General features: G+C 47.5%; 1 protein-coding gene across 4 annotated transcripts; it reads left to right on the top strand.

Annotated features, from left to right (window-relative positions):
- Positions 1,415-50,855, top strand: RASSF2 (Ras association domain family member 2). 4 transcript variants are annotated; one of them, XM_021077866.1, is made up of 11 exons: positions 1,415-1,580; positions 27,889-27,979; positions 31,185-31,260; positions 34,036-34,187; positions 37,836-37,924; positions 40,266-40,426; positions 41,798-41,899; positions 42,905-42,956; positions 43,453-43,574; positions 45,081-45,178; positions 46,349-50,855. In XM_021077866.1, exons 2-11 carry the CDS (start codon positions 27,921-27,923, stop codon positions 46,416-46,418), a joined length of 981 nt encoding a protein of 326 aa, XP_020933525.1. In that variant the 5' UTR covers positions 1,415-1,580; positions 27,889-27,920; the 3' UTR covers positions 46,419-50,855. The 4 variants fall into 4 exon arrangements, with proteins under 4 accessions (XP_020933525.1, XP_020933524.1, XP_020933526.1 ...); XM_021077865.1 differs by lacking the exon at positions 1,415-1,580 and adding an exon at positions 1,770-2,085; XM_021077867.1 differs by lacking the exon at positions 1,415-1,580 and adding an exon at positions 3,000-3,050.

Here is a 62,108-nt window from a genome sequence, read left to right as displayed (position 1 = left end):
GCTGCAGCAAAGCCGGATCCTTAAACCCACTGTGCTGGGCCAGGGATTGAACCTGCATCCCAGCGCTCCCAACACTTTGCTGATCCCATTGTGCAATAGCAGGAACTCTGAGAGGACTGGACTCTTTTTTCTTTTTTTCTTTTTAGGCCCAGGTCCCCGGCATATGGAAGTTCCCAGGCTAGAGGTAGAATCGGAGCTGCAGCCTCCAGCCTATGCCACAGACACAGCAACGCTGGATCTGTATTTTAAAAAACAGGTCAGGGCTCCCTGCAGTCTAATTTGGACAATGTAAGCCCACCTGTGGCCCCAGTTGATTGGTCATAGGATGGTCACCTGACCCAACATGAGCCAATGAGCTGCTTTCCTGGGAGACTAGAGTAGAGACTAAGAGATTCTAGTTCCACGAGTTTGCTTTCTTCAACAAGAAGAAATTTCTTAATTTCTAAGCCCCAATGATGAAGTGATGGCCACCCTTTGTCATTTGTCTGGGGTGCAGGGAAGGTCAATCTGTGATAAAAGAGAAGAGTTGGATTCTCAGCTTTCTGGGTTATTGGAAGTCCCCCAGTTTCTGGATTTGCCTCTTACCGAGCTCTCCCTGCAGTTCTGACCCTGAAGTTATAGGGAAATTCTCATGTCCTCATAATACATTCCCCTTAGAGTGTTCCTATTACCTGCAAAGCAAAGAAGCTTAATTAATACAGAGTAGTAATTCCAAAGTGTGGGGTGGGAGAGGGGAAATTAATGATTGAACTTTGTGTTTATACAGCTCAAGGAAAAAAAAATTTTTTTTTTTTTTTTTTTTTCCTGTAGAAAAGACTGATCAGTGGTCTCCTTGTTCCAGGATGGCTGACACAGTTTTCAGCACAAATCTTCAGCTGCATTTCGGGTTCAAAAGACTTTTGTGGCCAGCCTGGGAAGCACATCACCATTTACAACATTGTTTCTAAGGGAGACACATTCCAAGATCCAAACAATGAATTTATAAAGAACGTTTGGCTTCCAGGAGGGATGAGCTGACCCAGCTGTACCCTGAGGGTTGTCTACCCATTAACCCTTAGTCCCCCATTCACCCCAAAAAGCCTGGGGACCAACTCTGGAGGGCTGGAGTGTGTGTGTTGGGGGGCGGGGAGTGGGAATTGCGATCAGAGCAGGGGAACAGCTAAGGCTCCCCGCATTTAGGGTGCTCCAGGGCTTCCTGTGCACTGAGAGCCCCTGGAGGTCTAGGGATGGCTAAGAGGGGGAGGTGAGAAGAGGACAAAGAAACTTGCCCTCCTTCACATTGCTGTCACGTCTGCCACCCTGCGAAGTCCAAGGGGCCTTGCTCAGCTCAAACCCTTTTTGGAATAAGCAGGTGTTAGAAAAAAACCCACTTCCTCCGCCTTGCTCAGCTCAAACCCTTTTTGGAACAAGCAGGTGTTAGGAAAAAAAAAAAACCCCACATCCTCCGCTTGAAGAATCCACGACGCTCGAGTGGCCTTCTCAGGGCAGCGTGACTGTACTCTGGAAGTGGCTGTCACCGCCCGGCGCGTCGGGCCAAGACCTCGTCCCTTTCGGAGAGGGGCCGCAGAGAATGGGGAGAGGTGAGCTAGCTCATCTTCCCCACCCCCTCACTTCTACCCCGCCACCCAAAGCCGGAAGAGGCGCTGGCAGCCGGAGCCCCGACTCGCGGGCGGGGAAGGAGGGGACGCGCAGCCACAGCTTTGTCTGGGAGGGAGGGGAGAAGCCCCGCCCCCCCGGGGGGGGAGGGAAGGAGGGCGGGAGTGGAGGGGGAAGAAGAAAGGCGAGGGCTGTGGGGTGGGGGTAGAGAAGAGCTAGAGAAAGGCGGGGAGGGAGGGCGGTCTGACCCGAAAGGGGCAGATAAAGGCAGAGGGGCGGGCGAGCGAGGAGGGGCTGGGGGTGGTGGTGCTAAGGGGGCGGGGCGCCCGACCCCCAGTTGCGCGGCTGCAGCTCTCTCAGCCCCGCTGGAAGTGAGCCGGGCTCGCCGACCGCTGGCCGAGCAGCCCCCCAAACCCGGCCGAAGCACTCCCACTTTCCAACTCCACGGTCCCCGCAGCGCGCGCGAGATGCAGCCGGCTCGGGACGCAGGCAAGGTTCCGGGCGCTGGGCGCGGGGAGCGAGGCTCCGGGGGCGAGTTGCGGGGCGCGAGGTGTGGTGCACTGGGCGGCCCTCTCTCCTCTGTCCCTCTTCCGCCTCGCCGAAAGTTTTCCCGCGGTGTCCCCTGTCCCGTCCAAGTCAGCCCCTCAGTCCTGGTCTGCCGCTATTCTCCTCCCTCCTTCACCAGAGGCTGGGGGTTCCCGGGCGTGCGGACTCCCCAGGGGCAGCGAGGGCGCGGAGCACCAGCCCGCCCTCCTTTCGCCGGAGAAAGTTGTGGCTCCGGGCTCGCCTCCCCCTCCGACCTTTGGGGGTCCATCCTTCTCTCCGGGCCAAGGGCGACGTCAGGAAGGCACTCCCGCCCCATCCCCGAGGTCCCTAGGAAACCCTGGAGAAAAGGTGCTGGGTGGCAGGTGCCAGGATGGCAGGCCCCGACAGCCCTGGAGGGTGTCCGACCCCAATCTTGTCTCCTTCTAACCCGTTCAAGGCACGTTTCGCTGGAGGGTTCCAGCCTAGAGCAGGGCGCTAGACGCCTAGGGGCCCTGGGTCCTCGTGGCACTTCCTCTTTGCCGGCTCCCGGGCCGCCTCCAGAGTTGATATCCGAGGTCGTTGGGAACCTCTGCGTCTTCTCTCACCCGAGAGGCAATTGCTTTGGGCCGACCGGGCCACTTCTGCATTTTGAGCGCCTGCGTTGTACTCAACTCCTAAGCTGGCAGAGCCCTGGGGACAGCAGAGAGGCGTGGTGGTCTGACCGGGGAGACAGAGGGTGGGTTCAATCTTCCTGGGGCTCTTTGTGGGCCCTGGGTTGTTCACCGCACCTTTGCCCCTCGGTGGCAGGAGCTGAGCGCCAGGCTTCTGAACGCTGCAATGCACTTTATTCCCAGGTGGGCGGAATCTGGGTCCCTAGAACTTATACTCCCAGAGAACAGAGGCCGTTTCTACAGCTGGATAGGTGTATAGTAAGTACTTTACATGTAATGAATGAATGAATGAGCCAATGAACTGACAAATAACAATTCCTGTCACAGTTGATCTTAGTACAATGGGAGGAAAGAATTAGAAACAATGATTCTTTTAAACAGCTGTGGGACAGAGCCTGGGCCTTTTTTCCAGAACAGCTGATTGAGGAATCCAGGGTTGGATTTATTTTACTCCTAAATTCACATTTACTTTACTTGGAACTTTTTCTGCAGGTGGTCTGAGGAATTATCATAGCTAAGCTATATTGTGTCCTTTGAGGAGAGCCCTTTTTAAAAAAAAAACTAAAGCAAAAACTTGTGTCCAAATGCAGTGTCAGTCTGAGAGGTGCCGGTTTGGAATCAAGAGACCCTGGAGTGGGGCCATGACTGTGGGCACCAGCTGTGCTTTCTCATTTGAATAGGCCAGCCTGATGCCTGGCAGCTGTGACAGTTCAGTGGGGTGGGAGTGGGGGGGTTGTACAAGAGGGCCTCAAATGATGGCTGAGCTTGGAGAGGTAGGGTAGCTTGAAAGAAGCTAGTTTTTGCCCTGGGAAAAGGAGATGAAAGAGCATGCAGTCTGCTCAGGCAAATGGGAGTCTGTGCTGGTTCAGTTCATGATTCCCTGCGCAGAGTAGGCTGAAAGGTGAGTCTTGCTCCTCCTTCAGAAGATGGAAGAGCAGAGTTCTCACTGTGGCTCAGTGGAAACGAATCTGACTAGTATCCATGAGGATGTGGGTTCCATCCCTGGCCTTTCTCAGTGGGTTAAGGATCCAGCATTGTTGCTAGCTGTAGTGTAGGTTGCAGATATGGCTTGGATCCGGTGTTGCTGTGGCTGTGACTGTGGTGTAGGCTGGCAGCTGCAGCTCTGATTTGACCCCTAGCCTGGGAACTTCCATGTGTCTCAAGTGTGACCCTAAAAAGCAAAACAAACAAACAAACAAAAAAAACAAACCAAAAAACAAAAACCAGTGTAAGAGCAGATGTGGAATATTTAGGAGATAGGATATTTGGAGAGCAGCCTAGGCATTTTCCACGTTCCTCTGTCCTTATTTTTATTCATTTTTATGCTTGTGAAATCTGGTTAGAATGATGAGGGATGCCTTTGGGTGGCCTGGCTAAGAGGAGGATCGGGGTCCCTAGTCATACCCTCTTTCAGGGAGTACACTTGGCTGAGTGGGCCAGGGCCTGAGCCGTTTTTACCCGGTGCTGTTCTTCCAGCTGGCAGCATCCCCATCTTCCTGCGGATGGTCTCATTCTGCCCCAGAGTCCACTTCTCTGCATCTCTCCATGGCTTCTCTGTTTTAGGCTTCAGGTCCTCTCTCCAGGTTGTGTTATCTTAGGGGTTGGTCCCAGGTGGTAGACAACCCTACACCTTGCTTTCAATCCCTCATTTCTCCTCCTTGCTCTTGTATCCTGGCCTACCTGGAACTGATCGGTCCCTGGGTTTTGCTTTGGTTTCTTGGTCTATTTTCCGGTGCTCCAGAGCCAACCTTCTTGTCTGCCTTCCATGCGTGAGATGCTTAGGAATGGCCAAGAGAGGTGGTTGGAGAGGTGCCCAGGACCAAGTATCCTGGCACCTCTGCAGGAGTGCCAAGGGCTAGACTTGCCAGAAAGAGGTCCTGTCACCAAAGCACAAAAGGACCGGGGCCTAATTATTTCCTTCAGTCCTCTCTAGGATGCTTTTGGCAGGAAGTGTTCTCACTGGGAGGTGGGATGAGGAGATGGGACCAGATTGTGAGAGAATCCCTCAGAGAGCCTGGGAGACTGGATGATCCCAAAACAGTCTCAGGGTTTATCTGCATTTCTCCTCCTCTACCCAGACTAAGAAACGGGGCAGGTCTCAGCAGTGTCCTTGGAATGGAACGTGACATCCAGTCTCTGTCTTCAAGCCATAGTTGTGGAGAGCTGCTCCAGCTGGGTTTATAAAACCAGGACAGGGATCCCCTCCCGTATCTCCCCGCCCCTCCCACCACTCTTCAGAATATGGTCCAGTTATTTACCCCAGTGACACACTGGGCTATTTAAACACCTCCCTGCCTCTCCCGAAGAATTTTAAATGAGTCCTTAAGGCTGGGTGAAGCTACCACAGGCCCATGATTACTGGTTTCATTTATTTGGCTGTTTGAGGGTTCCCACGGGGGATGTGGTAGGGAAGGCGGAGGTTGGGAGGCAGAGGAGAAACAGGGCACAAGGAACAGGAACATCCTCCAGACTTGATTGGCTAGGTGGCCAGGGGGTCATTTTTATTTTTATTTTTATTTTTATTTTTTGCCATTTCTTGGGCTGTTCCCAGGCTAGGGGTCGAATTGGAGCTGTAGCCACTGGCCTATGCTAGAGCCACAGCAACGCGGGATCCTTATCCCACTGAGCAAGGCCAGGGATCAAACCCGTAACCTCATCGTTCCTAGTCAGATTCCTTAACCACTGAGCCACAACGGGAACTCCGTTGGGGGGTGGTGGTGTCATTTTTAATCATACCTGGGATGATGGACTTTGGAGCCTGTAATCACAAGTCGATGCAGCTGCTTGCCAATGACAGCTTGAGGCTGTGGACCTCCTGCCCAAGACAGCTGTGACTGAACCAGAGAAGGCAGCCTCTCACCAAAGAAGCGGGTAGGGGAGTTCCTGTCATGGCTCAGTGGTAATGAACACAACTAGAATCCATGGGGACGTGGGTTCCACCCCTGGCCCGTCTCAGTAGGTTAAGGGTCTGGTGTTGCCGTGAGCCGTGGTGTAGTCACAGACGCGGCTTGGATCCTGCGTTGCCTTGGCTGTGGTGTATGAGGACAGTGGCAGCTCAGATTCGACCCTTGGCCTGGGAACCTTCATGTGCCAAGAGTGTGGCCCTAAAAATAAAAAAATGGGGGGGGGGAGGGAAGGGCATTTGTTTAATTCTGGTGGGATCAGCAATGACTTAGAATGGCTTTTCCTATTCCTTCTATGGACAAAAGTTAGCAAAAAGATACCTTATATTTCCTTGGACGGGTTAACCCAAAGTGATTTGGCAAATAGGTTTGCTTTTACCAGCACGGCACTTTACCCATAGTGTTAGTTAGATTAACTGCTCTTTTCTATAAGAGCATTTTTTTTAAATGAAGTGTTGGATTTGGAGTTTGGATGGCATGCAGATTTTCTAGCTTCATGGTATTCAGCAATGGAATAGATGCTGTCAACATCCTTCTCCCCATATTCCCTTTACCTCAACCAATGACTGATGGGAGAAAGTGTAAAACTACAGCAGCTCCCTCACCTCTGTTTTGGGATAACTTTGGGGCATGTTTGATGCTGTCTTTTCAGAGTTGCCTAGTAGGGCCAAATCCCAGTTGCACACAGTAGTAACTGTTTCCCTTCATTGGCTGCCTTCCCTTCCCTGTTTTACTTTCTCACTCTCCTTCCCCTTGTACTTGAATTCTTGTCTCACAGTCAGCTTCTGGGGGGAAATCAACCCAGAGCTTTAGTCTGTGGTTAAAAAGTCACTTAAAGTCTCTGAGTCACAGTTTCCCCAACTCTGTGATGGCAGTGATAACTATTTTGCTGCAGTGTGTGCTCAGGCGCCCAGGGGCCTGGTGCACAGCAAGCATTCAGGCTCATTGAATAGCACAGAGAGCTCTCATGAGCTCTGGGAGTGGGTATTGCGTGGAACGTGAAGTCTAATGCTTAGGAGAGAAAGACATGGGGGGCACACACCTGACCATGACTGAGCTGGGATGTGACGGGTGATCTTAATTTCTGATTTTGTACACAGGATGAGGAGGATAAGGATTGTACCAGGTGTCAAAATTTGGGGTATGTTCAGCTCTGCCCTAAGCTGGCTGAATCACTGTGTATGAGACACTTTGGGGTTCATTTAAAGATGAGTGATGTATTTATGCCCTGGGTCTTTGAGGGCCTTGGTTTCTCCATCTCCAAGGCCAGGGATTAAGTGATTCCATAAGTCCCTTCAAGCCCTTGGTCTCGTTAGGGAGAGTTCACTGCATTCTTATTCTGTCCATACCAAGAAAACCTTTAACCAAAGAAAACCTTTCATGTGTCTATACTTAGGTTGCCTACCATGTGGCAGCCAGCACTGGGCCATCCTAGAGTTTTGCTATAGTCTTTCCTGCTGGCACAAGGGATTTCAGGAGAATTATCCCAGTAAAGTTCTGCCTTCGTTGTGTACCAGGCTCACTTAGTGACCTAGGCAGGATGTGTCACCAGAGGAGGCCTGGAGAGTGGGATAGAGGATCTGGTTTCCGATGAAAAGGATACTCCCCACTTTCCTTGAACCACTATGCAGTGTTATAGATGCCCAAGTGGATTCGAAGAAAAGTCCATGTGAAGAGAGTTTGTCTTCTTCTTCTTCTTCTTTTTTTTTTTTTTATGCCTCTTAGGGCTGTACCTACGGTATATGGAAGTTCCCAGGCTCTGGGTCAAAAACAGAGCTACTGCTTCCAGCCTACAGCACAGCTCAGGGCAACACTGGATCCCCAGCCCACCGAGTGGGGCCAGGGATTGAACCCGCATCCTCACGGAATCCAGTCAGATTTGTTTCCCCTGCGCCACAACGGGAACACCTGAGAGAGACTTCTGTTTGACAGAATTCGGCATTCTTTTTTTTTTGTCTTTTGTCTTTTTTTGTCTTTTGTTGTTGCTATTTCTTGGGCCGCTCCCGCGGCATATGGAGGTTCCCAGGCTAGGGGTGAATCAGAGCTGTAGCCACCGGCCTACGCCAGAGGCACAGCAACGCAGGATCCGAGCCGCGTCTGCAACCTACACCACAGCTCCCGGCAACACCGGATCGTTAACACACTGAGCAAGGGCAGGGACCGAACCCGCAACCTCATGGTTCCTAGTCAGATTCGTTAACCACTGCGCCACGACGGGAACTCCGAATTCGGCATTCTTGGTCGAGTTTTACTCAGAATGCTTCATCAACCATCCTCCTGAGGGAGTTCCTGACTCAGCAGTTTCATCCATAGGCTACCTTATCCTAAAGATATAATTAGATATAATATAAGATATTATATCCTAAAGCTATAATCAGAAAAATATGTGCATGAAGGATGACCTGTGCAGCGTTGCTTATAATAATAACAAGAGCAAAAATGGAAACTAAATGCCTAGCAGTAGTGACCTTGTTTGTCATGGTTTACCTATATGGTAAAATACCACGTGACTACAAAAAAAGGTAGGCTATTGTGTGTCTGTTAACATGGGAAAATGATAGATTCCTAAAAAGGAAGTCACCAAACAATGTGCTATTTTTGTAAAATAGATCGTCCGTTTATATTTGCCTCTGGAAGGGTGTATGGCAAAATAGTAATAGCGATTGTCTCTGGGTGGTGAAGTTTTAGAAGATTTGATCTTAAAATTTTTCATATTAAGTATTTTCAATTTTTTATTCTGGTAAATTATGGACAATAAATAATTTCTTTTTTTACCCCCCCCCCTTTTTTTTCCTTTTTAGGGCCACACCTGCAGCATATGGAAGTTCCCAGGTGAAGGGTTGAATTGGAGCTACAGCTGCTGGCCTACACAGCAACTCTAGATCCAAGCTGAGCCTGCAACCTACACCACAGCTCATGGCAACACTGAATCCTTAACCCACTGAGCGAGGCCAGGGATCGAACCTGCATCTTCATGGTTCCTAGTCGAGTTTGTTTCCGCTGAGCCACAATGGGAACTCCCCTTTTAAGCATTTTTAAGTGTACAATTCAGTGCTGTCACAGTCTGTTTAAGCCATATTATAACAAATGCAACAGACTGAGTGACTTACAGACAACAGAAATTTATTTTTCACAGTTCTGAAGGCTGGAAGTCTAATGTCAGGGTGTCAGCATGGTCAGTCCTCTTCCAGGCTGCAGACGTCTCATTATATCCTTACATAACCTAAGGGGTTTGGAAGGTCTGTGGGGTCTCCTTTCATCCCGTTCATGGCTCCACCTTCATGACCTAATCACCTCCCAGAGGCCTCACCTCCTAATGTCATCATAGGATTTCAGCATATAAATGTAGGGACAACACACACATTCAAACCATAGCCGTGGCTTTCAGTGCATTCACAGTATTGTATGACCATTACCGCTATTCATTTCTAGAACTTTTCCATCATCCCAAAAGGAGACTTTGTACCCATTAAACACTAACTCCTCATTTTTTCCCCCTCCCCCAGCCCCTGGTAACCTCCGTTATGCTTATTGCCTTTATGAATTTGCCCATTCTAGGTTGCTTATAGAAATGTGCAATAATTGTCCTTTAGTGGATCTCAATCTTTTTGCTTATCTGTATTTTTAAATTAAAAAAGTCTTTTATTTGTATAAGAAAAACGAAAGGAACAAGAAAACCCTGGGAGAGAGTTGTGGCATTTAGTCTCTGGTATTTTCATTTCAAGCTGGGCCACAAGGTCCTGGCCATTCTTGCTGTGTCCTCTGCCATCACCTGAGGCAGGGGTCAGCATCTGACCTCCATTTCGGCCTGGCAGGACAAAGGTAGATGGTCAGTGGGCCTCAGAACTGATCATATCTGGGGCTTGCTGGTTGCCGGCAGCTGGGCCTTAGGTCCCTGGCTGAATCTTTTATTTTTAAGGCCGCTCCTGCGGCATATGGAAGTTCCCAGGCTAGGGATTGAATTGGAGCTGCAGCTGCCAGCTTACCCCACAGACACAGCAACACTGGATCTGAGCCATATCTGGGACCTACACCTCAACTTGCACCAGTGCTGGATCCTCAACCCACTGATCGAGGCCAGGGATCAAACCTGCATTCTCACAGATGCTATGTTGGGTTCTTTACCCACTGACCCACAATGGGAACTCCCACCCCGAATCATCTCATCCAGGAATTTCTGTATTTGGGGTTGGGTTTGAGAGGGTGAACTTGGGGTTCACTGTGCCTCAAACCTGACTTCTGTTCTGCAGTATGTGAGGTCCAAATCAGGTGGATGTTGGGTTGTCGAGACCCTCTTCCTTAAAGATTGAGAACAAGAGCCTCAACCTTTCTATTTTGAGCATCCTTTCCATATTCCAGACCCTGTGGCTCAGTTCAACCTGCTAAACAGCCACCATGGCAGCCGTGGGTATTATTGACAGGCGGGGGTCAGCCTGGCTGGCATGCAGGGAGGACTTTGGTTGGCGGAGTCCACCAGACCCTAAATACTCTGGGGAGATGGGTGGTAGCCCCAGATAATTACGGCCCTCTTCCCAAAGCTCCATGTAGGCTCTGATAGTGGATTAGACAGACATCTAGAACAAGGACTGCTCTCTTGTGAAAGTAAGCGCATCAGTGGGGATATGCGCCATGGGGTGGGGCAGGGAGGCGGTGTGTTTGTGTGCTTCAGTCTGGTCTGAGCTGAGAGGAGGTCAGGAAGCTTTGGTACCCAGCAGTTGGGTACCAGTTTGTGTGGCTTTATTTAGGGGTCATGAGAGTGGCCCCGGTGGCTTTGATCTGGCATGTCTCGTTCTGTGGGAAATCCTTGAAGTTTGTCATTTAAGCAAGCTCCCAGAAGCGGCTGCCTGGCCCACCAGGGAGTTGGTGAAATAATGTAGGTCTGGGAGGGACAGATGGGCCCACGGTGCCCTCTGGGAGTGTCTTTACGGGGCCCTGCCTGTTTTCTGTCTGCTCAGTAGAAGGCTGTTCTTTTCATCCCAGGCAGTGAGGGAAGTGAAAAGGTTTTACAGAAATGGCCTTTGAAGGCCATCTTGAGAGTTCTGTTTTTCATGGTGCTGATTCTTCTTTAGGGTCAGTAGCAGGTTGCAGGGCAAGACAGAAGAGGCTGTGAGTGTGGTTTTGTGGAAAACTTCCTCTTAGCCTCCTGGAAATGTTCTGGAAACCCCTGGATGAGCTGGCTCTCCTGGGTCTGAGATCTGCTGTGTGAGGCTGAATTTTCCCACACATGTTGCAGGGCGTTAACAAGGTTAAAGCAGGGCGGCTGTCGGATGCCCGCAGGGGCTTCCCCAGCACACGCTGGACCCTTCCAAGGAGGAGCTGGCCCGCCTCGTGGGGTGGAGGAGGCCCGCGCTTGTGGCTCTTGCGCTGCCTGGGCTGGGTAGCGAGGAGGGGAACCCCCAAGATCTCTGCATTCAAAGCTCCGAGGGTCAGCCTCTAGCACCAAAAAAGGGAAGAAGCGTTGGGGTTCCCTTAGGAAGGGGATGTGAGGTCAGAGATGAGGCTCAGAAGAGCCGTCAGTAAACAGGAAGCGAGGCCAGAGAGAAACCTGTGCTGGAGGAAATGGGGAACTGGACGGGCCTCGTCACCTGCCCCATTGGACAAGCCAGGAGTCCCCTGGAGCTGATGGCCAGGGGGGCTGGGAGCACGAGGAGTGATGAGGACCTTGGTCTCTCCCTGTGGGAGGGGGCTCCACTTAAATATCATAATTATTGCACTGGAGGAAAGCTGAATTTGCCCTTCTGGAGGGAGGACTTTAAATACCGGTAAAAGAGGAGTTCCCGTCGTGGCGCAGTGGTTAACGAATCCAACTAGGAACCATGAGGTTGCGGGTTCGGTCCCTGCCCTTGCTCAGTGGGTTAATGATCCGGCGTTGCCCTGAGCTGTGGTGTAGGCTGCAGACGCGGCTCGGATCCCACGTTGCTGTGGCTCTGGCGTAGGCCGGTGGCTACAGCTCCGATTGGACCCCTAGCCTGGGAACCTCCATATGCCGCGGAAGCGGCCCGAGAAATAGCAAAAAGACAAAAAAAAAAAAAACCAGGTAAAAGAGCCCTGGGTTGTGAGAAATGCAGGTCAGAGTGGTCTCCCTGGTCTGATGTGCCCGCACTGACTTTCCACGCTTTCCTCGTGTCAAGTGGGTCGCACTAAATGTCGCACTTTGTTGAGTTTTTATCCTGGGAGGGGGCACATCTTGGCAGGGCCCCTCTGGTTGAAGGTGGTGCTGCTGCTACTTTAGGGGTGGCAGAAATGACCAGCCCTTCCCTGGGGGCCTGTGGACATGGGAGGGTTAGCTTTCTAGGTCTTTGGATGCTACGAGCTGGCGTCTAAGTGCTACACACACACACACACACACACACACATGCACACACACTCCCTCTCTCCCCCACACATTCCCTCACACACCCACACATTTATATGCACACTTACACACCCTCACACTCACGTTGTACCATTTATACACACACTCTCTTCCACATCTGTACCTATACATTTACTTACATACATTCTCTCTCTCTTTCTCTCTCTCTCTCTCACACACACACACACACACACACACACACACACAGACTTTTCTTTCTGGAGTTTTTGCTTCCTTTATTTGTCCTATTGCATCATCCCTGTTTATCTGCTGTGAGGCTAAGAGCTTTTGGATTTCCTTCTAAATATCCATCCAGAAGGTCAAAAGCTTGTGGATGTCGGTGGGACTTCCTATAAACAAGTAGTTGCTCAGCTGGGCCTGTGAGGTGATTGTTTCACTGGGTGATTGTTGGGACTCTCCAGGTTGCTCACCTGGCTGCTGGCGTGGGAGTAGGAGGCAGGCCTTTCTGGCAGGAATCCCAGGCCCATTTCCTCAGCTCTTCCCCAGCCCCACTGGGGAGTTGAGACTGTTTCCAGAAGGCCTGAATAGGAAGGGCCAAAGCACAATTTGGCAGTGGAAGGAGCTGAGGCTTTGCAGACCACGCTGCCGGCAGGAGGGAGCCCAGCCTGGCCACCTGCTACATCTCAGGCCCTCATCTGACAGGTGGGCCGGGAAGGGGCTGCCTTCTGGGATAGGAGTGAGGTTGCCTGTCAGCAGGGGCCTCATACCTGTTGTCAGTTGGGCCCTCAGACTTTTTCCAGGAGGAGGAGGGGCAGGCGGTCTGGGGCGGGGGGGGGCTCTGTGAGTGGAAGGGGTAGCTTGTTCCTTAGACGGTGAGATGTGTCTGGGGGTTCATGGCTCTGTGACATTGCTAGTACCTGGATCCCTGGATGGAATCTCCACCCATGGCCCCTGCAGGGTCTGCTTTTCCTGCAACTTGTCTGCTGGGCCTGTCACTGACTCACCTGCCTTCTTTAGGGCCCCAGGGCTCACTGTGACTGGCACGACCTACTCAGAGCCCCTTGTGTCCAGCGCTTATCCAGGGCATCACAGGAGGAGCACTGGTTTCATGTCAGCTCCGTGACCTGGGACAAATCGCCTAACCTATGGGACCTTCAGTTTCCTCTTATATATTTAGTTATTTATTTTTTGTCTTTTTAGGGTCACATCTGAGGCATATGGAAATTCCCAGGCTAGGGGTCGAATCGGAGCTGCAGCTGCTGGCCTAAAAACACCACAGCCACAGCAAAGCCAGATCCTTAACCCACTGGGGATCGAACTCGTGTCCTCATGGATACTAGTTGGGTTCATTACCACTGAGCCACAATGGGAAATCCCTTCTCATCTTTAAAATGATGAAAATAAAGCCTTCCCTGTGGGTTCTTCTAAGCAATAAGAGGAAGCTTCTCGAGTCTTGTCAGCAGCACCAGCAGCCCTTGGAAGCCTGTTAGGAATGCACATGCTCAGACCCCATTCCAGAAGAGCTGAATCTGAAACCAGGAGCGTTGAGGATCAGTAATCTGTATTTAATGAACCACTGGGGGATTCTGATACACACTTCTCTAGAACGTGGCCACATTCAGTGATTTTTAGCTGAAAAGTCTTTCTTCACCTTTATCTCAAGAGAAGCTGGAACTTAAATGGGGGTTCTGCTTTGCAGCAGACAGTCCTGGGTTTGAACTCTAGCTCTGCCTCTTCCTGGCTGTGTGTCTTTGGACATTGTAGTTACTTCACTTCTCTGTGCCTCGGTCGCTTCATCTACAATTGAGGATATTAAGTTTTCTTTCTTCATGGGGTTGTTGTGGGGATTCCATGGGTCAAAGCAGGTAATAGCTAGCCCAGAGTAAGCTTACATTTCTGATAGCTGTCTTTGGTTCACATGTGTTTTTTCTTATTTGCATAATAATAAGAGTGTGATAGTTCTGTTCTCTCTTTGTGGGGGAAACAGGTGACCAGGGCCTCCTTGGACTAGTTGCCCACAGGTTCTCTTGAGCTAAGTAAGCCCTTTCCTCCCTGCCTCAAGTGCCATCCCCGCTCAGAGAGCACAAGCCAACCTCTTTCCAAATACCTGCCCCTCCCTTTTCCTTAATTTCCAACATCCTTTTGGGGTGAGGAGGGGGCAACGCTTTGTATTCACAGTCACAGTAAAGCTGAGGAAGTGGAGTCCATAAACCCAGCATGCTTGACCTTAACTCTCCCTATGGTGCTGAGCAGAGTGACTGGGAGAGCCCTGTGGGTGGCTGACTGCCCCTGCCCCCCACCCCCCAGTGTGGGGAAGGGGATGGAAGAGGAACACGGGGCTTGGTTAGTAAATGAGCCTTTAACTGAAGAGAGCAAGCAGATGGAAAGCTAAGTATGGTGTTTCCTTCCCAGGCAGCCAGAGTTTTGCCCACGTCCGGGTCGGGCTCAGGTGGAATCTCCTGTAATCTCTAGATCTCGGCAGGGCCCCAGGCTGCAGCTCATCTCCTTCCTTGCATGGCGCAGTAGGGCTGGGGTTTCCTGTTTGCCACTGACACTTCTTCCTGCCCTGGTACCAGGGGGCTGAAGTGCAGGGGGTGGGGGTCAGAACTCTCTTCTCTGTCGCCGATTGGCTACACAGCAGGGTCCCTCAGGAGACTGAGGCAGCATGAAGCACTGTCAGACAACTTTCTTCTCTAACCCTGGGGCTCCCCAGATTGTCCCCAGAGGGCTGGGCCGGGCAGAGTTCAGAGAAGAGTCGGGGAGAGGCCCCAAAAGGGGAAGCTGCAAGCCTCTGGCTAGTGTTTTCTTTGCATCTGGGGCCAACAGCTAGCTTCCTGCTTCTGTGATGTGATGCCCTGGGTTTGTGGACCCCTCGCATTAGTTCTGCCTGCAGACACTGACCCTCTGGAATGCTCTACCTGTCGCCCTCTTTCCTATGAAATATTAGTAATGGGGGGGGGTGCTAAAGACTCAACTGATTTATTTGTAGAAAATTCTGTTCCTTCCCAGTTGAAAGGCTGCATTGAAGACACTGGGGGGTGTCCTCTATCCCCATCAGATTTCATGGTGTTTCTCAGTCCTGGCTGTACATCAGCATGACCTGGGGAGCCTTTAAACATTCCTGGACCTCTTCCCAGAGGGTCTGATGAAATCGGCCTCAAAATCAGGAATTTAAAATCAACCCCCTCCCCCGCCCCCACTCCAGGAGTGTCTAGCGTGCACCCAGAATTAATTAGAACCTCTGAGACATCATGCATCTCAAGGTCAGCGATTCCTCCTTCCCACCTTGGTTTCAGCTGAGACCTTGTCAAGTTCATGACCCTCTCACTGGTCAAGGGTGGGCTCTGTGGGGTTGACCCCTTGGAATGCTTTGCGCAGTAAACCCTGCCCCCTCCCAGCCTGTCTCCCTCTCCTAGGTGTCCCTCCTTGGAGACTGGGACTGTTCCCCACCCCCACCCTACCCAGGGCGCTGGGGTGGGGGCCTGGCTCCTGTGATGCAATCAGGAAGACTGCTTAGGAAACAAAACCCCAGAAACCACCAGGGGAGGTTCTTCATCTTACTCTGGACTTTCCTGCCAGGGGCTGCCCACCTTTCTGTTCTGTATTTGCCTGCTGGGGACTTTCCAGTTGATCAGTAAGATGAGAGACCCTTAGTCTCCAGGCTGGAACAGAAACTGTGTAGGACTTGGCCGGCTTGTAGGGCTGTTTCGAGACCAGATGCATAATTGCCATGTGTTTTCCGGGTTCCTTGACAGTAAGGGAGTGAGGGCACAGGAGTTTGGAGGGCCCAAGAGCTCAGAACAACAGAGGAGATTCTGCTCTCCTTGAAGAGAGCTTTGGTTGCCTTTCCACTTCAAGCTTCCTTAGGATTTAATGTTTGCCCTCACAGGAAGCAGGGCTAGTTCATTCAAGGCCCCCCCTTATTTATTCTTGGGGAGGCTGGAAACACCTGTGAATGGGGAGTCTGTGAAAAGGAAGAGGAAAGGATCCTTTGTGTAGCAGCTGCAGGGTTTTGACTGGTCTGGAGCTCGGGCAGGCCTGTCCCCACTCCTGCAGCTCAGCGATGCACCTCGCCTGGCCATCCTGCGTGGGCAGCTGTTCCCTCCAGCTTGAGAGGAGGGAAGAGCCAGGAGCTGCTTCAGGCCCTAATGTGGGCCAGGTGTAATGGACAATGCTGTCACCCACCCAGATCCCCTTTCTCTGTTGCATGTTATGGGTGTGGACTGCTGACAGGTCTTAGCTGGTCTACAGCATGACTAGGTGCCAAGGAGTCTCAGGTCCCCACTTAGCTGCTCCCTGTTTTGTTTTGTGTTTTTTGTTGTTGTTGTTGTTGTTGTTGGGCCACGGGTGCAACATATGGAAGTTCCCAGGCTAGGGGTTGAATTGGAGCTGCAGCTGCCAACCTACACCAGAGCCACAGCAATACGGGATCCAAGCTTCGTCTGGACCTGCATCACAGCTCAAGGCAACACCAAATCCTTAACCCACTGAGCGGGGCCAGGGATCAAACCCACCTCCTCATGGATCCTAGTCGGGTTTGTTACTGCTGAGCCACACGGGAACTCCTGCTCCCTGGTCTTGAGAATTGCTCCTGCAGAGAAATGCCCGGGCACTCACCCCCTCTCCCAGGGTGGCTCTCAGCCAATGGCTGCCTAGCCCAGGGTGCAGAGGTCTGGCTTGCTCTTCTCAGGGTGGGACAATCCAGTGGAGTTATTCACACCCTCAAGCTCCCGTGGGAGCAGGCTGGGGCTGGGCTCCAGCTGAACCCGTGTCACTCCCCAGCTCCTTCTCCAGCCCCTCCTCCTCCCCTTACTTATAAGTTTCCCCTGAAAACACTTCCTCAATAACTCGTATACACAAGAATTCCAAGATTTTTTTTTGTTTTTTGCGGCCTGTGTAAGTTCCCAGGCTAGGGGTTGAATCGGAGCTACACCTACACCATAGCTGGCCTACACCACAGCCACAGCACCAGATCCAAGCCATGTCTGCAAACGCTGCATCCTTAACCCAATGAGTGGGGCCAGGGATTAAACCCAAATCCTTATGGATACTAGTGAGGTTCATTACTGCTGAGCCACAGTGGGAACTCCAGAATCCCCAGTTTTGACCTCTGCCTCAGGACTCCCCTGACCTAAGGCAGCAGGTTAGCTTTCCTTGGGCTGACTGCTGATTCTACTGTCTCCCTTGAAGAATTAATAATAAGAATGGGAATATCGGCAGGACAGAGGCACAGCCTGGGAGCCGAGGGTCCCATCAGAGGAAAGAAATCCCAAGTGGATGGTTTCTGTGTGGTGGTAAGTGTTTTGATGAAGGGTAGGCTGAGGTGTGAGTGCCTGTGCCCAGGGACAGTGGGGACAGGTGTAGGGGGCTCAGTTTTGGGACAGGGTCTAGGGAACATGCGAGTTTGCTTAGGTCTGAGAAGGAGCGTGGGCACACTCAGAGCAGGGGAAGCAGGCCCAGGAGGTTCTTTGCAGCTGGGTTGTCATCATCTTCGGTGGCTTGGGAACCTTCCCTTTGTCAAGACATTCTCTTGGATCTTAAGGAAGGCTGTAGCCTCGTGTTGTCTTGGGAACAGGCAGGAAGTAATGGAGGGCTCTTCATAGGGGGCAGCTGGGTTCCACTGATAAGCTGCATGGCATCACCCAGGCATTTAATGGAGCTGAGGAGAACCCAGAACATTCTCCCAGGGTGTGAAGTTGGTGCAAGAAGAGAGGACTGACTAGTTTGGTGGTTTCAGCTGGTCGACAGCATGACTAGGTGCCAGGGAGTCTCAGGGCCCCACTCAGCAAGCCCAACAGTCTTCACATCTCCAGACATTTTAGCAGACATGCTTTGTAGTTAGTTACCATTCAGTATATGTTTTATCTTTTCAAGTTTTTCTGAAGAGAAGTTGTATGGATTTAGAATTCCTGAGAAAAGTGGCCATGTTCACAGAGGGTTTCTGTAAACTTAAAAACGTTGTAGATTTCTGAAGAGCTGCTCCACGTCAAAAATTATTTCTCTCGGAGTTCCCGTGGTGGCGCAGTGGTTAGCGAATCCGACTAGGAACCATGAGGTTGCAGGTTCGGTCCCTGCCCTTGCTCAGTGGGTTAAGGATCCCGCGTTGCCGTGAGCTGTGTGTGGGTCGCGGACGCGGCTCGGATCCCGCGTTGCTGTGGCTCTGGCATAGGCTGGTGGCTACAGCTCCGATTAGACACATAGCCTGGGAACCTCCATATGCCGCGGGAGTGGCCCGAGAAATGGCAAAAAGACCAAAAAAAAAAAATTATTTGTGTCAAATCTGCCCTTTCATTCCTGCCCCGTTCTTCCCCTCACCTCCTTTTTCCCGGGTGGGAAGCGATGAGCTGTTTCGGTCCGGTGCCCTGGAGGCTGGCACGTGCGGGAAGCCCCGCCCTCTTCCGCATCCTGCTTTCTCCTCCTCTAAGAGGCAGCGGAGATCAGTTCTGTCAAAGCAGTGTGGATGCGATGCTTGGAAAGGATCTTTACAAGGCAGGTTGGAGTGCAGGAGGGCTTCATAAATTATTGTAGTAACAGAGCAGACCAGAGAACGGCAACGGCTGGCTGAGCCAATCCCTCACTTCAAGACTGTAGATATTGGCAGGCGCCCTTGGCGGAAGTGTCCAATTGAATCCACATTCCAGCCCCATCCGCCGTCTTCCTCTTACCCTTCCTCGGGTGAGGAACAATACTCTGTTTAAGGAATATTAGACCGAACTCTAAGTTTCCGGCCTTTTGTTTTCTCTGCACTGTGTTTACCTTAACATGTATGTAAATTTAGCTGGCTTTTTTTTTTTTTCCTCTCTCCAGCTGGCTGGAGGCAGCCGGTGATTTGTGGTGATGGTTGGAGAGTTTACGAAGACCAGAGCAGATTTGTTCCTGAGATAGGCAAAGGAGGAGTTGGGTCCTAGAATCGATTATCTGTAATTTCAGGTCAACAATGTGATAGGCTATATATTTTCCTAACATTCCTAACCCAAGGAATGTAAAAGTAAGGAAAAAAGGGGGGAGACGTCAAGCTGGAGACAGATTGGGTCGCACGAGCCTTTAGGTCTGATTTATAGCCATGGTCTTGGTGAAATCACCCAATAGGTAGAGAGTGACCAAGCTCTAGAGAAATTCTCATATTTGGGCCATCAGACTACCTGCTGATTTTTATCAATATGGTAATTAAAAATAGTGATGAGGGAGGTTGAAAATGTTTTCATAGTTTTATCGACTCTTTGTATTTATTTTTCTATAAACTATTTGTTCATATGCTCTGCACCATTTTCTATTGAGTGTAGTCTTTTTCTTACTGAATTATTAAAGACTTTTGCATATTAAGGACATTATGCTTTCATCATATGTATTGTAAATCCCCCTAATTTGTCAATTGCCTTTCAACTTAGGGTAAATTTTTTTTCTAAACAGAAGCTTAAAAATTTTGCAGATTGGTATCCAATTTTTTTTTTTAATTTTATTTATTTATTTATTTATTTATGTCTTTTTGCTATTTCTTTGGGCCGCTCCCGTGGCATATGGAGGTTCCCAGGCTAGGGGTCGAATCAGAGCTGTAGCCACTGGCCTACGCCAGAGCCACAGCAACGCAGGATCCGAGCCACGTCTGCGACCTACACCACAGCTCACGGCAACACCGGATCGTTAACCCACTAAGCAAGGGCAGGGACCGAACCCTCAACCTCATGGTTCCTAGTCAGATTCGTTAACCACTGCGCCACGACGGGAACTCCTGGTATCCAATTTTTTATCATACTGTTTGGATTTTGGGTCTAATGTATATATATCTTACATTTCCTTCTAGCATTTTATTTTCTTTTTTAAAATTAGAGTTGATTTATGATGGTCTGTCAATTTCTGGGTCTGTCAATTTCTGCTGTATAACAAAGTATACAGTAGATATATATAGATAGATAGATATAGATATATATATAGATAGATAGATATAGATAGATAGATATAGATAGATATATAGATATATAGATAGATATATACACACACACACACAAATATATATATATACATTCTTTTTTTCACATTATCCTCCATCATGTTCCATCACAAGTGATTAGATAAAGTTCCTTGAACTATACAGCAGAATCTTGTTGCCAATCCAGCATTTTATTTTCTTAATATTTAATTAAAAATTCATTTGGTGGAAGAAGTAAGGTAGGGATTTAGCTTCCCCATCTCCCCCTTTCCAAAGGCCATTCAATTCAGCAACATTTTGTTCTATTCTTGTTTCCCTGCTGTTTAGAAAGGCAGTCCCCATTCTCAGTTCCCAAATATATTTGGGTCCGTTTCTGTACGGGATAGTTTCATTGGTCTGCCTGTTTTCCTCAAGTATTGTATTATTTTAGAAATTGTAAAGAAGACTTAACTTCTCTAATTGGTATTTTCAGTAAATTTAATTAAGAGGATGTGCTATCAAAAGGGAATTGCTTTCAGATCCAAAACAAAATTACCAAATGTAGGTTATGATGGAGGTAATGAAGGAAAGAGAGTCCTACAGAAAATCCAAACAGTGGGTTAGAAGATTAACAGGAGAATTCTGAGGACAGTAAGGAGGTGGAGCTTGTGAGTAAAAATTATATGAGACTTGGAAGAAAACTGCAAGCATATCATACGTATGTACATAGAGCTCTAGAGAGAAGCGCTAGAGACATTGCGGAAGAAAAGCTGAGAAAGGAAGGAAGAGAAGCAGTAATCAGAGTGAGACTAGAGCTTTTTGGTGACTGGAGAAAGACTCCAGTGTTTCGGATCAGGTCTGTTGTTGGCCTGGCATCACTTGTCTGATTTATACTCCATCCAAGCTTTGGAGTTGGCACTGGCTGGGGTCCCCTATGACTTGTGTAGTAAATCAAAGGCTGCTTTGGGTTTCCCTTCCTTGGGCTCCTACCACCAGCTCCTGGCTCTGCTGACCATGACCTGCTGCTCAAGGCCAAGTTCTCTTGGCTTCCAGGATGCTGGGTTTCCTGTTTCCCCTTTGCTTCTAGGGACTTTTTTTTCCCCTTTCCATCCCTAAGGATTTCTGCCCTTGGCCCTGCCCCTCAAACCTCCCTGTTTTCTCCCTGGTGACCTCAACACTTTCCTGACTTCCTCTCCCTCCATCGAGCCAGGACCCCTCCCCCCACAACCCCAGGAACTCCACGCTGTCACTCTCCTGGGCTGTAGACCTGGCTGTGCTTCTTGCCATCTGCATCGCAGGGTTCCATGGGCCACCTCAAACTCAGCCTGTGTTCCTCACATCAATGCTTGTGAATGTGGCTCTGCCACCTATGTTGCTGTCCTCACTGGCAGCCCAGCATCCTGCTGGACACTGCCTTTAACTTCATGTCAAATCTGGCCCCGTCCAGATCTTTTTATTGATGGATCATGCCTTCACTCCATCTCCATTGCCTGCTTCCCTGGGTTGGCCTCAGTTGGTCCCCTGCCTCGGTTTTCTTCTCCAATCCTTTCTCAAAGTAGAGAGTAAAGTGGGGTAATCCAAAATTTAAGTCAGATCACAGCCTTCCTTCACAACTCCCTTTATTTTCCTTTTGCCACTGTAAAAAATGATCATAGGCTTGGTGGTTTAAAGAAACACAAATGTGGGGAGTTCCTGTCCTGGCTCAGGGGAAACAAACCTGACTAGTATCTGTGAGGACACAGGTTTGATCCCTGGCCTCACTCAGTGAGTTAAAGGAGCTGGCGTTGCCATGAGCTGTGGTATAGGTCACAGAAGTGGCTTGGATCTGGCATTGCTGTGGCTGTGGCACAGACTGGCAGCTACAGCTCCGATTCAATCCCTAGCCTGGGAACTTCCATGTGCCACAGGTGCAGACCTAAAAACAAACAAACAAAGAAACAAATTTAGGATTTTCTGTTGTGGCTCAGTGGGTTAAGAATCCAACTAGTATCCATGAAGATGCAGGTTCGATTCCTTATCTTGCTCAGAGGGTTTGCCACAGGTGCAAAGTCACAGGTACATGGATCCTGCATTGCTTTGTCTGTGGTGCAGGCTGGCAGCTGCAGCTCCAATTCAACCCCTAGCCCAGGAACTTCTATATGCCACAAGTATGGCCCATAAAATAAAATAAAAATAAAACAACGCAACTTTACCCTCGTACATTCTGGAGGCCAGAAGTCTGACATTGGCCTCAGTGGACAAAAACCAAAGGGCCAGCAGGGCTGCACTCCCTCCAGAGGCTGTGGCGGGGGAGAATTTCTTCTGCTTGCCTTTCCCGTGTTCCTTGGCTCAGGGTCCCTTTCTCCATCTTTCATCCATAGCGTAGCATCTTCAGATATCTTCTCTGCTGAGATTGTCAGGAATAGAAGCTTCCCTGCCTCTTTTATAAGGACACTTGTGATTACACTAGGATCCATTAGGGAATCTAGGCTAGTCTTCCCATTTCAAGATCCTTAATCACATTTGCAAAGTCCCTGTCACTATAGAAGGTAACATTGACAGGTGCCAGGGATTAGGACCTGGATATCTTTGGGGGCCGTCATTCAGCCTACCACAGCCCCCACTGCACCTCCAAGTTCAAAAGCACACATCAAGGTCCAGATGGGCACCACCCAATGTTGCTCAACTCCTGGGTGCATGCTCCTTCAGCCCGGACCACGCTGCTCATCACCTCTGCCAGCTCCATCTCATCACTGAGCTCTGGGTTTAGAGTTCACTTCCTCCAGAAAGCCCCTGGGACCCGCCCAGGTCCGGATCAGGAGCCCTTCCTGTGTGTCTCTGTGGCACCTGCCCGCCTTGGTAGAATTGTCTTTCCCCGCATATCTGCCTCCTCCTAGACCATGTACCTTTGAAGGCAGGGCTGTGCCAGTTTACCTGCTGGTGAATTACTATCTGTAAACGCAAAGCTTTGCTATACCTTAGGCACACGATAAATGAATGAGTAAATTTACACATGCATAGAAGAGATGCTTTAGAAAAATGGGTATTCACTAGTCATGGGTAATTGTCACTTAAGAAAAAAAGATAAATTTTCTCAGTAGTCTGACTTTCCTTATTCCTTTTTTTGCAGTACATATGTTTGCCAATTTTTATGATTTTTATCCTCCCTTTTAATGATCTTTCCCTGTTGTAATGTGTGACAGGATTTCCTTCCTTTTTAAGGTGGAATAATATTCCATTGTATTTCTGTGCTCTACATTGTTAATCCATTCATCCATTGATGGATATTTGAGTGGCTTTCACCTTTGGGCTATTGTGATTAATGCTGTGAAGCACATGGGTGTGTGACTATCTCTTCAGCATCCTACTTTTAACTCTTTTGGGTATGTACCCAGAAGAGAAATTGCTGGATCATGGTAGTTCTACTTTAATGTTTTCATTTTTTTTCATTTTTAAAAGTTTTATTGAAGTGTAGTGATCAACAAGTTGGTGATAATGTCCTGTGTACAACAAAGTGATTCAGTTGTATGTACATACACATCTATTCTTTTTCAGATTCTTTTCCCAAATAGATTTTTAATTTTTTGAGAAATTGCCATACTGGCTTCCCCAGTAGCTGCACCATTTTACCTTCCTACCGGCAGTGCGCAAAGGTTTTGATTTCTCTGCATCCTTGCCAACACTTGTCTCCTGTCTTCTTTGATGATGGCCATTTTAACAAGCGTGAGGTGATATTGTAGTTTTGATTTGCATTTCCGTGATGGTTAGTGATATTAAGTATCAGCAATCAAAAACCTCCCAACAAAGGAAAGTCCAAGACCAGGTGGTTTCACTGGTGAATTCTACCAAACATTTTTTTGCCTTTTTAGGGCCACACTCTCAGCAAATGGAAGTCCCCAGGCTAGGGATTGAAACGGAGCTGCAGCTGCCAGTCTGTGCCACAGCCACAGCAGATCTGTAGCTGCGACCTACATCACAGCTCACGGCAATGCCAGATACTTAACCTGCTGAGCGGGGCTAGGGATCCAGCCCAAGTCCTCAGGGCTTCTGATTGGATTCGTTACCACTGAGCCACAACAGGAACTTCTAATTCTACCAAACATTTAAAGAATGAATACCAATCCTTCTCCAAGTTCCCTGGTAGCCTAGTGGTTAAGAACTTGGCATTGTCACTGCTGTGGCTTGGAGTTTAATCCCCGGCCTGGGAATTTTGTGTGCTGTGGGGCAACGCCCAAAAAACCCAAAACCAAAAAAAAAAACGATCCTTCTCAAACTCTTACAAAAAAGTGAAGAGGATGGAATACTCCCAAACTCATTTTACGAGGCCAGCATTTCCCTGATACCAAAGCCAGATAAGAACACAACAATAAAAGAAAACTACAGGCCAATATACAGGATGAATGTAAATGTAAAAATTCTTAGCAAAATACTGGCAAAGTGAATTCACCAGTGCAGTAAAAGATTACACGCCATGATCAAATGGGATTTATCCTTGGGATGAGAGGCTGGTTCAACATATGCAAATCAGTAAATGTAATTATTGATTCAATTAATATGTTTTTCTTATTTATCTTTTGAAAAAAAACCCAGCTTCTTAGTTTTATTGATCTTTTCTCCATTTCTTTTCGCACTGATCTTTGCTGTTTCCTTTCTTTTGCTAATTTTGGGCTTAGTTTGTTCTTTTTCTGGTTCCTTGAGGTATAAAATTAGGTTATTCATTTGGAATCTCCTTTTTTCTTTTTTGAGCTGCTCCTGTGGCATATGGAAGTTCCCAAGCTAGGGGTCGAATCAGAGCTGTAGCTGGTGGCCTGCACCACCGCTACAGCAACGCCAGATCCAAGCTGTGTCTGCGACCTACACCACAGTTCACAGCAACATCAGATCCTTAACCTACCAAGCGAGACCAGGGATAGAACCTGCGTTCTCATGAATGCCAGTCAGATTCATTTCCACTGAGCCGTAATGGGAACTCTGATCTTTTTTCTTAACAGAGGTATTTATTACTGTAAAATTCCCTCTTAGAAAAGCTTTTGCTCTATCTCATAACTTTGGGTATGTTATGTTTCCATTTTCGTTTTTTTTAAGATTTTTTTTTTGGCCACACCCACGGCATATGGAAGTTACTGGGCCAGGGATCAAATCTGAGTCACAGCTCCAACCTATGCCACAGCTACTGCAGCAACAGTGGATCCTTAACCCACTGCGCTGGCCTGGGGATCAGACCCAAGTCACTGCAGAGACAACGCTGGATCCTTAACCCACTCCACCAAGAAGGAATTCTTGTTTCAATATTTCCTTTTTTTGTCTTTTTAGAGCCACACCCACAGCACATGGAAGTTCCCAGGCTAGGGGTTGAATCAGAACAGCAGCTGCTGGCCTACACCACAGCTGATGGCAACACCGGATCCTTAATCCACTGATCAAGGCCAGGGATCGAATCTGTGTCCTCATGAATACTAATCGGGTTCATTACTGCTGAGCCATGACAGGAACTCCATTGTTTCAAGATTTCTTAATTTCCCTTTCTGTGTCTTCTTTGACGTATTTGTTGTTCAGGAGTGTGTTGTTTCATTTCCATGTATTTGTAAATTTTCCAGTTTTTCTCCTGCTATTGATTTCTAATTTCATACTGTTGTGGTTGGGAAAGATACTTGCTATGATTTCAACTTCTCGAATTGCTAAGACTTGTTTTGTGTGTAATTTACTTTGAAATGTATGAAAAATAAGATGAATTCTCGAATGGATAAAGGGGCATATAGATGGACAGATGTGTGATAAAGTAAGGATAGTAAGTGTTAAGGGGAGACTAGCCATGGGTATATTGCTAATCATTGTCTTATTTCTCCAACTTTTTTGGGAAAAATTTTAGAATAAAATATTTGAAAAAATTTTCTGATAACGCCATTACCAGAGAGTGCTGGACTTTCATTCACTTATATGCTTAGGTACATATGCCAAGAGGTCTCAACTACGGGCAGTTTAACCCCCAGGGGACACTTAATGTCCAGAGATGTTTTTTTTTTGTTGTTTTTTTTTTTTGGCTTTTGTTGTTGTTGTTGTTGCTATTTCTTGGGCCGCTCCCACGGCATATGGAGGTTCCCAGGCTAGGGGTTGAATCGGAGCTGTAGCCACCAGCCTACGCCAGAGCCACAGCAACACGGGATCCGAGCCATGTCTGCAACCTACACCACAGCTCACGGCAACGCCGGATCGTTCACCCACTGAGCAAGGGCAGGGACCGAACCCGCAACCTCATGGTTCCTAGTCAGATTCGTTAACCACTGCGCCACGACGGGAACTCCCAAGAGATGTTTTTGATTATCATGACTGAGAGTCATGCTGCTAGCACCTCGTGGGTAAAGGCCAAGAATGCTGCTCAACATCCTCCAATGCACAAGACAGGCCCCACAACAAAGAATGACCTGGCCCCAAATGTCAATAGTGCTGATGCTGAGAAATCCTGATACACACATATGTATATATATGTGTGTGTGTGTGTGTGTGTGTGTATACGTGTGTATATATATATATATATCAAACCCGAGTCACCACAGAGACAATGCTGGATCCCTAACCTACTATACCATGAAGAGAATTCTTTGTTTCAAGATTTTTTTTTTTGGGGGGGGGTCTTTTTTCTAGGGCCACACCCGCAGCATATGGAGGTTCCCAGGCTAGGGGTCGAATTGGAGCTGTAGCTGCCAGCCTACACCAGAGCCACAGCAACGTGGAATCCAAGCTGCATCTGCGACCTATACCACCTACATGGCAACACCAGATCCTTAACCCACTGAGTGAGGCCAGGGATTGAACCCACAACCTCATTGTTCCTAGTCAGATTCGTTAACCACTTAGCCATGACGGGAACTCCTCAAGATTTTTTAATTTCCTTTTTTGTTTCTTTTTGACTCATTGGTAATATGTATTGGACTCATATATAAAATGTCCATTCAGATAAGTGTACATATACATGCATGTTTATGCTTATATATTCTTTTTTTTTTTTGGATTTTAGGACTACACCTCCAGCATATGGAAGTTCCCAGGCTAGGGGTCAAATCAGAGCTGCAGCTGGCAGCCTACACCACAGCTCATGGCAATGCTGTATCCTTAACCCACTGAGCAAAGCAAGGGATGAAACCGGTGTCTTCATGGATTTGTTACCACTGAGCCACAATCGGAACTCACTTACTTACATATATTTTAAACGAAACTGGACTCATAGTTTTGTAACTTGTGTTTTCATGGTATATTGTCATTTTCCCAGGTAATTAAATTGCCTTTGATACTGCATATTTTAATTGTGGTCCTAGATGTAGAGTTGTGATGGATTGCATCTGTTTCTATCTGGGCATTTTTATTTATTATTACTATTTTTTTTTAATGGCTGCACTTGTGGCATATGGAAGTTTCCAGGCTAGGAGTCGAATCAGAACCGCAGCTGCTGGCCTATACCACAGCTATAGCAACACCAGGCCTGAGCTGCATCTTCGACCTACAGTACAGCTCACAGCAACGCCAGATCCTTAACCCACTGAGTGAGGCCAGGGATCGAACCCAAATCCTCATGGATGCTAGTTGGGTTCATAAATCACTGAGCCACAATGGGAATGCCTATCTGGGCATTGGTAGGTCATTTACCAATCCTTCGTCTACCTCGGCAGAATCTGAGCCTTACCTATCAGATGAGTCTCTATTCTGTGTAGTGAAGGTCCCTTCAGGGAAGACTCCTGGGTCGTCCTTCAAACCATTCTCTGTGGCTGGGGCATTGGTTCTGGGGCTCTGCAAGGATTGTCATCTTCCCATCAGGTGTTTTTTCAGAGGCTGTGGCAAGCAGAGGCAGCAGCCAGTAGTGTGGCATCTCAGTGGCCACGGGTCAGCATTGGGCTGCTCAAGCTGTGGATCTGGGGCAGGGACAGAGAGCCATGTGCTTCCTGCCCCCTGGCTCGTGTACTGCTGCCTTTAACCTCTGTCTTTTCCTTTCAAATATAGGCCTCTCCTGCTGATGAAAAGAAAGAGGAAAAATGGACTACAGTCACCAGACTTCCCTAGTCCCATGTGGACAAGATAAATACATTTCCAAGTAAGATTTTCTCCCCTTGGTGTTGTGTCCCCAGTGGCCAGTCCTGTGTGGATGGAAGCCACTGGCAGAGGAGCTTCCCCCATGCAGGAGGGTTGGGGCTCCTGTGTGAGAAGGAGCAAAGCAACTGAGTGTGAGCAAGGTTGCTGCTCCCGATAAAAACATGCCCCCAGAGCCTGGCCACAGAGAATGACCTTAAGGGGCTCTCCAAGACATGGTACCCTTAGAATTCTCTTCCTGGCTCAATGGTTAACAAATCCAATGAGGATCCATGAGGATGTGAGTTCGATCCCTGGCCCTCGCTCAGTGGGTTAAGGATCTGGCGCTGCCGTGAGCTGTGATGTAGGTCATAGATACACCTGGGATCCAGTGTTGCTGTGGCTGTGGTGTAGACCTGCATCGGTAGCTCCGATTTAACCCCTAGCCTGGGAACTTCCATATGCCGTGGGTGTGGCCCTAAAAAGCAAAAAAAAAAAAAAAAAAAAAAAAAAAAAATGCATGGCACTCTTAGAGACTCAAAAGAAACGGTGTCCTGGAGGCTTCTATGAGGAGGAGTTGGTGGTGGCTGCTCACTGTCCTGTCTATGGTGTCCCCCGGCGAAGTCCTGGCTGCTGGGGTTCTGGCTACAAAGGGCACAGGTGGCCCCTGAACAAAAGGAGACAGTTTCACTGCTTTATAAGCACTAAAATCTCTTGAACTCAGGTTTTTTTTTTTTGCTGATATGACAGGGCCTGAGCCAAAATGGACTTTTTCAAATTGTAAATTTGCAGATATATTTTTATATTCAGCACCGGGATCTGTACGTAATTATGTTCTCCATCTTAACTAAGTGTTTCATTTATTTGAGACCAAATCATTGAAATTCCTTGGGCCAGCTTGGCCATACGTAGACACACAGTTGTGTGAGATGCAGATCGTTCCTATCTCCTCACTGACCAGTTTCTCAAGGGACTTCTACTGACCAGTCATTTTATTTTATTTTTTAATCTTTTTTTTTTTTTTAGGGCCACATCCATGGCATATGGAGGTTCCCAGGGTAGGGGTCTAATCAGAGACGTAGCCGCTGGCCTACGCCATAGCCACAGCAACACCAGATCCGAGGTGCATCTGTGACCTACGCCATAGCTCACGGCAGCACCGGATCCTTAACCCCCTGAGCAGGGCCAGGGATCGAACCCACATCCTCATGGATACTAGTCAGGTTCGTGACCACTGAGCCATGACAGGAACTCCTGACCAGTCATGTCAAACCCTTATTTTAGATTTGTGTGTTCAAAAGTATCAAATGGCTTTGTTATAGGTTATTTGGAGTGGCATTTTCCACTCCATTTTGGCTTTCATGGAATTACTCCAGTTTATCTAGGTTTAACTTGTCTGGAACTTCTTGGAATGTCCAGCCAGTTTTGACCTCCTGTGTGGCTCCAAATGTCTCCACTGAATGGCTGGATTTAGAGGGGCTGAGCTCCCTCGTCTCTTGCCTGACAAGCACACCTCAGCCTCCTCGGCTCGCCCCACTCCCAACCCTCTCCCCTTCACTTTCAATGAAACTTGACTGGGGCATGTCAGGTTGGACAGCTTTTATTCTGGTCACACACAGAGGGTGTGACATTCTCTCTCACGTTCCATAGAGCTGGGCTCCCAGGGGGGACCACTTAGAAACCAGTATCTAGAGGTCTTACAAGGGTTTAAAAAATATTTTTATAAACTAAAAGCACCTCGAATAGAATAAAAAGATAAAAGCATCCATGAGTTCCCGTTGTGGCACAGGGGGTTATGAACCCAACTAGTATCCATGAGGATTCAGGTTTGATCCGCGGCTTCGCTCAGTGGGTTAAGGATCCGGCATTGCCATGAGCTGTGGTGTAGGTCGCAGATACGGCTCGGATCTGACATGGCTGTGGCTGTGGCATAGGCTGGTGGCTACAGCTCTGATTAGACCCCTAGGTTGGGAACCTCCATGTGCTTTGGATGCGGCCTTAAAAGACAAAAAGACAGGAGTTCCTGTCGTGGCGCAGTGGTTAACGAATCCGACTAGGAACCATGAGGTTGCGGGTTCGATCCCTGCCCTTGCTCAGTGAGTTAACGATCCGGCGTTGCCGTGAGCTGTGGTGTAGGTCGCAGACGCGGCTCGGATCCAGCGTTGCTGTGGCTCTGGCGTAGGCCGGTGGCTACAGCTCCGATTCGACCCCTAGCCTGGGAACCTCCATATGCCGTGGGAGCGGCCCAAGAAAAGGCAAAAAGACAAAAAAAAAAAAAAAAAAAAAAAGATAAAGGCCATTCTACATCTAGAATGGTGTGTTGCCAGGACTCAGAAGGCCCCTCCTGCCCACCTCCAGTCTCCATTCCTAAAGGTGAATCCACTATCCTGAATTCTAACACCCACATCAAACCTCATGAAAATGGAATCAGACAATATATGCTCTCTTGAAAGAAGCCAGAGCTTCTTTCACTCACCATAATATCTGTGAGATTCATCCATGTTATGTATAGTTCATTCATAGCTTCCCATGCTAGGGGTCTAATCGGAGCTGCAGCCACTGGCCTACACCACAGCCACAGCAACTCCAGATCTGAGCCGCGTCTGCGACCTACACCATAGCTCACGGCAACGCCGGATCCTTAACCCACTGAGTGAGGCCAGGGATCGAACGTGCGTCCCCATGGATGCTAGTTGGGTTCACTAACCACTGAGCCACGACAGGAACTCCCGTACCTGTCCCTTTTAACTTGCTGAAAGCCTAGGAGCTTCTGAGGCTCATACAGGTCTGTAGTGCTTGTCTTCGCGGTAACTCACAGCATGTGAAGGAGGAAAGGCTGTGGAGAGGCTGGAGAAACCTTGTCTGTGGGCTTTGAAGTGGCTTCGCTTCTGTGAACCTGAGGCTTATTGAGGCCTGTGTATTTAGCGTGGGCTTGGGGAGTGTTGGGAGAGCTGCCAACCTTTGTCAGCAGACCAAACCTGCCTTGGTTTTCTCCTTACATCCAGTCTGTCCTAGGTACTGTTTACTCGTGAGCTTGACCCTGGGGGAAGTTTGTGATGGAAGGTGGGGCAGAACTGTGTGTGTGTGCATGTGTGTGTGTGTGTACACGTGTAGATAAACACCCAGACTGAGGTAACTCAAGGCCAGGTTAGAGGTGAGAAAAGAGGGAACAGCTGAATTATAAGTGGCTTCGGCTGAGATTATGACGCCTCTTGTTTTTTTCCCTTAAGGAATGAACTTCTCTTGCATCTGAAGACCTACAACTTGTACTATGAAGGCCAGAATTTGCAGCTCCGACACCGCGAGGTAGGATTTGTGAGGCTCCCGCCCTGGTGGCCAGCCCAGGCTTTGGCTCCATGTCCCCTGGGTTTGAAGGTCCCTGTCTCTCCTGCTAGAGCGAGTGGCCTCTCCATGTTAGTGATATTGTTGGGAGTCTCTAGTTTTTTGGGAAGAGACCCTGGGCCCGATTTTGTTCTAAAAAGGATGCGATTTTCTGTCCCAGAGACATTCCTGTGCTGTGTGGCTGGGCTAGCACCAGCCTCAGAGGGAGAACTCTGCCTGGCTTCCCCCTCCCCGCAAAGGGATGCTTTTATGAAATGGCTCTTTCCGAAGGTTCTCAGGCAGCCTTCCTGCGCCTAGCAGTTCAGGAACCTTACCCAGGCCTCTGTGTTTACACATCTGGGCCCATAACCTCTTGCTGCAGCAACCTGGACAAGTGACATAAGCTTGGGAGATAACTCTTGGCCCTCTCCCACACCTGCAGCAGCCTTCCTCAAGTATCTTTTTGGAAGGCCCTTTGTTGCCATCTGTCTGTCCCCAGCCCTCATCCTGAATCTAAGCTTACTCGTCCTGTATCCATTTCTGTAAAGCCCGTTTCAGATAGACGGTGAATTATATAGGAGCTTGGTGGAGTAACTTATACTCTAGTGTTCTTGACTGATAAGAAGGTATGTGTAATACCCTTCTAACTAATGCACATTTTCAGGTTATCAAGCCGTGGTGGTTTAGTCCATAGAAACAGATATCAGATGGTAGAATTTCAGCTACTAAGGCAGGCTGGCTGCAGATCGTATGTAGTGGCTTTTTGTATGTTCCTCAAACCACTCCCCTTGGGCAGAGTCCACTTTTGGTTAAATTCTGTCCTACAGTTATATGATGTACATTAATGATGTCAGACTCCACCAACTAGAAGACTATATATGTAACCCGGGCTTAATAAAGCTCTCTCCTAAAATCCCCAAATGCCTAAAGTTGCTCCACCCCCTTCTGCCTTCTTTTATTATCCGCTTCCTCTCCAATGATGGTACTGGGGCCTGTCCTGTTCGCTGAACAGGTGTCATCTTAGGGGCTTGTCCCGAAGATGTGGCCATGGCCCAGGTCTGAGGCCTTGGGCCCTGCCCTTAAAACATGTGGTCAAAGACTCTGAGACTCTAGAAGGAAGGCTTGACCCTTTTAGACATTGTCCTCCAACCTTCTACTAATTAGTGTCTGGACCATTAGCAAGATTTTGGTCCTTAAATAGCTTTTTTCAGGTGTGTCCTATAGATGATGAAAGGGTTTCATGGTCTCAAGTGAGACCCATTTCTTTGGGATAAAACATGCACATGTTTTTAGAAGGGTTTCACATTTAAATTCTTATCAGTCAACAACCTTTGAGTATAAATTTGGAATTCTTGCAGGATTTATTCACCCCTGTTTTTACCCAGCACATTAGCTAATCATTGGCTCCCAACTCACAAGCATTTGACACTCTATTTAAAGTAACAAATTATCGGAGTTCCCGTCATGGCGCAGTGGTTGACAATTCCGAGTGGGAACCATGAGGTTGCGGGTTCGATCCCTGCCCTTGCTCAGTGGGTTAACGATCCGGCGTTGCCGTGAGCTGTGGTGTAGGTTGCAGACACGGCTCGGATCCTGCGTTGCTGTGGCTCTGGCGTAGGCTGGTGGCTACAGCTCCGATTCGACCCCTAGCCTGGGAACCTCCATATGCCACGAGAGCAGCCCTAGAAATGGCAAAAAGACAAAATAAATAAATAAATAAATAAAGTAACAAGTTATCTGCTAGAGGAGCTAGTATTCCATTGAATAAACTTACAGGAAACAATTTTAAATCTCCTTCAACCAGCTGGTCAGATTATTAATACATGTTATAGATAAAGACACGTCACTTTCCATTGCAGGGGAGGGGAAGGTGGCTAACTGAAGGATTTGACTCTTGCTTCTGACGGCAAGGCTAGTCTCATATACTTTAAGAAATATATTTTTGGGAGTTCCCGTTGTGGCTCAGCAGAAATGAATGCAACTAGTGTTCGGGAGGATGCAGCTTCAATCCCTGGCCTCTATCAGTGAGTCAGGATGGGGCTTGGCCATGAGCTGTGGTGTAGGTGGCAGACACGTCTCGGGTCTCTCATTGCTGTGGCTGTGATGTAGGCTGGCAGCTGCAGCTGCAATTTGACCCCTAGACTGGGAACGTTCACACGCCGTGGGTATGGACCTGAAAAGACACACACACAGGAGTTCCTGTCTCGTGGCTCAGTGGTTAACGAATCCAACCAGGAACCATGAGGTTGTGGGTTCGATCCCTGGCCTCGCTCAGTGGGTTAAGGATCTGGCGTGGCTGTGAGCTGTGGTGTAGGTCACAGACGTGGCTCGGATCTGGTGTTGCTGTGGCTGTGGTGTAGGCTAGTGGCTACAGCTCCGATTAGACCCCTAGCCTGGGAACCTCCATATGCTGCAGGTGTGGCCCTAAAAAGATAAAAAAGAAATGAAATAAAATAAAAAGACACACACACACACAAAAGAAATAGACTTTCTTTAAAGTCATTCATACAAAAACAACAAAACCCACTGTTGTAATTGGCATATGTCTGTGAATTTTGAGGAAACTTTGCACTGACTGCTGAGGTCAGCCTCAGGGCCTCGGGGTGTTTTACAAGTAGAGAGTGTCTGGAGCTGGGGTGTGACTCTAACTTGGGTGCACCCAGCTGGACACATGAAGAACGTGGTCAGTTGCCACCAATAGCGCGGTACTGGCTCCTTCGGGGCTTTTCTGGAATCACTGCACCAACTTCTTTGTGGCAGGAAGAGGATGAGTTCATCGTGGAGGGGCTGCTGAACATCTCCTGGGGGCTGCGCCGGCCCATCCGTCTGCAGATGCAGGATGACAACGAACGCATTCGCCCCCCGCCGTCCTCTTCCTCTTGGCACTCCGGCTGTAACCTGGGGGCTCAGGGGTGAGTCAAGACAGATGGGCCTGGGGGCGGGGGAGGGAACCGAGGGTGTGTCTGGGGTTCCGTGTGTTCTCAAGCAGGAAAACACCACCTTCTTCCAGCAAGCCTGGACCCCACCTCCCATTTCTGCTGCTCCCTGCTCTGGACTGGGGATAATGAGAAAGGGGCTCCCGTTGGTGCGACTGGGCTTCTGTGCGGGTCATCGCAACCACTGAGTGAAAGAGTGTGGAGGGGACGCCATGTCTGAGAGGGGTGCACCAAAGCCAAGTGGGCAGCGGGCCAGCCTCTGCAGAGACCCCGAGTCTCCAAGGCCGTGGCTAGCCTGACTGGTCTGCAGATTTCTGACAGGATGCCTGATCCCCCAGCCTCCTCCCCACTGGGACCTCTGCTCGGAGAATGACCCCACCCAGAGACATTAAGGGATCAAAGCTTCTGTCCGAAGCCCTCTGGAACTCAGGGGAGCCTGGAAGAGGAAGGAGAAGGTCAGGCCCTGTCTGAGTCAGCCAAGCCAGGCCTGTTTCCCTCAGGCCACACCTGGAATTGGGTGGTGGCCTGGTGTTCTGGGAGGTCCCCCCTTCTGGGTCCCTCTGGAAGACCTGTGAAGATTCAGCCTGCCTCTCCCTGTCGCCAGAGGAGTAGCTGAAGGCAGCCAGTAAGGCACAGCTTCTTTACTGTCTTCCTGGGACTTCAGTTTTTAGGCTCAAGGGATGACCCTCATTCCATCCTGAAAGTCTGAAAGTTGCTGATGCTGACTTCCTGGGGCCAAAGTGTGGGTAGAGTGTGCCCACCTCTCAGCCAAAACAACAGCGATGTTTTTCTGCCTTTTTTTTTTTTTTTTTTTTTTTTGCTTTTTAGGGCCGCACCTGGTGGATATGGAAGTTCCCAGCCTAGGGGTTGAATCAGAGCTGCAGCTGGGATCCAAGCTGCTTCTGTGACCTGCACCACAGCTCCTGGCAATGATGGATCCGTAACCCACTGAGTGAGGCCAGGGATGGAACTCTTGTCCTCATGGATACTAGTCAGTTCATTACTGCTGAGTCACAATGGGAACTCCTATATTTTTCTGTTTTAAATGAGAACCATACCCTCTCTGATAGCCGCATTGAACACTGCTAAACTCCAGAGCCAAATCGATGAGAGAAACCTACAGTGTGGCCAAAGCCTGCCCCTGATTTGGTTTCTTTCCAAGGGGATTTAAGGAGGAAAGTTTTTGCCTTTCCCATCAGTGCTGGGGTATCCAGTCCAGGTTCTTTGGTTTCATCTAACTTTGCCAGTTTTATACTCTGATTTGCTTTTGGCACTTTCACTCTATTTGGTTTCAGGTGGGCCAAACCCTTTCCACAGCCTTACACCAACCCTTGGGGTATTACATTCTGTTCCCTGAGATGCTTTTTACAATTCCATTTGACCACATGGCTTTTGGCTGCCCTGCTAAGGGGTCTTTCATGCTGTACATTTGTTTCTTTCCTTTCCCTCTGGCATCAAGCTGGTCTTGGTTGGTTCTTGAAGTGGGCAACTACTTTGAGTTTTCAGGAAGATCAATAAAGTCACCCTAGATGCCTGCTATAATAAAGTGAATGCCTGGACCACTGTGTTAAGAAGGATGCTGGGTCCAGCTTCTACTTTGGCAATAAAGAGGGCTTCAGAGGAGGGAGTGGCAGTGGCTGCCGTGGGTACCAACGGTCAGCATTCCTCAGGGGCTCTGATCAGTTCCATTTGGGGGCTCGGAACCTCACAAGCTGTAATACAGTGGGCAGTTCTTTCACATTTTCAGTTTTAAATTGTCTTCCCTTAAAAGGATCATCCTTGGACTCTAAGTCCCATCTCTGCTGAGTCCTAATGTTACCAAACCAAACTATGTTCCATTTGCCCACATGCAGTAAAGCCTGTCTACCAACCCCACGTTGTGGTGAAGGAAAGTGCCGAGTTTATCGCAAGGCCAAGTTAACCCTAATGCTCAGAAGACCCTGAATTCTCTGATGGCTTTCGGGGAAGAATTTTTTTTTTTTTTTTTTTTTTTTTTGTCTTTTCTAGGACCGCACCCGCAGCATATGGAAGTTCCCAGGCTAGGGGTCAAATTGGAGCTGCAGCCACCGGCCTACGCCAGAGCCACAGCAATGCAGGATCTGAACCACGTCTTCGACCTACACCACAGCTCACGGCAATGCCGGATCCCCAACCCAGTGAACAAGGCGAGGGATCGAACCCACAACCTCATGGTTACCAGTTGGGTTCATTAATCACTGAGTCATGACGGGAACTTGGGGGGCAGGGTGGGGTGAGGGGAAGAATTTTTAAAGGCAAGGGGAGAGAGAGGGTTGCAGGGTGGTGGTGAATGCCCCTCTGGTTAGTTGGCCGTGAGGCGATCAGGTGGTATTTCAGGAGTCAGCATCAGCTGGTCTGGGGTTTACATGCTTGTGGTCAGCACACAGTTAACTTCTTCCACCTGGTGGGGGTTTCAGTATCTGCAAAATAACAGTATGACTCAGGATATTATCTATAGCCCCCTGCTTGACTGTTTTCCTCTGTTTCTGCATTTTCTCACTTGTCTGATTTTTTTCTTTGGAACTCAAGGAAGGCCTGGAAGGCTAAAGCTTTTTACAAACAAGAGGAGAGGGATATGGGGGTCTGTCTCCAGGAAGCCCCCACAGGGTCCGTTTTGATCTCTCCCCCCCCCCCCGAGTACCTACATTCTTCTCAACATGGGATGATCCTAATTGGTTGAATATGATTCTTGTTTCTGGGAGTTCCCGTCATGTGGCTCAGTGGTTAACGAATCCGACTAGGAACCATGAGGTTAAGGGTTCGATCCCTGGCATCGCTCAGTGGGTTGACGATCTGGCGTTACTGTGAGCTGTGGTGTAGGTTGCAGACGTGGCTCGGATCCCGAGTTGCTGCGGCTGTGGTGTAAGCCAGTGGCTACAGCTCCGATTAGACCCCTAGCCTGGGAACCTCCATATGCCTCAGATGCGGCCCTAAGAAAAGACAGTAAATAAATAAATAAATAATTCTCCTTTCTGGCTAAATCCTCTGTTGATTTGGGGCGTATTTCTCTGAGCTGCTTCCACTGTCCTTTTCGACTTTGAGGAATTATTTTCCCATTATTGGGGCAATACCAGGTCTCAACTCAGGTTGCCTGCTTGTGACCCTTTTTCCAGCAACCCAGAGAACAATGCCATCAGTGCCCCTTCCCCAGCTGCCCTCACTCTCATAGCAGCTCTTCTACTTTCCATTCCTTTTAGATGCCAGAAGCAGTTTCTGAGTTATTCCTCCAACAGACGTGGATCTCAACTAGAATCTTTTCCCGAGAATAAATGGCCATTGTTAGGGTTTTCCAAAAAGCTATAGAACTTGTACGTGCTTAGAAACGCAGCGCAGGTACCACACAGGTATTCTTGTTGCTTTCCATCTTGGGCTTGAAGAACTGAGTGCGTCTGTTGCTATGGATGCTGGGAAGAAGCATTTTCTCCCTCCAGCGCTCAGCCCAGGAATGGGCTAGCCTCCTGAGACCCTCAGCGCAGCCCCCTCAACGTCCTTCAATACCTGCTGGTGCACAGGCCACATAGTCTCCTTATAGGAGTGAGGTGGGGGCGACTGGGGGCGTTCCCCTGCAGTGGCTGAGCCTTGTCTTTGTTTTCTGCACTCCCCCAGCACCATTCTGAAGCCCCTCACCATGCCCAACATTCAGATCTCAGAGGTGGATGCCCTGCCCGAGAGCGACCAGACGCCGAGCCCCACAGGTACCTTTGGAATGGGGGTGGGGCAGTCCTCCAGTTTGGAGCTGATTATGTGAAGACTGATGTCATGGATGTTACACTTTGTTACTTCTTTTTTAAAAACATAAAATTCATGTGGTTCAAGATTCAAAACATATTAAAAAGAGGGAGTTCCGTCTTGGCTCAGCAGTAATGAACCCGACCCTAGTATTCATGAGGATGTGGGTTCAGTCCCTGGTTTTGCTCAGCGGGTCAGGGATCTGGCATTGCCGTGAGCTGTGGCGTAGATCACAGATGCAGCTCTGATTCCACATGGCTGTGGCTGTGGTGGAGGACTGCAGCTGTAGCTCCAATTCGACCCCTGGTCTGGGAACTTCCATATGCCGTGGGTATGGCCCTAAAAAACAAAAACAAACAAACAAACAAAAAACACATTAAAGAGAAAAAATTAAAACGTTCCCATCTTACCCAACCACTGACTTTCCCACCCTAGAAGCAATTTGAAGATATTTTTTGCAAACACAAGCAAATACACATCAGCAAAGCTTTCTGGTTGATGTCATTTCTTTTCTTCCCCTTTTTATACCAGTGGCACCATTTTGCAAATCCTTGTTTCTATTGGTTTGTCTTGAGGATTGTTCCATACAAATCCATAAAGATTTACAGCTCTGTCTACTTCATTGCATGAAAAATGATAATTTAATCACTCCCTATTAATAAACGTTTTAAGTCCTTTCCAGTCTTCAAAACAAGAGGGTAGACAGTGCCCGTGTACATGTGTCATTTCACAAATGTGTCCTTGTCTGTAGGATTCTCTCAAATGGAATTTCTGGGTCTGAGGCTGTGTGCCTTTGGAGTTTTGATAGCTATTACCCGTTTGCAATACCTTGCAAGTCCTTATATCGTGCGTATTCTGTGCCACACACTGTTGTACGTGCTTTGAATAAATTAACTTATTGAAACCCTCGCAACAATCTTGTGAGGTGGGAGCTATTATCATCCACATTTCATGAGGATACCGAAGCACAGAGAGGTTAGTGATACATGTTGTCAGCAAGGAAGACACCGTTACCGTCTGGTTCTGCTGGCTGGTCTCACAGGTTAACAGGGAAAGATCCAGCAAAAGTTTAGCAACATGTGCACATGGGCGAGACCCAGGAACACTAAGTACCTCACCCAAACAGCAGAAGCCCTCGTCTTAAATACCATCTTCAGCTAAAGACAAAAGGGGATGTTGAGGGTATTGGTTTGGGACTTCAAAGCGGAATTTCTGTGGTGGCGCAGTAACGAACCCGACTAGTATCCATGAGGATGCAGATTCCGCCCCTGGCCTCGCTCAGTGGGTTAAGGAGACGGCGTTGCCGAGAGCTGTGGTGCAGGTCGCAGACGCCGCTCGGATCCTGAGTTGCTGTGGCTGTGATGTAGGCCGGCAGCTGTAGCTCTGATTTGACTCCTAGCCTGGGAACTTCCATATGCTGCACCGGCAGCCCTAAAGAAAAAGTGGGGGTGGGGGGAGGAAGGCAATTCACAGAGATGGAAAAGCAAATGTTGATAAATGTTTGCTGGGCCAGCAGAGACAATGGGACACCACAGAGACAATGCATTCATTGCCACAGAGACAGTGAATGGACTCTGATCTCTAGGCCCCATTCCCTCCACCCCCATTCCCTCCACTTAGCCCACATTCTTTGCAGGTATTTCTGGTGGTAGCTCTAGTCCTGTAATAGGCCCTCTAGCTAAATTCTTCAGGCAATTAAGAGGAAAGTCAAAGTTTCTTCCAGAGTCTTTTGGACCTTGATTATGCCAAAGACATTTTGGGGTGGTAGGTTTTGCTTTTCTCCCAAGGTGAAGCTGGGATTTGAACCTGGGAGTCTGGTTCTGAATGTCATCACTATATTGCTTCTCAGTAAGTTATACATCACGTTCCTCCCCAGTGTGGCATACTGATTTTTATCAAATGTATTTGGGGGGGAGTTCCCGTCGTGGCACAGTGGTCCGACTAAGAACCATGAGGTTGTGGGTTCGATCATTGGCCTTGCTCAGAGGGTTAAGGATCCGGCTTTGCTGTGAGCTGTGGTGTAGGTTGCAGACTTGGCTCAGATCCCACGTTGCTGTGGCTCTGGCGTAGGCCGGTAGCTACAGCTCCGATTGGACCCCTAGCCTGGGAACCTCCATATGCCACGGGAGCGGCCTGAGAAATGGCAAAAAAGACAAAAAATAAATAAATAAATAAATAAATAAATAAATATATATGTATTTGGGGGGAAGCTGTGGGTGCTGTAGCGTTGGTCAGGAAGAGGGTGCTGTGTGCGCACTGCCGCTTCCCAGGTCCAGGCAGACAGAGCTCCCTTCCCTTCCCTCCCAGACTCCAGGGGCCTCAAGTCCCTGCCGGAAGACACCCCACAGCTGATGCGCACACGTAGTGATGTTGGGGTACGTCGTCGTGGCAACGTGAGGACACCCAGTGACCAGCGGCGAATCAGACGCCACCGCTTCTCCATCAATGGCCATTTCTACAACCACAAGGTAGAGGGGACGGGGACGGGGGTGCAGGGCAGCCCCAGTGGGCAGCCTCTTCCTAGAGAGCTGCCATCTCTGGGTGACAGATACCTGGGAAGCCATTCAGTCTTTGGGTCCTGGGTGGGCTGAGGCTCTGCTGGCTCTGTGCAACCTGAGGACTCCAGGAGCCCTCCTAGATGGTGGGAGAGAGGAAACCAGCCCTCGTCAGGACCTTCCCGTCTTGTCCCCCTCCCTGCCCCCCTTCCCTGGCAAATCCACATGTTCCTTTTTTTTTTTAAAATTCTACTAGTTTTTTTTTTTTTTTTTTTTTTTGTCTTTTTGCCATTTCTTGGGCCGCTCCCACGGCATATGGAGGTTCCCAGGCTAGGGGTCTAATTGGAGCTGTAGCTGCCAACCTATGCCAGAGCCACAGCAACGAGGGATCCGAGCCGCGTCTGCAACCTACACCACAGCTCGCAGCAACGCCGGATCGTTAACCCACTAAGCAAGGGCAGGGACCGAACCCTCAACCTCATGGTTCCTAGTCGGATTCGTTAACCACTGCGCCACGACGGGAACTCCCCACATGTTACTCTTTCTGCACTATGTGCCTCCAGCTGCTGTGTAGCCTGACTGCTCTGGGAGTTAAGGGCTGCCTGGAACCAGAGCTGCAGGACTCAGATCAGGCAGTGTCAGCACACTACCCACCCACCCCAGGCTAGTTGAGTCTCCTTCCCTCCTGCTCTTGGGTTTGAATCTGGCCCCAGAAACAAGTGCATCATGGAAGTGTGGTTACAGACCTCCTCGTGCTGAAGTCATAGTGGAAGGCGCTTTGTGCATGGTTTTTGTTTTTGTTTTTGTTTTTATCGAAGAGTAGTTGATTTATAATGTTGTGTTAATTTCTACTGAATAGCAAAGTGATTCAGTTATACATTATATATATAATACATATATTATATACATATACATTCTTCTTTTTAATATCCTTTTCCATTATGGTTTATCACAGGACATTGAATATAGTTCTCTGTGCTGTACAGTAGGATCTTGTTTATCCCCTCAGCTTTATGCGTGTTTTATTTGGAGAGAGAGTGCCTCCCTTCTCTGGTCCTCTTTCCCTCCCCAGCCCTGCCACGTGCAAGCTCAGACCCCTCAAGCTTCTTCTGGGGGGTGGGCACCAGCTTCTGACTTAGGCAAAGCCCAGGGTTCATTTGTCGATGTCCAAGTCTGATGCCTCTAGGCTGTTGGGGGCAGGAGGCACTTAGGCAGCCCAGGTTGGGGACCATTGTCCCTGTCCCTTTACCCCAGGTAACAGGGCCAGGATACCTGGGTTTTAGTGTCCCGTCCTTGTCCTTGTCCCTCTCTCACCCACTCTGAGCTGGACCCCTCTATTGACAGACGTCAGTGTTCACACCAGCCTATGGCTCCATTACCAATGTCCGCATCAACAGCACCATGACCACTCCACAGGTCCTGAAGCTGCTGCTCAACAAATTCAAGGCAAGTTCCCTCTGTTGTGTGCTGTGGGGCCCCCAGAGGTGTAGGGGTGGGGGCTATGTTTGGTGAGGGTTGGGGGACGCCGGGCAGAAAGCATTCATACTCTTTACACCCCATGATTCTGGTGCCCCTGAGGTCTTCTCAGGTCTGAGAAGCACTGAGCCTCAGGTGCTTTATGGGCCACTTAGGGAAGGACCCTGGGCTTGGGGACTGCTTTAGGGCTCCATGCGAAGACCAACTTCTGGGGAACACAGCTGGAGAACTTACTTTAAAAAATGAGCCTTCGGGAGTTCCCGCTGTTGTGCAAAGGGATTGGCAGCATCTCTGCAGGCCCAGAAGGCAGGTTAGATCCCCAGCTGGCACAGGATCCAGCATTGCTGCAGCTGCAATGTTGGTCCCAACTGCAGCTGGGATCTGATCCCTGGCCCAGGAACTCCATATACCGAGGGGTGGCCAAAAAAGAAAAGAAAGCAAAAAAAGAAAAAAAAAAATTAGCCTTCAATAGATGTGAAAATGATAGGGCATGAGTGTTTTAAAAGTCCTGTTATTCTGTATGTTTTCCATAATCCCCTCCCTTCAAAGTCTTTTGAAAACCAAGTATTCTTATTTTTAATACAAGCCAGTGTCTCTTACTGGTTTAAGGGCAGAGACTCTTGGTTCGACTCTGCATCCATCACTTGCTGGCTAAAGCTCCCTGTGCTCCTGCTTCCTCATCTGTAAAATGACATTAACAGGACTGTGTCACCAGGTTGTCATGAGTATTAAATGGGTTAAAACATGTAGAGTGTATCAAGCTGTGCCTGGCACAGTGCAGTAAGTGTTAGCTCTTATTACCTATTTTTATTGCAGCGGTTATCTGCCTGCTCTATTTCCTCATCTTCTAAGAGCAGTAGATAAATAGCCCTCCCCTCAAAAGAGCTTTGCAGGGTTTAGGAAGAAGAAATGGCCACAGTTAGGGTCTGTAAATATGTGCTTTCAGCAAGTATCTTTTGCTGCTTCCTGATTCAGATTGAGAACTCGGCAGAGGAGTTTGCTTTGTACGTGGTCCATACCAGTGGCGGTAAGTCTAAAGAACACAAAGTACTTAAACCTTTTAATTAACTCAAAATAGCAATTTTTTTTGGTTTGTTTTGTTTTGTTTTTTTAAATCTCTGCCTCATCTTGCTGTTTGGGTTTTGGAAACTTCTAAATGTTGTTTGCCTCCACTGTGGGCTTGCTGGATGAGTCCACTGGGGAATGCCATGTACGGTCAGTAAACAAACCCTATAACCTAACTGCCTATTAAAAAAAAGGAACTGGATTTTCTTGAGAGACAGAGAAAAACCACTTCCTCCAATGCAGCATCTTTGAAATTGTGTGAGGCATGGAAGCATCTGTGAAGGGTGGTTGCTTTGAACAATACCTGTTGAATTGTTCGTTTACAAATCAGTCTCCTGACTCACATGGCTGCATCTCTTAAGGCCTAAGGTTCATTTGGGCCCCTTGTTGACAACCACTTATGGTGAGAAAGACCTTAGGCAACTCAGGGCTCCTCCTGGCTGTGTGTGTGTTTCCAGAGAAACAGAAGCTGAAGAACACCGATTACCCCCTGATTGCCCGGATCCTCCAGGGCCCATGTGAGCAGGTCTCCAAAGTGTTCCTTATGGAGAAGGACCAGGTGGAAGAAGTCACCTATGACGTGAGTCCCCTTTCAGTCAGATGGTCTGTCCCAGGAGGGTGGGGATTTGCAGCTGGGGTATAGCTTGGCTTTCTGGCCCAGGACCATGCCCCATGTTGTTGCCATTCCTTAATACCAGGTTTTCTTGAAGTGGTAATGACAGGGCCGGGAAAATGAATGCAGAGGCTGGGTTGAGGTGTGTCCTTTGGGGGGTTATTGAAAGAGTGCTTAGGCACAAAATGATTTCCATAGAAGGAATATATTTTTCGAGGCTTTCTGGAGTACTGTAAGAGGGCTGAGAAGTTTCTGCAAGCCTTTTCTAAGCAACTTCAAGAAGTTAGCAGTGATTGTTATCTTATCTTATGTGTTAGTCAGCTTTGGCTATTGTAACAAACATCCCCAATTCTTAGTCACTTACAATAGCCAACATTTGCTTTCTTGCTCAGGATTCTGCAGTCTGGTGGCAGTGGTTCTGCTCTAGGTTGTGGGTAGACTCCGTTCAGGTCTACGCTGCATGCCTTATTTGGAGACCCAGGGTCAAGGGGCAGTGGCTACCTAGGGTATGCTTCTCAGGGCAGATGGCTGGAATGCAAGATGCCATGGAGCTCATTTGAAGCCCCCACTTAGATTTTTTTTTTTTAATTACTCAAATGAATTTATCGCATCTGTAGTTGTATAATGATCATAACAATCTGATTTCACAGGATTTCCATCCCACAGCCCAGGCACATCCCCCCACCCCAGCCCCCACTTAGATTTGATGTATCACATCCACACACTCATTCCATTGGCTAAAACAAGTTGCATAGCCGTGCCCAACATTGACAGGGTGGAGAAATATACTTCTCTGGGGGAGAAGTGTTTATGGAGTAGAGAGAGGGTTCTGGTGAGGGAGAAAGTGTGGCTGTTCACCTCCAGCTTACCTGGGAGCCACCCCTATGCTTCCAGCCTCTCATGAGGAAGCTCACATTTGGATGCCTCTTGAAGATGAGAGGTGCAAATCCTTATTCTGAGCCATGGTTCCTTATTCTCCTAGGGGAGAGCGGAGAGGTTTATTGAATATTGTGGGTTCTTCTCTCGAAGAGAAGACCTGAAAGTGCTTTTCAATGTTCGATAAGAGAAAATGCTTTTCTATGTTTGACATCACCTCATGGATTGGATACGTGAGATGCAAAATCAGATGTTTTAGAAGTTCCCTGGTGGCTTAGTGGGTTAAGGGTCTGTGTTGTCGCTGCTGTGGCTCAGGTCACTGCCGTGACACAAGTTTGATCCCTGCCCCAAGAAGTTCAGCCTGCCATAGGCGTGGCCAAAAAGAAAACAAATGAGTTTTGAGATCTGTATCATGTAAATGAATGATTTTCACTGCAGACTCTAACCAGCCTTGAGAAGAATGGGGCTTGGGTCCTGCCTTTAAGGAAATCCTGGGTTAGTGCACAAATAGATTTCCCCATACATGAGAGAGATGCCCCCAAACTGGAATAGTGTAGGGAGGGGTCGTGCACCCCAGACGTCCTTTTTCTTCTCCAGGTGGCTCAGTATATAAAGTTTGAGATGCCTGTTCTTAAAAGCTTCATTCAGAAGCTCCAAGAGGAAGAAGATCGGGAAGTAAAGAAGCTGATGCGCAAGTAAGCATGGCCCCTGGGGTGGCTGGTGGGGTTTCCTCTGCAGCCTTGGTGAGAGAGGCCCTGTCCAGGAGCCTTTCAGGGGCTGTGCTGAGCTGCTGCCTGGGCCCGGCTCTATTGGACCTGGTTCAGGGGGCTTCCCATTGACAATGCCAGATTTGGGATGGGGACATGGACCTTCAGTGTGTTGGTCTTTCTGCTTCTCGTTCAACTTCTCATTTTGATGTGAGACATAAAAATGTTCCAAAGATTTCAGGAAGGTTGTCTCAGCAGTGGAGAGTCATCTGAGCGGCCAACTTCTAAAATCCCTGGTTTCACTTCCTTACATCCTGCCTCCCTTCTTAACGTTTCTCTTCTAGAACTTGCCTTTGGGTTGAAAAGTCCAGTGGTACTAAAACTGCTCTCTGGAGAGGATTTTGTGATTTTTTTTCCCTTTGGCCATGTTTAGTCATAAAGTAGACTGTGTTTCCTAGATAGAGCAGAACAATTGATGTATTTTTGCCACTAGAGAATAAAGTTAATGCTACATTTATTGCTGGTAGCAACCAGCATGATGGCGGGTAACATTTATTGAACACTTACTATGTGCCAACTTTTAAAAAATGGCTTTTTCTGTTCAGTCCAAAGCTACATCAGGTCTGCTTAACAGTGCCCACTCTAGTATATATGAATTGCTGTAAATCAGGGAAGGGATGAAAAGACTGTACCCATCAACAAGCCATTGGGTCTCCATGCCTGGTAGTTGCTTTGGCCTTTTTGATAAAATGCAGATACTAATATTAGGTTGAACCATATGACACTGCCATTTGTGTAGGCTCCCCCAATGGTAAAAATAATGACCCTTTCTTATGGTCCAGCCTGGGTGAGGATTACGTGATATTCTGTGTATGAGCGCTCAACTAATGGAATCCTTATTACTCTTCTTGTTTCGCCTTCTCATTCGTCTTTGCCAGACTTTCTAATCAGAGTCCTTAATCTAGGGTGGAGGGAGCCTCATCAGTCCCTCTCTTCCTCTTGTGGAAAAACACAAGGAAGCAAGTGGTTCAAGAGTGGGCCGGTGAGAGAAGCAAAGGGATGGGACAGCTGGCCCACATTGTGACCCAAGTGATGCGGGAGGGTCTCGAGGAGGAGTGTGTCGCCTTCTGCTCTCCACCACAGCTGTTCTGTCCCCAGGTACACTGTGCTCCGGCTAATGATTCGGCAGAGGCTGGAGGAGATAGCTGAGACCCCAGCAACAATCTGAGCCACAAGAAGGAGGGGATCCAGATGCCGCGGGAGCTGCTGTTGACCTGAGAAGGCCCACAGGAAGTGCTTTCCATGGAAATATTTAAATGCGAACCTTTCCAGCCCCCAAACCATCTACCTGCTGCCCCGAGCAGGATGGAGAAGCCAGCAGACATCTCCCCTTCCTTTCTTTCCCTCACAAGGACTTTCCATTTTTGTTATAAGGAGGACCTAAACTGTGTGTGTATGTGTGTGTGTGCGCACGCACTCATGCACGTGCATGGTACACATACACATGCCCACCTGATATATTCACACGCAGTTAAATTCCAAGCAACCAGCACAAGTGCTATGAGGCTAGCAGACTGCTGCTCGTGGGCAGAAAAATCAGAGGAGTCACTGATCTGAGGGGTTTTAGGCTGAAGAAAAGATTTCTTGGAGTTCCTGCTGTGGCACAACAGGATCATCAGTGTCTTGGGAGCACTGGGATGAGGGTTTGATCCCTGGTTGGGCACAGTGGGTTAAGGATCCGGCATTCCTGCAGCTGTGGCTTAGGTCACAACTACCGCTTGATCTGATCCCTGGCCCAGGAACTCCATATGCTGTGGGGCAGCCAGAAAAAAAAAAAAAAAAAAAAATTTCTCCTCTCAAGTACCAGGGAGCAGCATGTTTAGAAGGGGAAGGAGGCTTAGCAAACTCACTATCTGGGATATTTATGTGTGAATAGACATTCTCCCTGTATGCCTGGAAGGATCTGTGAATGTGAGATCCTTGGAAATTAACAAACTAATGAACAAACCATGCCCTTGAGGCAGATCTGATGGAAAGAACAAGATAAACCATCATTCGGGTAGATGCAATAAGCCCACAAGTTTTTACACTGGAAACTTCTATTGTTTTAAACAAGAAAGACATAGGGGATGAGCTGTGTGGATGCCAGTGAAGAATGCATTCTGCCTCTGATATTGCTCTCAGCGTGTCCAGCCGCTGACCCCAACTCTGGTGCCTCTCTGTGTTGAAAGAAGCATCTTAAGAAACAGTCCTTGCGGGTTTGTACATGATGCTGACTGGCTGGTGACGCCAGGGCCTGGTCTTGTGTGCCTGGAAAGTCACCCTCCTTAGGGAAAAGTGTAGGCTCCTTGCAGAAATGACAGGTGCCTGGAAGTCCACCCATTTTCACATCATCAAGGGGTCTTCCTGTACTTGGAGCTGAAGCCCTGAGTTTGAAGTCATGGCTTTCTACTTGCAAACCACTGGTGCAAGTGGCCCTCACATCGTGTGTGGAGATGGACTCCAGGAATGAAGACTCACCCTTCGGGGCTGCCCTGTGATGGTCCGAGTAGCCACCTGGGTGATCTTTAGAGCAGACCCCAGTGGAGGGGGAAGGACAGGAAGCGTGTGTCCCCTGGGGTCCCACTGGAAAGGTTGCCAGGGAGCTTGGCTCTAGGGAAGCTGGTCCTGTTTGGAGAGGGCCAGATACATGCTTGGAGCAGCGTGCCTAGTTATGGAGGTCAACCAAGCGAGGCAAGGAGCTCCTAACAGCAGGTGCCTGGGCCTTGTAGGGGTAGGGGGCTCCCCATCTCTTCCCCACCTCCTTTCTGAAGAAAGTTTGGAAAGTTGGGCAGTTGAGCAAAGAGCCACTGATCCATGCCTGCAGGGAAGGTGGACTTTGGCAGCAGAGCTGTCTCTGCCCCAGCACCCTTGCTCCCAACCCGCAGCTGTGGCTTCCTAGGCCACTTTAGAAGCCTCACAGCTGTGGTCTCATTGTTAACTTTCAAAAAGACGGAGTCCTCAGCGAGCTCACCACTTCCGTGGGAAGTTCCACCAGCGCTGTGGGGCGTGGACTGGAAATCCAGAGAGCCTTCATCTCAAGCAGACACCTCGGTGGGCTTCTGCACAATGCTCAGAACAAACTGGGGGCCGAGGGAGAGACTTCCTTTGTTACATACAGATGGGAACGGGCAATTCTGTGAATGCAAACATACTTCCTGAGTTTTGCATTTGAGAAATGACTTAGAAAACTTCTTTTCCGGTTATTTTTATGTTGAATGTTCAAAGCCTTTTATGACTCCAGTCATCCTCCTTGGGTAGCTAGGGGGACAAGTTTCCACAAAGCAAATGACTAATGACTACCTTTTCTTAGATAGATGTTTTTGGTTTATCAAAGTTCTCTTTAATTTGCACTAGCACTGTGATAGTGTTCAATATGGACATGCGGCAGAATGTCCGGTTTGCTAGATCACTTTCTGAGAAAGTGATACTAAGGTAGACTTGGCTTTTTTTTTTTTTTTTTTTTTTCCTTTTGCCATTTCTTGGGCCACTCCCGCGGCATATGGAAGTTCCCAGGCTAGGGGTCCAATAGGAGCTGTAGCCGCCAGCCTATGCCAGAGCCACAGCAACGCAGCATCCAAGCCACGTCTGCAACCTACACCACTGCTCACGGCAACTTTGGATCCCCAACCCACTGAGCAAGACCAGGGATCGAACCTGTAACCCCATGGTTCCTAGTCGGATCCGTTAACCACTGAGCTACGATGGGAACTCCTAGACTTGGCTTTTTAAAGATGGAGGATTGGGATGGAATCAAGGGGAAACCGTATCTTATATAACACGTTCCACTTAACTGCAGGCCACACTTTTCCTTTTTGGCTTATCCTGTTTAGAAATCTTTTCTCACGCGCTAGTAACCCCATCAGGAATTTTGGAAAAGTTCTTTGAAATAGCAGCAGCTGAGACAGTCCTTGGCAATGTGGAGCCAGATTTTCTCACTGGTATCACATGGCTTTGAACTTCTGGACTGACTTGTGTGGGTTTATGTAATAGCGTGCAACGAACCTGAAATCATGTGAAGAACAAAAGGCCAGTTTATAGGGTTTTTTTCCCTCACTTGTGAAAAGCTCCACAGTCACATCTGGCTTTCTTTTTCCCGGGGCTTAAGTTACAAGGTGATCAAATGAAGGAAAAACACCCAAGTTCATCTGGTTGGAAAAGGGGGGTCGGACCTCCCAGGTGATGGTGGAATTAAGCACAAGGTTATGTTCTTAGTCGTCACAAGAGCGGGAAGGTGATGAGTTAAATTGAGGGGGGTGGGGGGAGTGGTTACCTTGGGGAGGGACTGAAAAGCACAGACAATAGGTTTGCCTCTGCAAACTGGTGAGGAACGTGCACCCTGTCTCAGGCTTGTGGACTTTAACTCTGAGTTGAGGTTGAGCCAAGAGGATCTCAGATTAGTCACCCACTTCTGTGACAAATGCTAAGCCCTGAGCTTGAGGTTTGGGTCTAAGACTTCAAGGAGAAATATTTTCCCCCTTTCCTCCTCCCTACAGAAAGAAAACAATACTCTTTCCTTGAGATCTCCAAACAAAGACATTTTATCTGTGTAGATAAGACTGTGGGATATAATGACAAAACCCAAACAAACCCTGTTCTCCAATGCAAAAATTCTTGGCAACAATTTCTTTCTTGGGCGTGGGGCGGTTATTTTGGGTTTTGGTTTGAAGGGTGGAAGGAGAAATGGACCACAGAAGGGCAGGAAGCTCTTTTAAGAAGAGAATGCTCTCTAAAACAACTGTTTAATGGAGTTCCTGTCAGTAGCTCAGCCGTGATGAAGCCAGCCGACTCGTGTCCATGAGGATGCAGGTTTGATCCCTGGCCCCGCTCTGCGGGTTAAGGATCCTGCTTTGTCATGAGCTGTGATGTAGGTTGCAGATGCAGCTCGGATCCTGCATTGCTGTGGCTGTGGTATAGGCTGGCAGCTGCAGCTCCCATTCAACCCTTAGTCTGGGAATTTCAAAAAAAAAGGCAACAACTATTTCAAAGCCTCGTAGAGTGGAGAACGTGGTGCCACAGATCCATCTCCAAGACAGAAATTTCTGTATGCACAAAGAATTCCAGTCTTGTGCTGAGACTGAGCCACCACTGAGGGCAGAGATCTTGTTGAGCATGTGAGGCAGCAGCACAAATTCTCAAGTCTCTACTTAAATTGTTTTACACAAAGTCTTCTTGTTGGAGGCAGATGAGAAATGATCTCCTAGAGAGATAAAAATAAAAATAAGTATGGCACCCCTTCTTTTGTATGTAGTAGGCAACGTTGACCCTGCCAGGGAGGTTACAGCGCCCCCTGTGCTGTCGCCAAGCAACAGACGCGGACAAGCTGTGAAAGGAGAGCCTCCGTTTACCTGTTGCCCAGTTTGATGGTCACTGCTAGTGTTTCTTAAGGGTTTCCCCACTTGTTTTAGCTTTGTGAAGTATTTTTCGCTTAATCATAACTTGCCTTTCAAGCAATGGTACATGACCTGGTTCAATGTTTGGTTCTGAATTTATAAACTGATGTGTTTAGGTATCTTAATGTAACTTGACAAGTCCTCAGTAGGCAGCTGTGAATTTCTGTAACATTTTGATAGGTTTTAAAGCACCTGACTTAGACCTTGTTGAATAAAGCACTTTTCAAAGAGAAGTGTGTGTCTTCTGTGCTACGAGAGAGTTGGGGATGGGGACATAAAGGTGCATCCAGGGGACAGGTTGATTTTCTTCCCTCAGAGTTTACAGTTTGAGTGGGCTCAGACTTGGCTCTAATGTCCCAAACAGGAAGTGAAATGAGAACATCCCCCGAGTCTTGGGTTCAGGCTCTGGTGGAGCCAAGAATTGTAGAAACGCCTGGGGACAGCTGTTCCGCAAGGCTGGATTTTTTTTTTTTTTTTTTTTTTTTGGTCTTCTTTTAGGGCTGCGCCCTTGGCATATGGCAGTTCCAAGGCTAGGGGTCGAATCAGAGCTGCATCTGCCAGCCTACACCCCGGCCACAGCAACGCCAGATCTGAGCCCCGTCTGCGACCTACACCACTGCTGAGTGAGGCCAGGGATTGAACCTGCATCCTCGTGGATACTAGTTGGGTTTGTGACCACTGAGCCACCGGAGGAACTCCCCTGTGAGGCTGAATTTTTGTCCTGGCTCTCCCCTTGGCTTGCTGGGACCAATCCATTGAACCTTTTTCTAGGACTTGGTTTCCTCATCTGTATAATGGCCAAGCCACTGCCAGGATGCCTGGACCTGTTCTTGCTTCTGTTGGAGGCAGTTCCTCAGGAGTGGCCAAGCCCAAGACCTTCAGATAGGGCTCAAGTTCCACCCTGTGGTGTAGGGAAAGGGTGATGATTAATTTCATGTGCAACGTGGCTATGTCATAGTGCCCAGGTATTTGGGCAAACGCTAATCTGGGTATTTCTGTGATGGTGTTTTTAGATGAGATTAACATTTAAATCTTTGAGTAAAGCAGGTTACCTTCCATAATGTGGCTAAGCCCCATCCAGTCAGTTGAAAGCCTAACAGAAAAACACTGACTCCTCTGAAGAGGAGGGAATTCTGCCTCCAGCCTGCCTTTGGATTTCAGCTGCAACACTGGCTCTTCCCTGGATCTCCAGACGGCCAGCCTACCCTGCTGATTTTGGACTTGCCTGCTCCCACAACTGGATGAGAAAATTCCTTATAGTAATTCTCTATCTAGATATGTCCATCCTTTTGGTTCTGTTTCTCTGGAAAACTCTGACTGATACAGCGGGAGAGTAATGAAGTTGGTTCATAACATTTAAACATGTGATTGACAGTTGTCTTTCTAGAAAATGTAGCCATGGAGCATAAAGAGTGACCAACATAGGAAGTTTCCATTGTGGCTCCAGTGGTCACAAGCCTGACTAGTATCCATGAGGATGTGGGTTTGATCCTTGGCCTCGATCAGTGGGTTAAGGATCCAGTGTTGCCATGAGCTGTGGTGTACGTTGCAGATGCAGCTTGGATCCAGCATTGCTATGGCTGTGGTGTAGGCCAGCAGCTGTAGCTCCGATTTGACCCCTGTCCTGGGAACTTCCATATGCTGTGGGTGCAGTCCTAAAAAGAAAAAACAAAACAGTGACCAAGATAATTTGGCCTCTAGAGGAAGGTAACAACCAAGACAAGATTTTTATCAAGGCCACCAAACAATGCTTATATATACTTAAAAAGAGAGAGAAAGGTTTGGATAAATCACTGTTTTCTTGAAGTGCTATTCTGATTTCTGACATTTAGAGATTTCACTCTAAGCAGTAACTTGTCAGTTGCTGAATTAACTAAATTAGGTGAAACATGTGAGTAGACAGTTAACACTTCCAAGGCAGTGAGGATTTTGTGCTGTACAATGTGTGGATGTAGGCAATATAAACATAAGACAAACGCTCTGTTTGCAGCCCTATTGAGACCCCAAATCAGGCAGTAAACTTTTAAAGGCGTTAGAATGCCTGAAGTCACCCAGCAAAACTTCGCCTCTGCTGAAGGAGTTAACAGTTTTTGTCTTGCCTTATGAAAACAGATTTTATGAAATAATTTGGTGACACCTATTTTAGGGAATGAAGATAACTGAATGGAGTTTGCTGTGAGCACAAGACTTTACCGTGAAGTTTTGAATACATTTGAGGAGGTTTTGCTGGAATGCTTAAATGCAACCAAACCTGAAAATTGAACTTGGGTAAAGCTGACCTTGCTCTTTTCATTTTAAAACCAAGCAAAATAATAAATAAAAATATACTTATTACTTAAGCTTCATATGTAATTATATAGGTACGTCAATTAACTTTATATAAATAATAAATTATAAATACATGCTTTATAAGTTAACTTTGGAAGTTTTAAAACTATGGGCTCATCGATAGGGGCTGTAAATCTTGGTTTTCTCAGAACAATTCCAATTTATGTCTATTGCTCCAGTGTAATTATCAATAGCACACCCTTTTGCTGTCAAAAATGTCTGTATATAGATGATAGTCACTCTATGCATTGACCAGAAAGAGCTTATCACAATTTCAATATGTGAGACTTTTAAGAAAAGCCATAAGTTGGGATTTAAATGTTAAGTTTACATTTTAGTCTAGAACTAAAATCTAAACTCATGTTTTGGTGGAAGGCAGACTATAATATGGATATCTAATATATCAGTTCTTGGATGATGCTGATTTAAATGTTCTTGCATTAGAGCATGATCCATTTTTCTTTTCTTTTTCTTTTTTTAAATGATTTTTATTTTTTCCATCATAGCTGGTTTACAGTGTTCTGTCAGTTTTCTACTGTACAGCAAGGTGACCCAGTCACACATACATATATACATTCTTTTTCTCACATTATCATGTTCCATCATAAGTGATTAGGCATAGTTCCCAGTGCTATACAGCAGGATCTCATTGCCTATCCATTCCAAAGGCAATAGTTTGCATCCATTAACCCCAAATTCCCAGTCAATCCCACTCCCTCCCCCTCCCCCTTGGCAACCACAAGTCTGTTCTCCATCTCCATGATTTTCTTTTCTGTGGAAAGGTTCATTTGTGCCGTAAATTAGATTCCAGATATAAGTGATATCATATGGTATTTGCCTTTTTTTTCTGACTTATTTCACTCAGTATGAGAGTCTCCAGTTCCATCCATGTTGCTGCAAATGGCATTATGTTGTTCTTTTTTATGGCTGAGTAGTATTCCATTGTGTATATATACCACATTTTCTTAATCCATTCATCTGTCAATGGACATTTAGGTTGTTTCCACATCTTGGCTATTAAGATCCATTTTTCTTAATGGAGTTTTTAAACTGGACACATTAATATTAATTCATGACTTCAAAAATCACCCTACCTGTGTCTGTAGAACCATCTAAGGGATCAGAAGCACCCAGATTTGGGTCTCTTACAATATCCTCCATTGATATAAGCCTAGGTTCCCAGAGTGTAGCTGGTGCCAAAGGTTGGCTCAGAAGGAACAGGACAGCATGAGTTGTCTTACAAATGGAAAGTAATCATGTCTCAGAGATGTCCGAAAAGTAATTTCAGGAACAAACTGCTAATGAGAACTCTCACATGTAGCGCATACTGAATTTCTGAGGCCATAAATGGTTGGAATCCAAAAGGATCCCAAGGAAAGATTTTAAAAGCAAAGGCTATATTTATGGAAATATAATGTAAATCATTACACTTCCTTCACCAGATTTTAGCAATAATGCAAATTGTCACAAAAATCAACTTAAGTAGTTTGGCCCAAACTCTTAAGTTAAGCAGAGAGCAAACTATGACATCCATGACCTGCTAAAAGAAAGCAACAAGTAAAAGTTGAATTTAAAATGGTCATAATAGTCTAGAGAAGAATCATTGGAAACATTAAATGAATTTTGCCAGGTTTTGCAAGTTTTCCAAGACATTATGACAATATACAAATTAATTTTTTTTGTCTTTCTCTCTTTTTTTAGGGCCACACCTGTGGCATATGGAGGTTCCCAGGCTAGGGGTCCAGTCAGAGCTGTAGCCGCCAGCCTACGCCAGGGCTGCAGCAACACGGGTTCTGAGCCGCATCTGTGACCTACACCACAGGCAACACCTATACCACAGGCAACACCGGATCCTTAATCCACTGAGCAAGACCAGGGATCGAACCTGAGTCCTCATGGATGCCAGTCAGGTTCGTTAACTGCTGAGTCACCACGGGAACTCCCTATACAAATTAATTTTATTTCTATATGTCGACAATAAAAGATTAGGAAATAAAATATAAAAATGTAAAGAGGAGTTCCCGTTGTGGCTCAGCGGTAGCAAATCCAATCAGTTTCCATGAGGATGAGGGTTTGATCCCTGGCCTCACTCAGTGGGTTAACGATCTGGCATTGCATGAGCTGTGGTGTAGATTACAGACGAGGCTTGGATTTGGCATTTCTGTGGTTGTGGCATAGGCTTGCAACTGCAGCTCCGATTCGACCCTCTAGTCTGGGAAATTCCATATGCCACAGATGCAGCCCTAAAAGCAAAAAAGAAAGAAAAAAAAGGAGACATACTTCATTTATGAATTGGAAAGATAGAAGTTCTCTTCAAATTGATCTAAGTAATCTCAATAAAATACCAAGTATGTATACATCAATTAAAACAAAAAGGCCAAAAATGATCACAACATTGCAAATCAGCTATACTTCAATAAAACTTAAAACAAACAAACAAAAAGCCAAGTAACCAGAGGGGGTGGGGGAGTGGGAAGGGAGATAAATTAGGAGTTTGGAATTAATATATACACATTACTATGTATAAAAAGACATCAAGGACATGTATTCAATGTCTTGTAATAACCTATAATGGAAAATAATCTGAAAAAGAATGTAGACATGTATAATTGATCCACTGCTGTATACTTGAAACTAATACAACATTGTAAATTAACTATACTTCAGTTTTAAAAAAGATGATTTAAGGAGTCCATTGCTGGTAGATACACAAGTACAGTATATGCCTACAATGGAATATTATTCAATCATGAAAAGAAGTTCCAATATATAGCACAACATAGATGAACCTTGAAGACATTATGCTATGAAAGAAGCCCTTCATAAAAGACCACATGTTTTATGATTCCATTCATATGAAATGTCCCAAATAGGTCAATATGTAGAGATAGAAAATGGATTAGTGGTGCCTAAAGCTGGGGTGTGGTTGGGGAAAATTGACTGGTGACTGCTAATGGGTATAGGGTTTCTTTTCGGAAAGATGAAAATAATTTAAAATTGATCATTATGATTATTCCACAACCCTGTGAATATACTGAAATTATAAAAAAAAGGAAAAAAAAATAGCCAAGTAAGGCCTTTTTTTTCTTTCTCTCTTCCTTCTGTGCTCATGCTACAGATAAAATAAAAATCATAAACATGAATATTATTCAGCCATTAAAGGTATAATTATAAACTTTATGGAGAAATGTGGAAAGTATTGCATTAAGTGAATAAAATAGCATGTTCAATATGATTGCAGTCCTATATATAAAAGCCCGTGAAAAAAATTACCTTGGAGTGGTGGGACTATATCTTCTTTATGTTTCTATTACATTGTCTTTTTGATTAAAATTTTCTATTTAGTATGTTCAAAAACACATATACATGCAAAAACATAAAAAACTGAAAACAATGGCCAGAGGATTAAAGCCAGCTAAGCTCTCATCTCCCTGTTGGTGTCAGTTTTCTCCAAAAACAGGACTTCAAAATCCCTGTTGTAACAGGAGGCCCATCATGCAATCAAAATGCAATCCCTATGTGCCAAAACCATCGTGTGTGTGGTGTGCAGTGTACACATATGTGTGTACCACGCACACCCCCCCACACACCCAGACTGGAAAAAATCGCATCCATAGTTCTGGGGCCTTTGAGAAAACCAGCCATCTGAGGGCGCCGAAGGATGGACTCTCCATGTGAGAAACTGGGGACTCGCTGTGTCTAGCCTCAGTCACTCTGGACACAAAGCTCACTTTCCAATTATACTCTCAATGCTCCTTTCGGGAACTGGACAAGCAAAAGCTTGCTAAAGAAAGAAAGAAGAAAATGCCTGTCGGAAATTCTGGAAACCTTAGTTTGTCAGAATATGCTGTCAGATTGCTTTACTTCGATTTCTTACATTCTGTAGTTCTCTTTATTGAGAATTGAGTACCAGGAGTTCCCGTCGTGGCGCAGTGGTTAACGAATCCCACTAGGAACCATGAGGTCGCGGGTTCGGTCCCTGCCCTTGCTCAGTGGGTTAATGATCCGGCATTGCCGTGAGCTGCGGTGTAGGTTGCAGACACGGCTCGGATCCCGCGTTGCTGTGGCTCTGGCGTAGGCCGGTGGCTACAGCTCCGATTCAACCCCTAGCCTGGGAATCTCCATATGCCGAGGAAGCGGCCCAAGAGATAGCAACAACAACAACAAAAACAACAACAACAAAAGACAAAAGACAAAAAAAAAAAAAAAAAAAAAAAAAAAAAAGAAGAATTGAGTACCAGAAGCAATGCCTGCTTGGCTAAGGAAGGCCTTGGCTAGATGTGTGCTTCACCCCACCCTGGCACACAGGACACTCCCTGTTTCCCTCCTCTATCTCATGAAACTGGAGGTCTGAGCCAGGAGCTCAGGAACTGCTCTGACATTTACCCCTACAGGGCACTTTCTCCAAGGGCTTTAGGGAAGATGACGTCCAGGGATAGTGGCGCTGAAGACTATTTCAGGAGTGAGTCATACAGTTATCAGATAAACCTAATGTAAAATAATTAACTCATAGAGTTCCTGCTGTGGTGCAGTGGCTTAATGATCTGGCGTGTCTCTGTGGAGGTGCCAGTTTGATCCCCAGCCCGGTGCAGTGGGTTAAGGATCTGGCACTGCCACAGCTGTGGCGTAGGTCGCCGATGCTGCTAGGCTTCGATCCCTGCCCAGGAACTTCAGATGCCACGGGGGCAGTCAAAAAAGAAAAGGGAAATTAACACAGGTGTTTACCAGTACCCTAAAAAGATATATACACTATGCTAACAATCAACAACTCTCAAATAACTCAAAGGATCCTAAGTGATCCTAAAATGCCCTTAGAATCTCCTCACCCTAGAAAAACTCAAGGATCCTGAAGATCCTTATAAATCCCATGCCAGTGGTTTTGCACTTTAAGTGGCATAGTTGATTTATTTATTTTCTCCACTAGAACCCAAACTCTGTGAGGGTAATCTCAACACCCAGAGTAGGATGTGACCCTGGGTAGGCATCTTGATAATATTTGTTCAATGAACAAATGAATATCAGGATGGACCCTAAATGCAAAGACCTCAAAATGCCAGGCTATAAACCTCAAGGTCTTGACCCAAATTCTTCAACAATCATAATCCCTATAATCCTTCCTAAGATGACGTTGGATCATCCTCTCTAATGGGCCGCAAATCACAGCAAATGATCCTAAGCCCTTTGATCCTAAACTACCCAGAAATGGCCTAAGATTTCCAACAATCTTGAAGATCCTGAAGAGACATAAATTACTCACAATGACTTTAAGCCCTAAAAGAACTTCGGGGATTTTAAATGATGCCAAATGATATAAAATATCCCTAAAAAGCTCTCAACAATCCAAATAGAAGCTAAACCTTGGAAATCTCCAGAAGACCTTTAGTATTTTGATTCCTAAGTAATCTTTTTTTTTTTTTTGTTTTTTTTTTTTTTTTGCTATTTCTTGGGCTGCTCCCATGGCATATGGAGGTTCCCAGGCTAGGGGCTGAATCGGAGCTGCAGCCGCCAGCCTACGCCAGAGCCACAGCAACGTGGGATCCGAGCCGCGTCTGCAACCTACACCACAGCTCACTGCAACGCCGGATCGTTAACCCACTGAGCAAGGGCAGGGACCGAACCCACAACCTCATGGTTCCTAGTCAGATTCGTTAACCACTGCGCCACGACAGGAACTCCCCCTAAGTAATCTTAACTCTAAATATAAATCTCCTGAATGAAGAAAATGACCCTAAATTCTAAGGGTTTTAAAGAATCCAAGTATTTCAAGGACCCAATGGCGAATGTGTCTAACAGTCCGAAAGCTCTAACGACTGGAAATGGTTCCAAGTGGATCTGCACTATTCTGGAAGAGAGAGACTCTTAGGGGAATCTTGTTAGGATGATTCTGTAGATCCAGAGTGAGGCTTGAGACCCTGTCTTCATATCAAACTCTCAGAGGATATTGAAGCTGCTGGTCCACAGATCACACCTTGAATAGCAAAACTAGAAGTCACACAAACCTGAATGGCCCCAAATGATCCTAAAAGAACTCAAATTACCCTACATTCTAAAATGCCCTCAAAGATCCCTAAATAAAAGTAAACTCTAAATCCTACACAACACTAAACAGCCTCGAATTTCTTAAATGAAGCCACAGATTATCTCACGTGACCCTAACTAACTCAGACAACTCTAAATGGCTCTAAGGATCACAATAAACTCCTATTCAAATTTACTTTTTTTTTTTTTTTTTGTCTTTTTGCCATTTCTTGGGCTGCTCCTGCTGGATATGGAGGTTCCCAGGCTAGGGGTCTAATTGGAGCTGTGGCTGCCAGCCTATGCCAGAGCCACAGCAACGCGGGATCCGAGCCGCGTCTGCAACCTACACCACAGCTCACTGCAGCGCCGGATCCTTAACCCACTGAGCAAGGCCAGGGATCGTACCCGCAACCTCGGATTTGTTAACCACTGAGCCACAATGGGAACTCCTCAAATTTACTTTGAATGACTCTAAACACTCTTCAGTCCGAAAGACCACAGAAGACCCAAGAAATCTTAAATAGACTTAATTTCCAGATTCTCTAAACAATTCTAACTGATCTCAAATTTATCCCAAATCCAAACTGATCTTAGTTTCATTGGAGCCTAGATCTAATGAGCCCAACTCTCCTAGTCTCAGTGACAGTAATGCTAACAACTCCAGTAAACTTGACATTAATGACTCAGCAGTGCTAAACTCTAGCAAGTTTAGACACTGTATTGATGGCCAGTCCAGATTCTGATTATCTCAGGCCGCTGTGACTCACCTCCTCTCTGGGATGAATTTATGCTTCGTCTCACTGCCACCATCATTGCACCTGCATCTCCATCATTCGGGCAGCGGTTTGTGAGCTCAAGCTCTTTTCTGATAGAGTACAACCCTTCCCCTTCAGTTAGGCACCTGGATGCCCCCAGGGCCCTGGAAGGTGGGGAGGCAGCAAAACATACTTCTCTTTTGAGGTCTGAGCAGGGGAGGGCCTCTTCTCTGCAAAGGAAGGTCTCGTAGAAAGCTGGCTGACTAGAGGCTCATCTGGTCCTTTTTTGTTGTTGTTGTTTTTGGTTTTGGTTTTTTTGCTTTTTAGGGCCGCACCTGCTGGCATAGGGAAGTTCCTAGGTTAGGGGTTGAATTGGAGCTGAAGCTGCCAGCCTACAACACAGTCACAGCACACAGGATCCAAACTGTGTCTGCAACCTACACCACAGCTCACGGTAATGCTGGATCCTTAACCCACTGAGTGAGACCAGGGATTGAACCCATGTCCTCATGGATACTAGTCAGGTTCATTACTGCCAAGTCACAATGGGAACTCCTCATGTGGTCCTTTTACACCACTGACTCTTTCCAGACTGGCTATATATTCCAGCACCTTCAAACCAATGGCTCTGGTCAGCTTTGACTTGTCAAGGTTCAGATCTAGATCTTGACCTGCCCAGAGCTGATGCTCTATCTCCTGCCCATTTGGAGCTCTGTCAAGACCAGCAGGGCCATTTGGCTCGGGTTCAGATTAATGAAGGGCCTTAAATGCATGCTTTTGACATTATCACTAGATGCTATACAAGAGTGTCTTAGTTTGGGTTCCTCTAGAAGCAGACTCCGAAAGCTGGATTTGAGGACTGGAAGTTTATTTGGGAGATGATTCCAAGAAACACTGGACGTGGAGGGGGGTGGTGCTAGGGAAGGGGACGAAGCTGATATAGGGTGTTGTTATCAGTGAAGTTACCACGATGGGCACCTGGAGCTCAATCCCTTGGAGACCTCTGGGATCCAGGGTAGAGGACACCTCAGTTCTCCCACTGAAAGGTGAGTGAGAGAGCTGGGCTGCTTTCATCAGGCCTTGGGAGGGGGCTGCTCTTGAGGGAGGGGGAGCCATTAATTCCCAGCACATCCAGCTTGCAAGCTACACAGCAGAACAGACTCTGGTGGCCAAGGGACAACAGGTCCTGGCTATTAGTGGTCAGATGGCAAGAAACGGCAAGTGATACAGACATGCCTGCTCCATGAAGTTGTTGTATTTGTAGGTATTAAAAGTGACCATTTGTTAGATGTAAATATTTAAGTTCCACATTTTTTGTAAACTTGTTTCTGCTTGTCTTCATCTTGCAATTTCCTGGGTACTCTAAAAAGAAAGGCCTTTTTCTTTCACTCCAGGAGTTTATTTAGGGCCCACATAAATATTCCACTGAAATTTCCCCCTTTTGAAATCCATAACTTAATCACAGTTTCAAAAACCTTTTTTCTTTTCTTTACTTTTAGGGCGGCAGTGTGGCATGTGGACATTCCCAGGCTAGGGGTCAAATTGGAGCTACAGCTGCCAGCCGACATCATAGCCACAGCAACACCAGATCTGAGCCGTGTCTGTGACCCATACCACAGCTCACAGCAATGCCGGATCCTTAACCCACTGAGTGGGGCCCGGGATCGAACCTGCATCCTCGTGGATAGGGGGTTCATTTCCACTGAACCCAAGGGGAACTCCATGACCTTTATTTCAGTAAAAGGTGGAAACTGTTTCCAGGGATCAGGAAACAGTTGGGGGAGGGGGACATTTTCCAACCTACCACACTAGGGAAAACCGGAGCAACTTTGGAAAAAGCCACCTTAGACCCAAAGGATGCCCACAGTAGGTTGCATGACCCTGTTTAGCAGATAGGAAAAGGCCTAACTTTGAAGCCTGGGACATTGCCCAGCCATAAAAAACAGGTGAGCGAAAGAAACAAGGCCAAGACAAGGTTGACCCCAGACTCCCAGCTCCCAGCACCCACACTTCTTGAGCCTCATCCCCTTCTTCAAAGCCATCTCAAGGCCGTGGTGTAATTGCGGGTTATTTGCAAAGCAGGGAACTGAGGAAACTTCGGTTCTTTTCCTCTGTCATTCATTCCACGCTGGAATCCGTTGAGACGCCAGATACAGACGAGAAAGAGGGTGTTTTCATCTCTGGGAAGACAGTGCGTCCAGGGGAGGAGCCCTCCTCTGCGTGAGCCTCAGTGCTGAAATTGCCCCTTCATTTTCTTGCTCTTGCCCAGGCAATTAGCTCCAACCTGTTTCACCTTGATGAGGTCCATTCTCAGATGACAACAGATGGCCCCGTCTCAGATATTCAGCTTAGGTTTTCTCTAAGGATTCCAGGTCATTAGGGGTT

This window comes from Sus scrofa, chromosome 17 (assembly GCF_000003025.6).
Source record: "Sus scrofa isolate TJ Tabasco breed Duroc chromosome 17, Sscrofa11.1, whole genome shotgun sequence".
Lineage (NCBI taxonomy): Eukaryota > Metazoa > Chordata > Mammalia > Artiodactyla > Suidae > Sus > Sus scrofa.
This window is presented reverse-complemented; position numbering and strand designations above follow the sequence as displayed.

Excerpts from the sequence above, each read along its gene's own strand:
- RASSF2 (XM_021077866.1), top strand. The coding sequence starts at position 27,921 with ATGGACTACAGTCACCAGACTTCCCTAGTCCCATGTGGACAAGATAAA. Across the intron at positions 31,261-34,035 it reads TGCAGCTCCGACACCGCGAG|GAAGAGGATGAGTTCATCGT; the intron begins GTAGGATTTGTG and ends TCTTTGTGGCAG. Across the intron at positions 37,925-40,265 it reads CCAGACGCCGAGCCCCACAG|ACTCCAGGGGCCTCAAGTCC; the intron begins GTACCTTTGGAA and ends CTTCCCTCCCAG.